We start from the raw sequence: 66435 nt of genomic DNA, 5'->3' as shown, positions 1-66435 counted from the left end.
GGAAAGAACCTAAGTATCCATCAATTAGGGATTGGTTCAGTTACAGTACCTCCATACATGCATGAATGGGTGGAATCCTATGAAGATGTAAAAATGGATTCAGAGTTCTTTATGACTTGGTATGGAGATATCACAAAAGCCAAAGTGGAGGAAAAGGTACCTGATACGCTACCATCTGTGTGAGAAAGAAAAGCATTCAAGTTCTCTGGGAGGATAAACAAATATTTGAGAATGGTGAATATCTGTTGTGGGTGAGAAGTGGACTTTCCATTTTATTTTAAACTTTTGATATTTTGGTGTTTCCCTATTCAAAAGATTCAATTAAAATCAGTTGCCAGCAATTAAAAATCAGGACAGTTCACATTAAGAACTGGATTTCCAGCTTCTCTTCAAAAACTAAAATAAGGCAATATGGGGCTCATATTCTTGCAAGACAACAACGAGCCAAAGCTGAGTCCCTTTAGCAGGGCCGCGCTCTCCGGGTCTCTCTTGTATATAAGTTACCTCACTGATTTCGTTACTGCCTGGCCCCACAGGTATTTGCATTTGCAGAAGTCCTCAACAAAATAGCAGCAGACTGAATCCAGAAATATATAAAAAGGATTACACACCATGACCAAGCGGGCTCTCTCCTAGGAATGCAAGGTTGGTTTAACACCTTAAAATCAATCAGTGCAACACACTTGGATTAATAAAAGTAAAAAACCCCACATGGTCATCTCAAGAGATGCAGAAAAAAGCACTTGACAAAATCCAACGTCCATTCATGATAAAAGCTCTCCTTCTTGGGGTGGAGAGAGGAGTTCTCAGAGAAGAGGTTAGAAGCTAGGCAGACACCCCCAAAGGGGTCTTGTTCCAGGATTGCCAGTTCTCTCGAGATGACCTGTTGACCCAGGCACCTGGAGGCATCAAGGCATTTCCTTCCCACCTTAAAGCAAAATCCTGCTTTGTCTTTTTTTTTTTTTAATAAATTTATTTATTTCATTTATTTTTATTTTTGGCTGTGTTGGGTCTCCGTCACTGTGCGTGGGCTTTCTCTGGTGGCGAGCGGGGGCTCCTCTTCCATGCGGTGCGCGGGCTTCTCATTGCAGTGGCTTCTCTTGTTGTGGAGCATGGGCTCTAGGTGCGCGGGCTTCAGTAGTTGCAGCATGCAGGCTCAGTAGTTGTGGCTCGCGGGCTCTAGAGCGCAGGCTCAGTAGTTGTGGCGCACGGGCTTAGTTGCTCCGTGGCATGTGAGATCTTCCCGGACCAGGGCTCGAACCCGTGTCCCCTGCATTGGCAGGCGGATTCTTAACCACTGCGCCACCAGGGAAGCCCCCCCGCTTTGTCTTATGGTCAAGAGCACAACCATCTTTGGGTTTGAAAGAATTCAAAGCAATTCTGACTCGGAGCAGCTGTCACAGAATTTCCTCTGTGAGGCCTGTGTGCTCGCTGTAGATTTAAGAGCATCAAAATTCTTATCGGTAAGCACCAGCTGGATGCATTTTAGGCTTGCAAGCAGCTGGGGAAGGGCAGTGGTCTGAGGCTTATTTCTGCCTTCTTTGCGGGGACTTCCGGCGAGTGTGCTTTGCTCGCTGCCTGGGCTGCTGAGGTGGAGGAAGGAGTGCGGAGCCGACTGCAGCGGGCAGGTGTACCTGGTCTGGATAATCACGTGATTCCCTCAGAGACCCAAACCAGGCAAGCCTGACTCTGCTGGAGGTCGGCCCCTCAACCGGAAGGACTTTCTCATTGGGTCTTCCAGGGAGCAGTTCCGTCATAAATGTAGCATTCAGCGTTTCGCCAGCAAGGCTCTTCTGGGAGAGCCACGCCCGAGGCGCAGGAGAGGGAGGAGACCTGGGGGAGCGCCCTGGACAATGAGGTTTGTGCTTTTCTTTTGTTGGCACCAGGACTGGGAGTGTTTGCAGCGGTGACCCCGCCAGGGTGACCCGTGTAGGCCCGCCGTCTCATCATTGCTCCTGGGGAACCGGCGAGACATCAGGGCATTAGCTTACACGTGTAACTGTTTTCTACACACAAGTTGCGTCTCTGGGTGTAGAGATGGGGGTTCTTAGGCTGTCCGGCAAGTGCGTGTTTGTTGAATGGAGAGAAATAGAATAAATGGTCTTAAACAGGAGACCACTGGTAGCAAATACATGAATCAGGGGAAGGCTCACGCTGTAGCCTTGGTCCCTTGCGTCTTTAGAACGGTGGTTCTCAGGTTTGCCTGGGAACCACATTGGAGTCAGCTGGGCCACAGCTCAGACCAATTGCATCAGAATCTCTGGGGGAGGGTCCCCAGCATCTCTAAGTGTTAAAAATCCGCAGGTGATTTCAAGATGCAGCCAGGTCTGGGAATCCGTGCTTTGGAAGTATAGCAGTTAAGAGATTTTTCAAGGAGGTTTCCTTTGAAGAGTGTGGAGGCCCCAGTATCCGTCTGACACCCTCCTGAGTGTAGTGGGTAGAATCGGGCTTGAGTTGGTTTCTGGTTTGGGTTGAATTGATTCCACCCTAGCTCCAGAGATTGGTATTGCCTGATCTAAGCCCATCGAGGTAATCCTAGCTCACAGTGACTCACCGAGGCTTAGGTCTGGCCTAAGCCTACCAGCCACAGAAACTGGTTCTGGAGTGGTCCAATTAGCTCCAAGTTCAGGACTCTCCCTCTGTGGTAAGGGAGGGGAAACCCTCTCTCAGGGCAGGTGAATGGGAAGCAACACGAACACCAGGGTCCCTGCTTAGGATGAAGGTGACCGTGTGGGTGGCAGGACGGAAGCACAGAGGACCTGACACCCTGCTGACATCACTGAGCAGCCCGCCCTCCTCGGCCACAGCTGTTACCTGTGTGTCCCCTTTATTAAGCCCAATCTGAGTTGGAGTTCCCGCTACTGCCAGTGAGAGCCCTATTTCATAAAAAGGAGCCTAAAGCCAGGTAAGAAGAGCTGGGTAATGACTGGGCAAAGGCTTCCCTGCGAAGCACTCTGAACCAGAGCCATGTCTTGACAAATGGTTTTGGTGCCACCTGGCATGCATCAGGTAACACGAGTCCATGGAGACACATCCAATTCTTCCAGTCTCGTCTGGGCCAAGGAAAAAGTCTCATCTTGGTGCTAGTGTGCCCTGGACCCCTCTGATTTTCCTTTTTATCAAACAGAGCAAGTCTCAGGCTCACAGCCATCAGCAAGCAATGACAGGTGGCACATTTTTAGTCTAACGTTTTGTCTTGTATGTGTTTTCAGGGATGCCTTCATTAATGGCAAATTATGCTGGTTGTCCTTTTTGTGTAGAGATACAGTTTTCCCTTTCAAAAAGGGGAGTTGAAACATACTAAGTATGTAAAGCAGCTGTTAGGCAGATGTGGCAAAAGTGACAAAGATGGCAGTGTGAACGAGTATAGTTTGGGAAACGCTGTGCCAGGGAAACTGTGATGTGTTGGTTTAGAAACCGGGGCTCACACGTCTTTGCATTCATAGCAGGGAAAGCCTTTCCTAAGAGGGTAGTCTTCAGCCAAGATCAAGGCTGGATGGTGTGGCTGGGAATTCCAGGGGCTGTGGACTCAGATATCCTGGGTCCAAGTCAGCATCTCCCCTCTGCCAGCTGGAATCTTGGGACAAGTTGGCTTCTCTGAAACTTCATGTCCTGAAACCCGAAACCTAGTACTAATACTCCCTTTAGAGGACTTTTTTTTTTGGGTGGGGGGGTGGTTTAGGGAATTGGGGCAGGACCGTTTTGAGGACTCAAATTATCTTGGAATCTAATGCCCTACAACTAGTCCCAGAACACTTCTGTGATGTTTGGAAAGTTCTTGAGTAAATATGTACTTAGGATGTGTGCTGAGCTGCTCCAGGCATTTTCAGGAACAGTGTTGAACTCCTAGGGAAGGTGTAATCTCACCCCTGGCCTGGAGGTCCCCTCCTTGGAGGGCTCTGTGTTTAAGCCTCTCTCGGAGTCCTCTTCCCGGGGAAGCCCGTAGAGCTGTGCCAGCAGTTGCAGCCACCAGCAAGTCGTGCAGTGATCTTTTCGCCAATGGTCCCCAAGGCAAGATCTTTTAATTTTTAGATTCCCAGACGGCTGCCCCACGTACACAGCTGTCACATTCTGCTCCAATCTAGATGGCAGCCAATACGGCGCTGACATCAAATGCATTGGAAAAGCCCTTTTCTTTCTAGCCTCTTGCTCCATCAGTTTCCACAAGTTGAACAATTTGCTTATTAGGCTATCCATTTTGCTTCACTTGGTAATAAGACACTCATAAAGGTACAGCAAGATTTTTATTGCAAAAACCAGTTTAGGTGTAAATAGCCTTGCATCTTTCTAAGGTATACTGATAACATTGTACATATGCTGGAAAAAACCACAGAGAATGTGTCCTGGAAATGACTATGGACCTTCCCTCCTGTGTCCTCTTAGCTGGAGCACTTTGAAATCATGACTTAAGGATTTTCAGGATATATGCAGTTTTTGCCTTATATGCCAATTTTTGAACACAACTCCATTAAGCTGTAATTCCACTAGGATTTAAGTTATAGTGAATGTTAAAGTTAATTTTTTAAAGTGGAGTAAGTTGATGGGAAGTAGCAGGATGCAAAGAATTACCAAATGGTGACCCTCCTTCGGTGCAAGTTTGGATCCGTTTTTGAGCTAGCCTTCTAGTAGTAGTTGGCAGAAAACACCTTTTTTTTCTAACTTGCCTGTCTAGTTTCTCTCAGCCGAGTCTTTCCCTAGACCACGTACGTCATGGCGGCCAGTTAATAACTGGTATGTTGGAACGCATTTCAGAATAGTGAGAGCAGCCTCTTCCTTTTGTTTCCAGTCCTCTGGGGGTTTAGGAGTTTGAAATGTTCCTACATGACACTTCGGTGAAACATGCCTGCAACTGGTGCCAGGCCAGTGAGCTACAGGGTGGGTTGGCAGTTAAGGGTCACAATGGGTTGAATAGATCATTGCCTAAGGGAGGGGTAGAAGGCTGAGCGGCTGCTCTGTGGAATCCGGACTCAGTATGCTCTACCTAACCTCGCTGGTGAAAAGTAGATTTTTCCATCACTCAAGCTAAGTGGTTCTCAAGCTCGCGTGGCACAGAATCACCTAGAGATGATTTGGGAGCCCCATCTCAAGGTTTGGGTGCTGGTGGTCCACAACGTGGGGAACCACCCCTCTATATGGCAGTACTCACTTGGCAAAAGCAAGTTGAATGGCTCCCAGGGAAGTGTTTCGGGCGGGGCATTCCCAGCCTTTGATAGATCGTTTTCAAATCTGGCACTTTGTTCCCTCCTGAAGTACTGTGCGTCTTCACAAGTGGGTAGGCATTTCGAGTAGACAGAAACACAGCCACAGGGGAGAAAAGGAGGCAGATCCTTTTTTACTTGGAATTTAAGAGGGGACAAAGAGCTATTTGCTGAAGACCCTGCACTGCTCAATGACAAGGGACCAAAGATGGGACAAGAAAATGCTTCAACGTGCTGAAAAGGGAGAGAAACCAGAGTGCTACTCAGTCTGAGTCTGGAACTCATGGCCACAGTAAATTTAAAGGGCAAAAAGTTCTCTGGAATTCTGTTTTTCCTTGTTAAAAAGCAAATCTACAGGATTATTCAATCGTTATAGACCTTCTCTAATTAGAAGATGGCAGAATGCCAGTTTTTATTTCCAGATTATTCCAAAAGCAAACAGTAGCAACAGCATTTTTTAAAAAATGGCTTTTATTGAGACACTTTTAGGGCTTCTGCAACATTTCTACTTGGAAATCTTTATTTCCAGTTCTTAGGTGGCTAAACTCTTTTCCACATGCCAACAAGGCCCACTCACACCACCTCAGCAAGGAGGCATACTCGTCTTTGTTCAAATGTCCAACCTGGAACGTCCCCCCACCCCGCCCCACTATTTTGCACAAGTCTCACTAGTACTCCATGTAGGACTCTAAGCCCAGGCTAAATTCTTCCTACCTTTTAATTAGGCAGACTAATTTCAAAACAAATGTTGAGATGGCTTAAATGCAGCTGGTATTACTGTCCTTAAGGGAAAGAGACCTTCTCAATCTGTAGCATCTTAACTTGGGGACATCCTGTCCTAAATGGTGTCCACAGGATTTATAAGCTGTATAATGGATTTAGAGTAGCTCCACGCCAGCCCCGAACACCCTAAAGGGTCTAGTCTATTTTTGTGCTTTCTCCTGTATTGTTTTTGAGAGGCACGACTTTACATCTTACGGGAACGTTGGTCAAAACCTTTATTCCTGGGTAGCAAAAGCATTAACAAGATGAACCCTCTGGGAAGAGTCTCAGAAATCATGGAAACTAGCCACTTCAGAACTCTTCAGGCCAGTGTCCCTGGGAGGTGACTGACCAGCCTCTGCATGGATTGCAGCATCCATCCCATCACTGTCCTAACTGCCAAAAACATCGGCCTAATTCTGCCTCTTTGTAACTTTCTGTTCTTTAGTACGGGGTTGCTCTTGGAAATCCATGCACAGTAAACGCACCATACCAGCTCCTTGCATCTTGACAGCCCTCCAAACGTGTCATCTCCGAAGCCTTTTTCTTAACGGCAAGATGGTCCAGAGAGTTATAACAAAAGCAGAGAGAAGTTGACTATTTAGTACAATTGTTCCCATTATAAGGTGAAAACTAACATTTACTTCATTTAGACAAAAGAACACCAGGGCATTAAGATTCTGCTTGCAAATGAATGCTAACTTATGTTTACATCCTTTTATCATCGAGACATTTACATATATAAGCAGGCTCTGCTCCTCAACAAAAGGGGAACTGAAAAAACTCGAGGATGTTTATTTTAGCCAGTAAAAAGAGAAAAAGACAAAAACCAAACCAAAGAATTTGCAACAGGTGCCTTGAGAGAAAGCATTCTTTATGCCAACGGCAAATCTTGGTCTTCCACAAGTTTCCTCAGTGGCTGTACCTCCATCTCTGATGAAAGAGAGCCATGGCATCAACTGGCACAAGACATAATGGACACACAGGACTGTAATGTGTAATAAAGCAAATATTTACATTAAGCACAATACAGCAATTTATTTAGATGCTTAAAATGAATACAAAGGGAAATAAAGATCACAAAATTATACATACTACAACAGTGTGTCATATATTAGATGGTATAAATGACTACACCAGGGTGGTGTTTAACTAAAGATAAAACTAAATATCCAAAAGGCAGCAGTCATTGGTTTGCTGCTTCAACACAACACACTTTCATACAGATCTAAAAGGTGTCAAAATTAGTAGCTGCAAAGTCAATTCTTGCATGTGATTTTAGCTTAAAAGATTTCAGAAAACATCTGAAATACCAGTTTTTGTTTTTGTCAGCTGTAATGTCAAGGATATTCAGAACAAGAAAAATTCTATAATACAAGAGAGTCCAGATATATATCTTATGTGGCTGGCCTCTGTTGCGAGATTGTACAAGGTTATGTGCAAAAACTAAGTCTGTCCCGAAGTCCACACTAGCGTAGTTTCAGGCTTTTGCTAGGTCAACTAGATACAGCGCTTATTAACACAGCAAGGGCAACACTAAAAAAAGAAACAAATCTATGATGGGTACACAATAACAATATCATAAGCATCACTTGAATAGGTCTAAAAGACTGTACAAATATACATTTCAACTATTCAGAATGAATACATGAAAAAAAATCAATTTCCCCAAAGTCTACTATACACATTGGACTGGTAGCTTGTACGTTGGCCCTACACTACCGTTTGAATCAAGAGAACGCTTCTCAAGGACATCCAACCAAACATTTTACAGAGGGAAAGACATGTTGAGAAGGCAGATAAACCTCTGCTTTTTCTCATGTGCGTTCATGAGCCCCCAACTTACTGGTTTTTCACATTTAGTTACTGTGCCTGTCACAGCACGTTCTAAAGCAAGATCAGCCAATCATGTGTCATAGACTTAGAAATAACCACTTGGATCAGAGTGGCCACATGTCCCCACAGCCTGATGACCCAGCACTCAAAAGGCAGTACCAGTTAGAATACAGCTTTGCAGTCATACTGAAAGGAGAACAGAGTTCCAGGCTGCAGCATTTGTCACCAATGCCAGAGAACCTGGCCCTTAAGCCTGTTGGCTGCTCAGTTTAACTCCGGTCAAGCTGCCGTGCATCGGCTCAGCTACTCCATCAGTCATGTTGTCAAACTGCTCCCCATCCTCACTGTCAATTGTGCTATTCTGCCACTCAATCTGTGGGTTGGATAAGCGCTCATCATTTTCAGTTGCATTCTTCCATTGTGACTGGTCCTTGGACCAAAACCCTTCAACTTTTCCATAGGAACTATTCTTCCATTTCAACTGCTCTCTGTCACCTTGCATGGTAGCCTTTTTTTTGGCAGCTGGCTTACTGCTCCTTGCATCTTCACTCTGGGAAGACTCATCGGACCAGGTTCCTGTTTTCATCTCACATGTGTTGTCCTCGAAGTCTGACACTTGTTGGGAACCAGGGCCGCTCTCAGATGGAGAAGCACCATCTTTCCACTCGACAACATCATCTTGGTCCACCTCACTATCAGAGGCGTCATGCATTAGTTTGGTTGGTTCCTCAGTCAAATGAATAGTTTCATATTTTGAACCATCCTCCTCTTTTTGGTCTAGCTTCTCAGACTCTAAAGCATCCTCAGAAATTACCTTCTGTATGTGTTCCTCTGGGTTATCATTAGGGATTTTAGGCTCAACTTCAAAAACAGGGTCAAAAGGGCTATCACTTCCATTGGATTCTTCTTCCAAATTTTCAAAACTGTCTGAGGAACTGTCATCTTCCTTCCCAAGGTTGAGCTTTTTGTCAGCAGTTTTACTAGCATTGACTCTGGAATCCTTCTCATCATGATTTTCAAATAGCCACTCAGCATCAAAATCCATCTCATGCTTAACTTTGTTTAATTCTTTCATGTTGAAGCCCAGTAACACACCAGGCTTATACTTTTCACAGTCTCGGACACACTTCTTCCTCTTGTTACTAAAATGGGAAGCAATGTCACTCTTCCACAACCATAAACTGGCCGCCAGCTTCTCAATTTCTCTCCTGGTGGGATAGGGCTGCTTGTTGAAGTACTTTGTCAGGAAGCTTTTCCTGGCTTCATAGGAATCATCTTCATGACCCTTGGGGTCCAAGGCTAAAACAACAGGCTCCTCAGGCTTCTCTTCAAAGAAGCTGGGCGGATCGCTATCATCATCTAACTTTCGCTTTTTCAGCAAGGGAAATTCCATTTGCTCGTAAGTGCGCTTCACAGGTGCCAGGCCTGGTGACTGGTTAAGCCGAGAGGGTGCATTTGTCTTATCTTGGCCATTCTGGGTCTTTCCGACACCCCTGCAGTGGACCAGATGCAGAGTGATAGTCGAGGCGGTCATGTTGCTGGTATACACGCCAAGGCAGTGGATGCATTTGTAGGTGAGCTTTTTCTCCACTGGGTGAACCGTCTGAATAACTTGGTGCCTCTCTCTTAAGTGATGTGCAAGTGCATCAGATATGGGTCCTTTTAGGATTGAAAAGCAAAGAGGGCAAAGGGTTTTCCCGACATCCTTTTTATAGGGCACTGCAGCTTGAGGTGAACTTTTAACAGGGATATCTGCCTTTTCCTGAACTTTTGGCTGTGGCTTTGGAGGGACTGGAGGGTTGTTTTGGGCATGGTAAGCAACAGATTCAGCAGGGGCATCCCTCAGGTTGTACGTAGTTACAAGGAGATGGATGTTAGTGTGACTGCCCTGCTGCAATGTCAAATCAAAACTCAGAGTAGAGTCTGTTTTAGGTCCCATCTCTTCGTCAATGTGAACCATCCGCATGTGTGCCGCCATCTTTTCCACATCATTGAAAGTTGAACGGCAATATGGACACGACAGACCATGAATTAACATATGGTTGAGCAGAGTGTCTGTGGGCAAATAGCGATTACAGTAGAGGCATTTGCTAGTAAAATTGTGTATTTTCATAATGTAGTTGGCTACTGCTGGGACTTTCTCAGCTTTATGTTCTTTTTCGAAGTGCACACTATAGACATTTTCAGGAAAAAGCTCATTACAGATTGTACATATTTTCCACTTCTGAGTTGAGGAAGTATTGGGTGGGGGAGGGCCAGTGGCAGCTGCAGTAGGTTTGGAACTGGACTGACCTAATACTCTGGATGCCTGTGACTGGGAGAGGGAAGGAGACTTTAACTGGCCCGATGAGAGAGACGAAGCATTTGGAGACTGCAGCGAGTATCTTGCTGGTGCCTGGGTCCTCTGCTCTGACCCAAGTCCGTAAGATCTTCCATTTCCACTTGGAAGTAACTGCTTCACAGACTGAGACTGTTGAGGGATGGAAACTGGTGCGTTGCCACCTAGACCCAGTCTCATTGACTGACCAACGCCATAGCCCTGGCCTACAGATTTGACTCCATAGTTGTTCTGCTGTAGGTGAACATTAGACATCATGTTGACTCCTGTAGAATTTAAGTTAGGCTTTGGTATTGAGAGTCGATTCACCATCTGCTGTGATGGTAAAGACCGGACGTTTCCAGAAGCGAGGGAACCAATTCTTGATTGGAGTCCCATGCCCTTCTTGTCTTGAGGTTTGGGAGCAATCAGCATCAAGGGTTTGGATCGGGGAACCACCACATTTGTGTGCCCAATCATGGCAGTGACCTGATAGCCTATGCGTTCATGGTCTTCAATGACATGCTGTACCAAAGCTTCGTAGGACTTTGGCATGAAAAGGCATCGCTTGCAGTGAATACTACTTTCTTCCCGGGCATTTGTGCCTAAGGGGACTGCACCATTGAGTGATTTTTCTCCTGCCTTTGCTATGTAAGGTGCTGCCACATGCTGAAAATGTTCCCTGTAAATGTGCTTCCTAACTATTTCATAAAGAGGATCTCGGTAAGTGCACTTCTTACAGTAATAAACAGCTTGCTCTACACTGTCAGCCTGCTTAGGTTTAAGGCCATCGCTTTTGCTTTTATCTTTGAAAGTGCTGAGGCTGCTACTTGGTGCGCTGGCGTTTGGAGCATGAAATATTTTAATGTGTGTTTCCAAAGTCTTTTTGTCTGCATTGAAGGTACAGTAGGGGCAATTAAGGAGAATCCTATTTTCAAAGTCTTCACTATGGACATTCCGGAAATGACTTTTGTAGGCAGAGAAAAATTTTGAAGAAAATGGGCAAGCACTGCAGCAAAAAGGTTTTGTCCGATAGTCCTAAAGAAAAGACAAAAACTGGAATCAGAATGCCACTTCAGATAAGCAGTAACAGGTTTTAGGCTTTTTTCCCCCAGACAGTCCTTTAAGAGACATAATGCTATTTTTAGAACTGAAACTCTATAATGCACTGAGATTTGAGTATCATTTTTTTCCTTTTGCAAAATGCAAAATAAATTTATAAAATATTCAAATGAGAAAGCTGTTTTAAACTAAACACTTGTTTCGGCATCACAGTGTAAATAAAAACTCCATTCGAAGTTCTTCCTCAGTGTTTTTAGAAAAGACCAGAGTCACATTCGCTCATTGGTTTTAGAGAAACCAAAGACACATGGCTTCAAGAGAAACGTTTTAGTTAGAAAGGATAAGAATAAGCTAGCTGAAATCACTACAATTACTCTGTGAATTGGTAAGTTGCTGAAGGCTTCAGATTCACTATATAGTAAAACTCAGGGCCCAGAGTGTTGTAGTGCAATTAGGCAATATAATATAAAGACACACCTTTGATCCTCCCCATCATGGAAAAATTTTCATAGAAAAAAAGGCTCATCTTCAAAAAATCTCAAACATTTCCCCCCTCTGATCAAAGCAGAGTATAGTATTCAGGTTTCACTGAGATCAAAAAACTAATGATTTGAAAAGTCGGCTTTCTTCTACAAGCCATGCTGTTCCTTCTTAAGCAAGAGCAGCTTCAAAAGAAGTAATGAAGTGACAGCTGCTTTGATTCAAATTAAGAAATTAAATAAAAATTTCCTACAGACTGTGAGGAAAGCAAGGTGTTAAAAAGCCAATAAAAAGGTAAAGCGTTGCAGAATATACTGGTATCAAAGAGCAACTTACAGAACCATGCTCATTAACATCTGTGCAGCTGGTCCTTTGAAGATAGGTGAAACACAACTTTGGTGAGAGGTGATCTTTTTTCCCCTAGAAACCTAAGAAACCTACCTTGTTTCAGATACCAATTCGAACCAAAATGAAATACTCTGTTTTTCCTTAAAGTTCAACCCTTCTTTAGTATTTGTAAAACTGAATTAACTAAGTGATGTGTCCCACTGGAAAGCTTTCATATTTTAAGACTGCTGGTTAATACCCTTTCTTGGGGTATTTCTAAGAAAGAAACAGATGACTATATTATCAAATTTCTGAGGTGGATTTTAAAAGTACTGATTCCCTGCCAAGTACATTCCAACAGATGAATGGATCAATAATCCAGAATTACTACAATCACTTGAAATAAATAGTGGTACAGTTTGAATTGATAATCACTTCTCCCTGTGGAAAAAAACATCACCTATAACTCCATTTTTGTTATATCATCACCTATTGATATTTGCCAGCATGGCTGGTGCCCTTGATTACCTAATACTGTTTTTAATTCCAATTTGTAAAAATTAAGCTGCACCACTGTGCCATCCTACAGAGTCACCTGTGCCATCCCCCACGTGCTGGCTTAGGCTACCCGGAGAGGTTGGGTGACAACACAGATGAGTAAGAAAACGTAAATGGAAGTAAGAGCCCTGTCTTCCCTTCTCTAGAAAAAACAAGGATTGCAACACAGAAAAATGATGGATACCCTAGATGAACAGAATGCTGGAGGGAACATTTTAGAATTAGAAGAACCAAACAACTTTTGACAGGGGTTAGGGGAGGAGAGGGGAATGCTGGTATACAGTGGGCTTCACAACTTTTAAGTAACAAACTTTCCTATTCCTCTTACACTTGAAGTTTCAGTACAATGACAAAAAAAAGACCAAAAGTTCTTCCTAATTTTCCCTACCTCTTAGGAAAATATGAAACAATCAGTTTCAACACTTCCCACGTTAGGCTGCTGCCTACAAACAGTGCAACACCATGAAAGATGCCGAACTGAAAAGGGAGGATGCTTCCTTTGGGGGAAGTCTCCTGTGCCACTTACCTGGTTTTTTGTAAGTGAAGGGTCCCATAGTCCTACATCCTCCCATGTAGTGTTTTTCAAATAAAAGTCATTAGGTTCAAACTGTTTAAAATCCTAGAAAACAGTGAAAGAAGTTTCAAAAACATTGTATCAACTCTAGCTCAACTTTACATATAAATCCTATCTCTAACTAGGGTTGGGGAGATGCACAGGAAAACTGACACCACCAAGAACTAAACTAGGATCGATAGAGCTCTTAGGAAATACAAAAGGGCATATGGATGTTACATTGAACTTTTTATATCAACTAAACATTCCCCTAATGGTCACCATGTTTCCAAAGAAACCACTGGAAGTTCTAACTAAGTAAAAAATTCAGCCACATATTAATACCAAAGCACCCGTCGTAAGAGTACTATAACTCCTCAGTTGTAATATTAGAATGGAGCGTAAGAGAGCAACGTTCACTTACAGTAAGTACTACAGATGAGATAGTCTGGTTCTGTGCAAGAAAAATCTTTTGTGGGAGATGGGGGTGGGGTGGGATTGGACTGGAATGAAAACTCAGGATTTCTCAACCCCAAAAGGAGGAAAGCTACTCAAAGAAAGCAAGTAGTATTATGTTAAATTTACATTCTTGTGTAAAAATTTGATCCCCTCCATCCTGAGACAGGAACATGAAAAGTTTTACGGTAAAATTCCTCTTGTTCCTAAAAGGGTCACAGTTCAGTGTGGAAAATCAAGTACACATATATTCCAGAGTACGTAGTGGGTGCAATAATGGGAGGAACAAATCAAATGCAGGATAGAAAAGGTACCTTTAACATTTGCATTATTTATTCTTGTGAAGATTACCCCACTGCGTGGGAAGTAAATGGACTGTTTCATCAGGCAGATCTACCTGAACTTGAGGGATTGAACTGCCACACCAGGGACGACATAACTAGAGAAACCCAATTTTGAGAAGCTTCAGTCTTCATGATATACCCCTAAAGCAGGATTAACAGGAACCAGAAAAAGAAAACCTGTTGCATGAAGGAAATTGCTTTTTTACTTTCAATTCCATCCGAACATTTACTGAGTGCCTGTTACGTGCCCAGCACTGTGCTAAGTGCTGAGGATACAAAGATGGACAAGGTAGTTACGGTCCCTGGCCAGCTGGAACTTAAAAGGCTAGTGGGGAAAACAGCTTTAAACGTTTCTTTCCAATCAGAGGTTGTTGATCAACTAACCACAAGACCTGGAGTAATGAGATCTAGAAGAGGAGACCACTGCACTGGCTATCCCACAGGGCTGTTAATAAAGCTCATAGAATAAAAAGGCTAGAAAAACAGTTTGTGAAGTCCAAACTGTTACCTAGGGGAAGATAATAGTCTACGATGGGTCAAAAGGGCCAACAAATGCTCAAATCCCAAGGAAAGAGACAACAAACACCCAAACCACCACGCCTCAACAACCAGAAGGTCAATCAGAACATTCAGGCATATCAGAATGAGAAAAGGCTCTGGAGTCTCACAGACAGACCCTGCCACATGCTCAGCTGTGAGGTGGACCTATTTCTTTACTGGTTCTTCATCTGTAAATTGGAGATAAGAATTCCTATATCCCCCAGGGGTTGTTTTAAGGATTTGAATTTAGAGACCATTTTAAAGCACCTAGTAAAAAATGACTGACGTGGTACGTCCTCAGTGGTAACTGCTTTTGCTCCAGGATGCAAAGATGAAAAAGCCCATTTTAGGGAGAAGGGAACAAGTTAGGCTATTTGAGAAAGCTCAGGCAAAGCTAACGCTGCAGTTAAAATACAGCATCACCCCTAAGAATTAACGATCCTGGCCACTGACACAAAGTAATGGATCAGAAGCTGAGTCATGTTAAAATTAAAAAATCACATGCTACTTACTTCTATGTGTTCTTTACAGTATTCCAACCCAATGTCACTAAGTATTTTTTTCACAGTTTTCCGGGCTTTTCTTAAACTGCCAAGATTGTTGACAGGAAGTTGGAACATAGTTTCTATTGGAAAAAAAAATTTAAGTCAAGTCAAAACACGTACAACTTGTGATATTTACTAATTCCACTGATGGTAGGATCACAAACCCTGGCCCAGTCTGACAAAAAAGGTGAGTAGATATCCTTATCCAGTATGTTCTGAATACTTAAAGCAGGCAGGCAAAATAAGTACTCTCTGATCTTTTCTATTTTTAACAGGACATTTTATATCACAGGTAACATGAATCTAATGTGGCACAATTCTGATTAGACTTTTAAAAAACTAGTTTGGTGATGAGCTTATTTAAAGTTGAGAATGAGGTTTATATACCAACCGATTACTTTAAAATCAAGTGTGAGTGCTTTTCTCCTTGTGATGTTGAACCTCTGAAAACAGAAAAATGTTCACCATTTCAGCATTATTACCACATAATTTTGAGTGCCAGGGGAAATAAGTTTTTGTTGTCTGGGAGCTACCCTGCGTATTGCTGTGGTATCCGTAAGTTTCTGCACACCACCCAAACGAAAGACAAGAATGGCTGTGTAACTTGCCCCCCAGCCAGCACCACACCTGGACAAAGGCACTCACTAATGCCACGGAATGAATGCTGAGACGGGAAAAGCCGGGCACTCAGCATCAGAGCAAATAATAACTGTTACAGACTTTAGGGGGTCCCTTTTGAAAAATGAAAAGCTTATGTGTGTATGAGGGACCTGAAAAATTATTTAAATGACCCAATACATTAAAGTAGAAATTTAGCTCCACTTTCCCAAGTTCCTTAAAAACAAAGGTTAAGAAAATAAAATTAATAAAACTTGGGCAGCTGAGAATTTGTATGGCTTCCAACGTGACCATAAATGTTTCCTACAAAATAGTGTAAAAACTAATCATCGACTTAATAATCCAAATAAATTTTGCAGAATGTAAAGTAGTTCTAAAAATCAAAAACAGGCAGAAACAAAAGCCAATGCATCTGGATTTAAAATTTAGTATTCAATACATGCAAATCTGGGTTTCTAATTAATCAAGGCTGTCACTGAATAATACCACTACCATCTGTAAACCACAATCATAAAGTCAACTAATCCACATGTAATAAGATATCATGTTACCTCACTTATTATTCAAATCCAAACATCAATATTAACTACGAAAACTGGAAAAAAAAATGAAGCCTACCAAAACAATCCCAGCAACTTCTAGAAATTCTAAATCTGGATATGTTACCAGAACTTAGTATACCTGAGGCCAAAAGATGAATGCAGTTCACTGCAAAACACATCCTCAGGATGGAACTCCTAGCTATGAAGCATGACTATGGTGTCCTCTGTACTCTCTGCCATCTAATAATCTGCATATCGTTTAGCTAACAGACTTAGAAGTCACTTCTGATACAAATTAGTGTGCATTCAAGGCCAAATCCATTATTCCTTGTGGAAATTTTATTGCTAAATTGTTCTGAACCATCTTTTTGATGGTTTTAAAAAAAATCAGTTAATAAACTGATTAAAAAGAAAAAACTAGGTTCGCACAAACTAGGTCATTTAGAGAGAACCACCTGATAGACAAATGTTTCAGAAATATAAGAAAAGTGTTCCAGAAATACAGGAAGTGTTATAGGCTAATTCTGAAGAGACCAGGCATCAAAATGAATGTCCATAAACACCCAATTCTGAAAAGAGACATTTTGTTTCTCCATTCATTTTATCAACTCTCCATGGGCCAAAATCCAGTTCTTCTGGAACATCCCGTGTGAATCCTGTTTCACTTCAGAGCACAGACGTGCCCCAGAGGCAGCCCCTTCTGGCTTTCCCTGCCTCCTGGATGAGCACAGCAAAACACACACACACAGATTTGGAAATGCCGCCCCCCCTTCTATACAGAAAACATCCTAGGGAGCCAAACTGCAGCTCAGGACAAAGGAAAACCCAGCTTCCTATGGAAAATACCAGGTGTTCTAAGTGCCCACCCACAGCTAACAAAGTTGTTTCAAGACCTCCAAGTGAAGCACCTCGCTGCTTCGTTGTACCCAATTTATCCACCTACGGTTCTGAAAAAGTAAGAATATGCTCTAAGGGAGCTTAGTTACAAAAAACTTATTTATAGAAGGTGATATTTCAGCAACAGAATAAATCTTGAGTTTACTTATTTGAGTTGAATTAAACAGGCTTATAAATAAAATAGTGACATTGCTTATTGGAAAATGCTACAAAAAAGTTATTTGTTCTATGATTAGCTAGGAGGAATCCAAGTTAAAGTTTACATCGGGACCTCCCTGGCAGTCCAGTAGTTAAGAATCCACACTTCTGCTACAGGGGGTGCGGGTTCGATCCCCGGTTGGGGAACGAAGATCCCGCGTGCCACGCAGTGCGGCCAAAAAAAAAGAGAAAAAGTTTACATTGAAAAATGTAGAATATTCCAAGTTAAGGTTATAACTGTCTTCATAAGCAGATTTCTGACATTTCTAATGACCTTGAGAATTCTATCGTCTGCCCCTTTCCCCAGATGGAGGCACCCTCCACGGAAGCCATTTCCAAGATTTTGTCCATCTGGAGCTAGAATAACACGTTCATATGCGTTAGCATCCTCAAAAGCACTTAAGAGATTCTTCTCGTTTTTCGCTTGTTAAATAAAACACTTCTCTCAGTATATAAAGCAGGTAAGTAGTATAGGAATATAATGAGCAAAGAAGGCTCCCTCCTACTCCCATCCTCCATTTCCTGTGTATACTTAAGCTTTTCTATGCCTGTAACAAGCCAAACGTTCCTTGTAAGAAAGTCTCCAACAAACTCTTATCAGTTAATGTTAGACATTATGGGTGATAAGAAAAAGAACTCAAGGGCCCTATGTTGTTTTTTTTTTTCAGCCCACCACCTGCTGTTAACAACTTCAAATCAACAGCTGCCTTCAGGGTTCACTGATGTTACCTATCTGATTCTTGGGGCCCACACCTTCCTATTTACTCTGTTCTTAACTGAGGGGTAAGGACAGAGTAAATAGGAAGTTGACTGCCTGAGATTAAGGGGTGTTCCTCACTTTTGAATAGGAAGAGATGAAAACAAATTCTTACAATCACTACTCTTAGGGAGGAAGATGTCTTACAATAATGTCAAAAATTGTCTAGAGATGGGCATTGAAAGGAATGCAGAAGGATGGGATTACTTTCCACATTTGTCCCCAGTGGCTAAACCTTTCTCTTAAGCCTCCTTGGCTATCAGCATGGCCATTTTGACCAGGTCAGCACCATTTTCCCAATACCAAGGAGAGCTCCCTTCAGCCAAACCATAAACTTCTCAGCTCATGGCATAAAAAAGGGAAAAACATCCAATTTAATAGAACGAAACCACTGTTCATCAATCATTTTTGGAGCACCCTGCCCATTAATGTGCTAGAAACAGAAAGTTGAACAGGACACAGCTCTTCCCCTTCAACAGTCCATCGCTTCTGGGGTATACAGCAGGCACTGGGTCACTGGAGTAAAGATGCTTGCTTCTCCCTGCCCAACTTCCTCTTGGAGCCACTCCTGCCGCAGTGGAGGCGCTGTCAGTTAAGAGGCCCTTCCTCCACCATGCATATGACACAGGTTAACCAATTAGTGTTCTATCTCTGCGGACACTGGTTAATACAGACCTGGACATGTGCCCCAAACAGGACGGACAGTGATGATGCGAAAAGCACAGAAAGGGAAACACTCCTGTTGATACTGCTTAAGGTCCTCAATCTAGCTGTGCCTGAAAGACAGCCCCCTTGAACCATCCCTCCCCCAAACTTTTCATAAACAAGAACAAACACATGATCACTTTTGCTTAAGTTTTGGTTCATGTTACTTGCAACCAAAAGTTCTGGTAGACCCACTGTGTAGTGGGACAGAGAAGAGGAAGTGAAGTGAAAAAGTAAGGGAAGATGGGGAATTTTATGCAAAACAATTATTCTTGTGAATTGGGACTAGTAGGAAGAATAGGAATTTGTCAGGGAGATACAGTTATTCTGAAAGAGGCGCTGGCCCATCGTTTCATTAATCAAGAACACTGTATGGAAGGAGTAAAACATTTTTGTAAATTCTGAAAGATTTTGGGGAAAGCTCAAACCCATTAATAATGGAGTTAACGTCTGCAAGTGTTTTATTAACTGAAGTTAAGTAACTTTTGGTTAAGCATATGCTACCTGATGAACTAGACTTAAATTATTGATTTTTGAGAATGATTTAAATTCACTGTTGAATAATTCAGCCACACTCCTTATCAATCTGCAAATTATACCCACACCTACTAATTAGGGCCAAAACATTAAAGTTTTACCAATAATCCCGGCCAAATTCCCACTCAGAAAGCAATTCCTTCCTCAGAAAGCAAGAGTCAGATGGCTGAAATGAAAATCTGACATCTGTAGCCATGATGACTTAAAACCATATAAAGTAGAATACGTTAAGACTGATCAAATACATGTACCTCTTTTCTCACCAAATACCAAAAGCAAAAGTACTCGTTTACACCAAGTACAAAGAGGGTAAATAAAGGCAGAGAGAACCTGTCTCACGAGGAAATAACTAGAGGCCGAATCTGTATAGGAGGACTGTACAAGGATGATGATACAACATCAATGACTGTGAACTTCATTTAGGCAAAGAGGTCATTAACTGAGAAATGTAATTATAATCATTTATGAAACCAGAGCTCTGCCAAAAGGCTTGGATCTAGTCAGGGGCTGTACTCCGGCTCATCTGGGTCAGGAAGATGGAGGGGAACCCAACAGATGACAGGACTAGTTTAGCAGGCTTAAGGCAAGATTTGCAGGACCTAATGTACCAATAGTCAATGGGGCTTGTCTGTGTATCGCAGTCCCTCTGCAAAGCCACCATATCAAGGATGGCATCATTTAGTCCCTGTTTTTAGGGGTAGAAGAAAAGTATTTATAACTGTGCCATCACAGAAAGTAAAAACAAAACAACAAAAAGAACTCCCATAAAACCCAATCTTAAACCTTTGACTAGGCACAGATAATCAAGCCAGGAGAAAAAAAAAAGCCTCCAAATCAAACTTCTACAGATTATATTTTAAACGACTCCAAGTATGGATCTAGCATGGCATTTTCCAGTATACAAATTCTTCATATTTTTACGTGCATTCTTGTATGTTTCAAGTTCCTAATAAGAACATATGGTGCTAATTTAACATGCCAGTAAATATGCCAGTAAATATGATAGTGTGTCCTAGTTTCCATCACCTGCAGGCATAACCCTGCTACCTTCTAATATTTGGGAACTGAAATTTGAACATATACCAGAATGACAACTACTGCATCAGTTATACTGTGAATGCAAATCTAGAATTTTCATAGAAAAAACATTTCTAACACTGTACTGAGAGCTAGACCAGGATAGATACTTCTTCCTGCTAAAACCTAAACACAAGTTACTTAGACTAAACCAGTGGTTTCTACCACCCCACCTGACCTTAAAGGGGTGAAATCCTTGTTTTTAAAGAAATCTTAGTTGAAATATAAAAAAGATAAAAAGTGGAGGGAGGGGCTCAGGTTGATGGAAAGAGGAAGAAGGAAAAGTTCTCCATTTCCAAGTAGCTCCTTGAAATAGTTACTTGTCTAAACTAAACTCATAATGCAAATTTATGCCAAGGTGGCAGACTACTGAAATGTAGAATCTGGACCTAGTGGACAGTCAACCAAAGCATGATGTTTGATGGCTACAGCAGAATTCCAATAGTTCACTGAAAATCTCCCCTAAATTACAGTTTGATCAGAATATGGTTATAGGAAGCCCACAGTAAGCCTAAGGATTAGAATATAGTATATACTCTGTTGTTTTTTAAACATTTCTACATTAAAGCTGGGAAGAAAGATACAGCCTCTCTGGAAATACCTTTTTGGTAGGGGGTGGGGGAGAATCAAAGGCTGGAAATGATGCCATTACTAGTCAAGAAAAAAGGCAGCAATATTTTCTAAGTTAATAAAAAATTAGGAAGACATTCAAACTACTACAGTATAAACAATTTCATTTTTGGTACATCATCAACCCAAATTAATATGTAAGAAATTCAGATCCTAAATACTTAAAACAATACTCCACTTAATGCTGGTGCAAGTATTTATATAATCCACCCTGGGGTTTAAGAGTCAGATATTTGAAGTTTCTTTAAACCACTGATCTAACTAAAAATATTAAGTTATGCTATTTTCTAAGAGACGCAGGCATTTTAAGAAGATTCTCACGAAGAGAATCAAAGCATCAGTTACTTCACTGCTACCCATGATGGCACTTAAAAAAATCTGTGATATCTCTGTGGATTTTGAACCCATTAAGTTAAAAACTATTTAGGCAGAAAGAAAAAAATCATTCCCATATTTCTGCTGTTCTCTCCTCCTGCCACCCCCTCAACAACATATTTAATACCTGTCAATATCACTCACTGAGTAAAAAAAAGTGTGGTCACTGTAAAACACTTTCTTTTTATAACCAGCAAGTGTTTATCTTTCCTGACTATTCTGGGATCCAAAGTGGTGAACACAGACACCTTATTTGCTTTTCAGGATGTCACTAGCCCTACATTTAAATTAAACCAGATGTAAAAAGCTTTATGTAATATTTGTATTTGAAAAAAAATGAACCTTGTAAAAGTCTTTCTAGAACAACCCTCCGATGAGTGAACACATCGAGACCCTAGAGCCTACATTCAGTCTGGAAGCAATCACCCTACTCAATCTTTTTCTAAAACACAGTCCTGAACAGAAGCAGCTTATCTTTCAATTTCCTATAAGGCTTTTGGCAAAAGACCTTCTGGATGCCACAGGCTCTTCACATAAAGGCAGCTCGGTCTCCTCCTTTTCCTCTCTTCCTCAATCCCAAATACCACGAAACAAGTAATTGTCTGACTATCCAGGGGCAGAATGCTCTTCTGGATTAGCAGATAAAACTGTGCAGCATGACAAAGGTAAAAAAGCAAAGTTTTAGTCTTCCCTCTCTTCCATCTCACCAGAAAATGTTCAGCAGTGTTGAGGCTAAAAAAGGGAGTATCTGGAAAGCCCAGAAGGATTAGAAAGAGAAACTACTTTGCCAATGAAGACACACTTACACCAAAAGCTAAATTTAAATAATGAACATCAATTATGTTGCTTAGGATAATCATATTAGAACACTGTTAATAAAGACAAGAAGCAGGCAGGAAATATAACTAATTTTTCTTCTGTTCTTAACTACTAACTGCATTAATTTTTTACTATTCTTTCAGTTTGGTAATAAAAGAAACCCAATTAACTGAGTAGAGTGTCAAATATAAAACTGCCTCCACTTCAGAAAAAAAAGGTTTTCTTCAAGTGTTTAACCAAATCAATTATTAAATTCCTTATAATTAAGTTTTCATAACTATTTCTTTGGTAGGCAGACTATATTTATGCAAGGCAAAATGAGTGTACTTATCTAAATACAGCATCCTGTACAAAAATGTTTTATCACAGTAATACTTTTGGCCACTTTCTATAAACAATGTGTGAATCCTTTCCACAAACAACCCTGCTCTAAGAGACTCTCTGCCTGATTACTTTGTGTGAGGGAAGCACAAACCCCACCAGGCAGCTTGTCCCACACTGGACGGCTCTGTTCACAAGTTTACTCTTTACAATGCTCTGTAACCTGCCCACAACTCTCAGTTCAGCTACAGACGTCTAATTACAAAGCCACCTAACAGCCTTGCAAGTTTTTAAGACACTTCCTCCTTCCCTCTCAAGACTTCCCCTTCTCCAAGTTAACCATGCTCAGTTCTTTTCTTCCTTCTGTTATCGCCTACGCCAATCTCCAATGAACAGGCTCCAGTTGGTCAATCTCTTTGGTGCCCTGAATAAACTGTTATTCCAGATGTGACATAATCAGGTCAAGTGGGACAACACTTCTCTAATTCTGGATATTATTTTTAAATTAATGCTCCTAAAAGGTGCATTTGTGTTGGTGGCAGCCACTTTACACGTATAACTACAATCAATCCTTTTTTTTTTTTTGCATATGTGCCGCCTTTTTCAGCATTAGCTGGTTTAGCTGATGAGAAAAAGATATGCTATTCTGAATCCATGTCTGGTTAGAAGAGAAATAACTATCAACAATCTTTAAGTATCTTCTCAATCGAAGGGGCATGAACATTCTAATTCCAAAATGAAAAAGAACAAAGTACACGCCTTAGGAAAGCCAAGAGATTGAGATTCATATTCCAACTAAAATCAGTTATGAAAAAGCAGCACTTTGAATCACTGAAAAGAACCTGGGGTTTTGCCTGATCTAAACTCTTCTCATTTTACAGATTAGCAACTGAGGTGAAGCAACTGGCTTAAGGGTGATGAGCGTGTCAGTGACAGAGCTGGGCCTCAAGGTCATCCCCAGACCTAGAATGCGGTGTTCTTCCCATTACCCATGCACATGAAGCTCTGATCTCTGACATTAATTAAAAGTAAACAACAGCATGTTATATACACACATCTGAAAGTGCCAGAACTTTAATACCCAAGGTTGAAATAACCATAAATAATTCAGCCAAAGCAGCTCAAGTGGAGATACGGAGATTAAGAATACACACACATATCTCAGGTCAGATGGTCCCATCGCATCCAAAGAAGTGAAACATAAACTCAGCTCTGAGACCACTTGCCCTAAAGCGCTTTTAACATCACCGTGGATGCCAACAGTCACTAGATGGTCACATCTGACGGATATCTTTCTATTTAAACTGTAATGGTAATATCTTTTTTTTTTATTAAAAAAAATTTTTTTTTAATGTTTTGGCTACACCGTGCGGCATGTGGGATCTTAGTTCCCTGACCAGGGATCAAACCCATACCCCCGTAGTGGAAGCGAGGAGTCTTAACCACTGGACCACCAGGGAAGTCCCTGTAATGGTAATATCTTGCAAAATGAAAACCACAATTTTAGAATCCTTCAATAAAACAATACCTTTTCAAAAAACAGATATATCCTACGTCTCTCCTATTGATAAGGAACCAGTTATCCATTATCAATACTCAAAGCATGGTCTTCTGAAAATTGCTTGGGAAAAGCAGAGGCTTTCATCTTTTCTTTTTCTAAAGGGCAGGGGTAGGCAGGAGACTAGTCGCCTCTCAACTAACTACCTCTTAGTCTCCTTTCCCCTGCCAAATTCCGTTCATTCTTGTTACAAAAGTAATTGAGAAATGAAAACATATGCCCACACAAAAACGTATACACTTATGTTCTCAGCAGTCTTCATAATATCCGAGAAGGAAAATCAACCCAAATCTCCATCAACTGATAAATGGTTAAGTAAAACATGGTATTGATACAATGGGATATGATTCAGCCATAAAAAGGAGTGAAATACTGATATATGCTCCAACATGATGAACCCTGAAAATATTATGCCAAGTGAAAAAAGTCAGTCACAAAAGGCCACTTATTGTACGATTCCGTTTATATGAAATATCTAGAATAGGCAAATCTCAGAGACAGAAAGGAGATTAAAGTTGCCTAGGGCTGGAGGAGATAGGCGGGGGGGAATAGAGGGTGATTGCCAAGGGGTACTGGGTTCTTTGTGAAGAAAATATTCTAAAATTAATTGTGGTGATAGGTGCACAACTCTGAATATACTAGAAAACATTGAATTATACACTTTAAATGGGTGAATTGTATGGTATACGAAAGATATCTTAAGCTGTTAAAAAAAAAAAAAAAGCAATTAGGCCTAGTATAAGATTACAAAGTGTAGATAAGGCGAAGAACACAAATAATTTTACCCAAAGACAATAGTAAATACTGGGGTATACTTATCCTTCCAGATTTTATGCATGCATAATTTTCTTAAACAAACAACAAAAGGAATAGATGTATTTCAGTATTTACTCAAGCAGCAAGAAAACCAATGTTGCTTGAAAATTTTATAAATTCATTTTTATTTTAAGAACTATGCTTTCCAATACAGCAGATACTAGCCACAAATGGCTATTAGGCCCTTAAAATGTGGCTAGTCTGAACTGAATTGAGGTGCTTTAAACTTTTATTGTGCTACCATCACCGCCATCCATCTCCACAACTCTTTTCACCTTGCAAAACTGAAACTTTATCTCCATTAAACAGTAACTCCCCGTTTCTCCCCACCCATCTGCACCTGGCAACCACCATTGTTTTGCCTCTGATTCTGACTACTCTAAGTACTTCACGTAAGTGGAATCAAAATATCTGTGCTTTTGTGACTACTTATTTTACCTAGCAACACCTTCAAGGTTTATCCAGTTGTAGCATCATGTCAGATTTTCCTTCCTTGTACAGCTGAATAATATTCCATGCTATGTATATATCACATTTATCCATTCACCTGTTGGACACTTTTCCGCCTTCAGCTATTGTGAATAATACTGCTATGAACATGGGTGTACAAGCATCTCTTCGAGACGCTGCTGCTGGATCACATGGTAATTCTGTGGTTCTACCATTTACACTCCCAACAGTGCACAGTGTTCCAGTTTCTTCACATCCTCACCAACACTTTTTTTTTTTGACAGTAACCATATTAATGGGTGTGAGATATATTTTCATTGTAGTTTTAGTTTGCATTTCCCTAATGACTAGTGATGTTGAGCATCTTTTCACGTGCTTTTGGGCCATTTATACATCATCTTTGCCCATTTGAGATACGCTTTTAAGCATAAAATATACTTAGGATTTCTAAGACTTAGTATGATAAAAATGCAAAATATCTCATAAATACCCTTCCAAAAATAGACTACATGTTGAAATGACAATACTTTGGATATATTGGATTAAAAATTAAAATTTAATTTTGTTTTTTAAAAAAGTAGCTACTGGAAACATGGATAAACCTCAAAGATATTATGCTAAGCAAAATAAACCAGTCACAAAAAGACAAATACTACATGATTACACTCATATGAGATACTAAGAGTAGTGAAATTCATAGAGACAGAAAGTAGAAGGGTGGTTGCCAAGGGCTGGTGGGGAGGGGAGAATGGGGATTTATTGTTTAATGGGGATAGTGTTTCTGTTTTGCAAGATGAAGAAAAGTTCTGGAGGTGGATAGTGGTAATTGCTGCACAACAATGTGAATATACTTAATGTCACAGAACTGTATACTTAAAAGTGGTTGGTTAACACGATAAATTAACTTTATGTTATGTATATTTTACCACAATTAAAAATAAAGTTAAAAAAAAAAAGTGGCTACTAGAAAATGTAAGACAAGAGTAGTGAATATGGAACCAGATAAGGCTGCTTGTAATTTTATCAGCAGGGCAGTCTGGGTTCAAAATCAGAGACATTTATCCCTGATGGGTCTCTTTGCCAAAACTATGAATATTAAGCATCTGTTAAGACTGTTTAAGATTCTTTTGAACAGGACAGATCCTCTAGAGCAAGTCCTGGATGTAACAGAACAACTTTGAAGGCCTTTACAAATTTCCAGACCATTTTGGACAATTTTAAACGAGTGACTCTATAGTAATATATCAACAGCCCCCAAACTGTTAAGCACTTAAAAAAAAAAAAAAAAAAATCTTAGTAGAGCATTCACTTTCCTGGCAAATCTGCTCCACTCCAAGAGGCCAGGAACAGAGGAATATATCACTTTTGTCAACGTCAAAGGCCCAAATTCACTCTGCCTTAACTAATAGTTTAATCCAGCTAGAGTTACTTTAATGAGAAGTTCAATTAGTTTTTAACTTTGCAAAATTGAAATGATTCTAGAGCATGAAGCAGCAGTACAGAAATGATTTTCACAGAATTTCCATGAATTAAATTTTCAAATCACCTTAAGTTTCTTTCAAAGAGTTACAGGATAGAACTGTAAAAGGGGAGAAGTCCCAGGAAAAATAAAACAGGAAGCCTTTTCAAAGGTAACAGAAAGATGAAAAATTTAATTTTAGCCCTTTAAGCAAGTTTTATTTTCTTTCACATTGGTGTGGCTCATTAATATCAAACCAAGAATCTAATGGGAAATAAAAAGCCTGGTTCACCACATTATCAATCACCAAAATTATAATGACACTGTGACTTAAAAGTTTTAATTTATTTTAAATGCTCATCACAGGTGATCTCAAGAGATTTAGTAAAATATGACCTGAAAGTATAATTCATACAACTGGTAAAGAGATATTTATGTCTTTAAATTAGAATCACTATGAATCATTTTTCAGCACAGATTAATTTTCCTGATCTCAACTGAGAGGCTAAATAGAACCCGTAAAATATGCAGGACGACAAGGATGCCATCTCACTATTCAAGGCAAAGAATGTCCATTACAAGGACCCTGACTGTTTTTTTTCCCCTGCTATATTCTCTAACACGTTCTTCATTGGCTGGCACATAGCAGGCACTCAGTAAGTGTAGAATGAATGAACAGTCCCTGCTTACAAAGGTCTTATAGAGATGACACCCCATAAATATATATAGGAAAAGATGCAATATGTCAGATGTGTCACAAACTAGATGCTCTGAGGCTTTGTAAGAGGGACAGTTCATTCTCAGCAGGGGCAGTCAGGAGAGGGCGGAAGTAGCTGTTGAGCTGGGGCCACTATGTTAGGTGGATAATCTGCACTCACTGCAAAAAAAAAGTCTCACTGGCACAGTTCCAGAGGTGGAAAAGCAAGGAGTTTTAGGAACTACTGCAGAGAGTCAGAATGGCTGCTCTGTCAAGCTTCTGAGTAGTAATGAATGACAAGGTTGGAAAGGCAGGATGGGGATAGAATGGAGGCCTTGAGTGTGAAGCTAGAGCCTGCTGCCATGTCTAGCAGGCACTGAGGAGATGCTGCAGGTACTGGAGTAGAGAAGTGATACAATTTTAATGGCACTTTGAGAGAATTAATCTGGTTGTGTTTGGCAGGTCCTATTAAAAAAGGTCTGGAGTAAGTAGATTAAGTAGAAGAGTGGATACCAGACCTAATCATTGTCAGAATCACCTGAGGGAGGTTACACCCATTCCAGACCTACCTACTCAATCTGAAACATCTGCAAAATAGCCAGAACTTTAGGTATAAGATAACAACATACTGAAATGATAGCACAAGGATGGGGAGAAAAAGTTCAAGTGTAAAGCCTATAGCCAACATCAAAATTTGTGTTTTCCAGTAGGAGGACTACACTGGTTTCATGAACAAATATTTAGGTTACCTCTCAGCCACGTGTAAAAATCTTTTCCCTCATAACTTTAAACTTCTATAATAAGTAGGGTGACATAGTACAGTAAAGCTTTCCCCTGCTGGAAAAGAAAGATGGTACAATGTAGTAAGAAAGAATACAGCTCTAGAGCTGGACAGATCTGTGTTTAAATCCTTGCTCTGCCACTTACTAGCTTTGTGACTCTAAAAATCTTACTTTACTTCTGGGGGTCTGTTTCCTATGGTATAACCAGTATAACACCATTCTACTGTTCAAATGTCAGAAGGATTAAATAAGATGATGCCAATACTTAAAGCAGTTATTACTATTATTACCTTAAACCAGGTCAGATACTGGAACAATCACTCTGAAAATTATGAGTTCATACCAGGATATAATCTTTTAAAAAGCACAGACTATCATTATTCCTGAGAATCAGATGTGGTTGCCACACATCTGTTCCTGTACACATTATAATGTGCATTTATACTTACACATAAGTGTGTTTTTTATATATTTGTGTGAGCCATTCATGTTAGAGTTAGCATATTAACTTTACAAGCTCTGTGGCACTTATAATGGTTATGCAACAGAACATTCACAAGTACCCAAAATAAACCTAGGTGACTTAGAAATATAAAGGTGTGACCTAGAGTTTGCTTATTAAATATATATATATATATTTATATAATATAAAATTTGGGTTACTCCTCTTTTAAGGCTTTCAGACGGAAAAATTAGTGCCTACAACTAGGAACTGTTATTATGGTTGCTGCTTATCCTGTTGCTTTTGAGTATTTAGGTTTCAGACAAGAACCCTAGCTGTGACCACCAGAACTTCTGGAACACTAATGGAACCAATGGTTTTCAGGGTGTACTTCTCAGAGTGTGCTGAGAGACTGTAAGAGATATATACAGATGGAGGGGAAGTTGACATTTGAGGGACAACGTGAAAGCTGACCCTTTAATCAGTTTTATATACTAGAGTTCACATAAAATTTTATTTGAAAGGGGGAAAGATGCCTCACTACTTAAAAAAAGACAAAAAGGATTGAGAACATCTCTAACATCCCAATCTAGCTTCAGGGAGACTGAGATGGGACGCATTTCCCAATTTACTCCATTTTAAATAGGCATTCCAGCAAGACATACTGTGGGAGTGATTCCAACACCATGCTGCCTACGTAAGAACTCCATAGGCTTAGCGCTGCTTGCTGTCAATACAGGTGAACAACCTGGCTTAAGAGAAGTGTGAAAAAGGGAAATCAATTAACGAGCAGGCCTAAGAGAACATCCAGATATGTCCATTTATAATCATTCCAGAAACATGCTACTGGTCTTCATCTAAATGGCCTAAAACAAAATGTAGGTTATTTTCAATCCTTTAAAAAGTTTTCCATGCTGTCTCAAAACTACTCGAAATAATTTTCCCATAGTAATGGGAAATATATTTCTCTCACCATTCTTGAACAACAAAATATGTAATTTATTTGAATCACCTTCTCACGTTTTTCTAAGCTATCTCCTAGAGTCAAGGCTTAAGCAAAAGCATTATTCTTAGAGCAGGTTTTGCCACTTGATGGCTCAATCCCTACACTTTCCGCAGAAGTTTTATTTATATTTTTCTGATCTCAAACCAGGATTCTAAGCACTCCCTGCATTAGGACACACCCAGTCTCAGTTCATCTCTTTCACAAGAGCAATAATTCTAATTGTTGACTTAAATGTACAGTTAATAAATTCCACCACATTTTCACTAGATAGAAGTTTCTTCAGATATATCAGGTTTCGAGAGACCACTCATATAGGTCCTCAATTGTTGCCAGCTCCCACCAGAAAAGGAAAACCTTACAGATTTTCAAGAGAAGCACAGGTTTCCACAAGCTCTTAAATGGGGCATAGAGGGTTCAGAAAAAGAAAAGGCAGAGGGCAAAAGCCAGCAATTATCTGTCTAAGCAAAAATAACTGCTCAGAGGAGAGAAGGAACAAGACTGCTCTAAACCAAAACACTGGGAAAAGCAATGGACATAAACAAACTTTCTTTTTAGATTCTTACACAGGCAACTTCAAACCTTATACAGTTGCTACTTCAACTAACTACCACCAGCACAATCCACCGGTAAAGAAGCTAGTGAAGCTAGTGAAGCTAGTGAAGCTAGTGAAGCTAGCTGCTTTAACTGCGGAGCCCACTTGGGATCCTTGGCTGTTAGCTGACATCCAAGCACAAAACATCACTAAGAAGTTATGAAGCACTCATTTGGGCCTTCATTAGCCAAACAGCTCACAGGGGCACTATAAAAGCCTGTGTTCCAAACACAGACCTGGGAACCAGCCCAGACATATTCCATGGCTCACTTCATCAATGCATGCAGTAGTGCCTTGATTTCCCTACTTGTGAAATCAGCCCGGAGAGAATTGAGAATGGTTTATGAAGTGCTTAGAAAATGACACCAGTATTATTAATATTATTTTATAATACCATAAAGGCCAGCAAGGGGGCCTTTACACTTATAGTTCATCCTTATTAAAGACATCAACCAAGTCGTATGCGAAGTGACAAACACAAACAACCCAAAGCTAAGTGACTCAATTACAAATCTATACCCTTACTGGAAAAGGAATTAGGATGTGGAGGGATTTATTTTTAATTCTAAGAGATGGTCAATGCAGGAGTCTCCTACAGATCATGCGCATGTTTTTGAATGATAACTCCATCTTAAACTGCGGCATATGTTCAGGACAGCCTTCCCTTGGTAATTCTATTCAAAGTCTTTTATACTCTTAATTTCCAAACCTTTATTTCTGGAACACTGCTAAAATTCTTGAGATATCAGGATTTCTCTCGCTGCTGTTTTGGAACTAAGCTAGGGATCAATAAAACCAAAGAGGACTGTGAGTGCATCTCAAAGAAGTCCTAAAGGCAAAGGACAGAACACATACATGGAGATGAGAGAACCAAGCACGGAAACAGTGAAAAAAATTTTGCATTTTACACGTATTAGAACAAAAATGTGCACCCCTAAATCAAAACTCACTTTACATAGTTGGCTCACATTTTATCTGTGACTTCCTATATATACACGCATATCCCCATATAATCAAGTTGATATATATATATATATCCCAATCTGAGAGGCCTGTTAATCTGTAGAGAGCCTTCTCTTTCCAGTGAGGCAGAATGTGGATTCTCACTTAAGCCGACCTCTAAACTGGCAGGCATCAAAGGTAGGTCATGACCAAAACAAAGGTATAAGGGGTACTAAGACAGTAAGAGACTGAGGGAGCACCATCATCCTTCTCCTCACTTTCTAATGGACAAGATCAGGCAAACAAACAACACCACCAAAAATGCAGTCACATGGAACTGTGGCCACTCATGCTGGGCAAAACATGGGTGGCTGTTTTATAGAGTGTCTCAACGATCAAGGTGGAAAGTGCCAACGTGTAAACAAGAAACAGCCTCTACATTCAAGATACCAATTCAGTTAATTAGTGTGGGGCTTTGGTTCCTACCAGTTTCAAACGCCAAGTTTCCAAACTAACAACATAAAATGTATATGCACATCAGCAAAACATGGCATTTGCCCCAGACCTAATACCACAAGTTCTCACAAAACTAGGGGAGGAAAAACTTTTGTAAGTTCATGTGATACTAATAACACATCAAGCTCTGTGAATCTAGCTAAAATTATTTACATAGGTGAGCAACATTTTTCTTAATGTTCATGCCTCTTAGGCAAGTAGATGAAAGTTACACTCTTGTGGAAAATATTTTACCTTCTGGAAGACATAACAGACTTTTTGACATTCTTTAAAAGTGAAAGTCCTTTGGAAGTCTAGGTTGAACAAGTAGCTCATTACACAACAGTACTGGGCACCTTGATGTAAACTACAAATTAGGTTCTAGTAAGAATTTCAAAAAAACTTTCGTAGTTTCACATCATTTTTAAAAAGTTTATCTAAGATTTAAACAGATTTAAAAAACCCCCGACATTTAATTCTGATTTTTTTCCCTGCACAAATGTATTGTTTCCAAACATTATCTCCAATATTTGCACCTTTTATTTGTATTTAATGTCATTTCAACACTAAAAAAGTGAACTGTATTTTATGTATACACCCACCCAACCATTAATAAAATCAAGGTCTACTACAACTTACGCAATTTGTTATTTATGCATGGTTCTCAAAAGAAAAAATACTACTTAAATTCTGAAGTTTTTCTTTTATTTTTTCCCTAAGTAGGGATCCCTACTTGCTCCTTTGTAACAGAATAGCTCTATCTTCCTTGTTAAACTGTAATTTTCACAATTAAATGTGAAGTCACAAAATGTGTACATCACCTTAAATATATTAACCACCAGATTGCTAAATATTTAACATTTCACAATTCTAAAAATTTTTAACATTTTCCAAAATTTACAAGTAGTTACTTTAATATATAATGTACCTAATATAATTATGCTTTCAGCAATCAAATATAAATAATAAATGTAGGCATGTATGTTAATAATAAAAATCAAAATTCATTTTTACTTGATAAAAGCCTACTGATTATTTGGGAGCAAGTACATGTTCACGGAAAGGTTTGTTCTGATCAGAGAATGTTCAAGGTTTTTAGAAGCTTAGCAACTCTTGAGACTGGGTCATCAAAATAACAATAATCAAGAACTTACTTGACACTTAGTCTGTTCAACATGGTGACGTTTTATTTTTAATATAAATAGTATTAGAACTTTTCCTGCACTCTGGTTTAAGGAAAAAAAGAGAAATTTAAGCAAAACAAATTCACAATGGATATGTTTAAAATCAGTGACTTTCAGAATAAACAGGAACAAGGGTCTTTAGAGATTCACAGCCCAATCTCCTCTATTTCCTACACAGAGACTATAAGAGCCAAAAAAGCAAAGATTTAGTTAGTTCGAAGTATAGCAGCCTCTAGTAAGGCAGTGTTAGGAAATTTTCAACAAGGGCCAAGACAAAGAAGGAACTTCTACTTAAAGTTCAATTAAATAGAATACCCATTCCCCACCCTCTAGTTAATTGAGGCTTTTTAATGAACCCTTACAAGTTTACCTAAATTCCAGCCTTCAAGTCCAATTTTTTCACTTTTTTGGGGGGGGTGGGGGTGGGGGGGAGGGAATGCCAAAATCAGGAAACATTTGAAATTGCAGAATATATGCTTTTTAAGAGCTCACAGTAAGTTTTCCCGTAGGGGGAAAATGGCTATTACCACTAAGGACATCGGTTAACATTATATCTTACATATAATTTGCTAAATCAAACAAAAGCACCTTCACAAACTTCACCTCCAACACACCCTCAAAGAAGAAATGGTATTCATATTACTAATTTAAAAAGCCGTATAATTCTATATCAAACACAAATTCAAGTCAAAATTATATCTACTTAACAAATACTAAAAAGTATTTAAAGATTACAAATAATACCCTTTAGATTATATATCTGATTCTTCTGATTACTAAACAAATTGTAAAAGCAATTAGTTAAGTCTCTAGTGGAATACCTGAACCAAGCTGCCTCCTTTTCACTCACCAAAATGTTACTTGGTAGCAAATGTCCAACGCAAATTCTCCCCTATGCACCAACTGGTTAGCTATGTATCAAAGAATACACCGGTTCATTTTCCCATAAATTTATCTTGGTGTATCTTTATAAAATACCTGCAACAAAGTCTTAAAAGTACCCTTAAGTATCAACAACCACTGTCCATCTTTGGTAGCAAGTACCTGTTCATGGAAAGGCCTGTTCTGATCAGAGAATCCTTAAGGTTTCTAAATGCTTAGCAACTCTTGAGATTGGGTCATCAAAATAGCAGTAACTGAATACTTAACAGACTTTATACACAAGAGTGCAGAATGCAAATGATTAAAACAATATTAGCAACTTCAAAATTTTCTCTTAAACAAGCCACAAGTCATTTCTCTGTTCAGAACCCACATCTGCAACCAGCTCTAACCGGTTCCTTGAGGAATGTGGCTAGGCTGAAATTTTGGAAGTGTTGGCTTTGGTGGTGACCAAGGAGGAAGAAGTCTCTGGCTTCCCTGTTGCTGCAGTTCCCACCCTCCAAAATGAATATACCCACCGGTGTGAATTGACAATGTGGTCCAAAGAGCAAGGCAGGAACGGAGTCCAGATCCTCAAAATGGTAGTACAGGGCATAACCACTAGGCCACCTATCAGTTCAGTACAAAAAGTACAACCCTGTGCATCATGGTGCAAAAGCTGGGGCCTAGGTTTCGCATTGTGCATCTCACACCTATGGAAATAACAAGAGGAGTAAAATCTATAGAAATCAACACACCCTAAGAAAGTGGGTGCTCACAGAAGACTGGTGTCAACACTTTTGCAAAGGCGGTTGGCTACTGAGATAATGAACAGCAACCGCCAAGTCCAATGTTGGAAAGAAAGAAAATTTTACAATCAACTCTGTTGAGTCTGACAATGAAGAACTCAACATGGGCTTTATGTTTACCAACAAGGCTTTGCAAATCATGACACCCATCTACATACTTATGAAAATTACTACCCCACTAAAATCTAACATCCCTCAAGGATTTTTAACTCTCAAAGAGTTGAAAAGGTTGGGGCCATGAAGAAGGGATGTAATCATCAATTCCCCCAAACCTGTTACTCTCAGGTTTTAAACTTTTCCCTTTACCATCTGACCTTGGGAAGATATGGTGACACATTCAAAGCTTAAGGTGGAAGAATTCCAGAGAAGGGGATATCTGTGTACCAAGGATGTGCCAAGATGATTCCTCAAGAACAAATGTGGATTGTCTAAGGGTCAACAGTTTTGAAAAAGTAAAAAGAGAGAACTTCTAAAACGCAGCGTGAATTCTTTAAAAGAAATAAAATCACTGCTCTTGACTCACTTGATCCTTCACCATGTTGCTGTCAGCTCACCAACTAAGAGTGTGCGAGTGTGTCTTGCTGGGTCCATTTTCCCATGGTCTGTAGAAGGCGCTGTGAAGCACATCCTGTTCTAGCTCTGGGGCCCTTCCCCCTCTGCAGCCTTACCCAGTGCAGGGAATGCGCCCCCTACTGACTCCAACACTCATCGCCTTTAGCCGACTTGGCTGCGGTGCATTTTGGGTGGGGGCTGGTATTTTCTTCAAGGCCATAAACCAGAAGCAACAATGCGGATTTATAAGGAAACTGTATCAAGCTACCCAGGAGTTTTTTTGTTTTTGTTTTTTTCCCCATTCTGAAGGTTCAAGACACTGGCACAAGAAGCATCAGGGGAAGAGATTGGGTGTGTGGGGATGGACAGCATCAAAATGGCAAACACAGGAAACAGTTTGGTTCTTTTCCCTCCTAAGCCTTTGTCTGAGAAATGGGGTTATGGCAAGAACTGTCCAGAGGAATTGGGAAGGCAAGAACATCAAGAAGACTCAGTGTGGGTATGTGTGTGGCTGAAAAGACTATTAGACCTTAGCGCCTGGTCTTGGGCAGAAGAGGAAGAGAAGCAATCGCGCCTTTTCCAGCAGACAGGCATCCAGGTTTGGGGGGAGGGGAAGGCAGGCAGGCAGCCCAGAGGAAAGAAGAGGTGAATAAAAGGGTGCTCAAAGAACTACTCCCCATTCATTGCACACACACACACAAAAAGAAAAAAGAAAAAAATCTTTCGCAGCTTTCTGGATTTCCATTTTTTACCGTCTTACTGCAAAGTTGGGGCTCAGAATGCTCACAAGAGGTCGTGCTGACCAGGCAGCTGCGATTGAGAAAAGGGGGTGGTGGAGGACTCCGTGGTCAGGATAGGAGGGGAGCTGGCTTGTTGGGGAGGAAGGATTGCACAGGGGAGGCAAAGACTTTCACTCCGTGCCATGCATGCTCCCCGCCCCCCAATCTCTTCCCCCCCTCCCCCGGCTAAAGGTGGGTAGACCTGGCAGAAGGCTCGTCCCAGGGATTGGGGGTGTGCGTGGGGGGCTCATTTTGGGCGGGGGGCGGGAGGAAGGGATTAGTTCCAGGGATGGGAGAAGCTCGATTCTTGCTGGGGGCGGGGTGGAGGGAGATGCCACTAGCCGCAAAAGCTCCGGCGGCCGGGGCGGCTGCTGGCCTCCGCGGGCTCACGGGGCGGGGAAGGGGGGTCGGGCTGCAGGAGGAGGCGCCCGGACCGCGGACCAAGAGCCCGGGTAGCGGTCCGCGCCGGGGCGGGCGCTCCCTCAGCACCGGAGTATGCAAAGGAGCGTGTGCGGCCGGAGGGCTGGCGGTCTCAACAATAATGCGCCCGCGGGGCCGGCCGTGGGTCCGCGCGCGGCGGCCGCCGGGCTTACCTTGACTCGGCCTCGAGGCGCGCGCGGGGCCGGCGTGCTCGGGGGCCGGGCGGCGGCGGCGGGCGGATGGCGGCGGCACGGCGCTGGCGGCGGCGAGGGCGCGCCCGGTGCCTCGTCGCGCTCCGGCTCGGCGGCCTCGGCGGGGTCCGGCTCGCGCCGCGGCCGCGGCTGCTGCCGGGGGGCGCGGCGGGCGCAGCAGAGCGGCGGGCGGCGGCGGCGGCGCGAGCGGCTCCCTCTAGTCCCCCGCGCGGGCGGCGGCGGCAGCGTCGTCGAGCGGTGCAGACAAAGGAGGGGCGGAGGGAGGAGACGGAGGGTGTGGGAGAGGCGGCTTCACCGGCGCGGGCAGGCGGGCGGCGACGGCCGCGCTCCTCTCACTCCTCAGCAGCGGGGACCGAGAGAGGGAGCTGTGTCTGAGGAGACGCCAAAATCCCCCTTAGCGCTGCCCGCGGGAGGGGGAGGGGGCACAAGATGGCGGCGGCCGGGGGGCGGGAGTTCAGTTCATGGATCCCGGCGGGCGGCGGAGGGGAGACCGGGCCGGCGGAGGCGGCGGCAGCAACGGGCGGGGGAGGGGGGCTGATCCCGCGTCTCCCCTCAGCAGACAATACAAGCGCCTCGGAGCAAGTCCCCGAACCTGCCCTAGCCAAAATGGCGGCCGAGAAAGAGCGGAAGTGACGTAAGTACCTCATTAGCATAAGAGGACTCATTGTCCAGCTAACTAGGGGGGGCAGTGGGAAACAGTACCCTTTCCCCCCCCATAGACAACTCCTGCTCCTACCTGTGCTTGCTCCTAACTTTTTCTGAGGGAGGGTGGCACCAGCACCCCCACCCCCACCTAAGGGACATTATATAATCCCCACTGAGGGGGAGCTCTCGCGAGAACCAAGAGGATTTTTGCCATTGACCCACTAGGAGGCGCCGCCGATAATGGCCGCAGTGCGCCTCCACGGCCCGTGTGCACGGCGGGCGCCTTCCTCTGGCCACAGCGCCGGCGGCGGAGGCACAAGCAGAGGGCCGCAGCACGCGCTGCACTCAGTCAGGTGGCCGCGCTGGGGATCCCTGCGCGGGCCCAGCTGGGCCTGGACTACATCTGGTGGGAGGGGGCGTGCGCACAGCCCCGCGGCTCCACGTGCTGGGAAGCCCGCGCGCTCGGGCTGGGCAGCAGCCGGAAGGGCAGACACACCTGGCCGGTCATGGTCATGCCCGACACCTCCTGCTTTAAATGAGGTGTGAGGGCCTCGTGCTTCACACACCGACTTGAGATGAGACCCAACCCCATGGATGGTTGACCCCTTGCGGGTGGGGTGGGCTATTCAGTGGACAAGCCTGCGTTTTACAGAAGGCCGGCTGTTGCCCTGGGGCTGGACATTCTTCCGAATCAGTGATGGACTCTTCTCTTTGGCCTGAAGAAAACAAGTGGGATCCCTAGCGTCTGAGGCCACTGGTCTAGTGAAGCCCAAGGATGAGAAATGATGTTGCCAGTGGGCCTCCACAAGATCCTTAAAAACCACAGACTGTAGTCCCAAGCCGTTAGTGCTCCCACAATTTGGACAGCATAGGACACAACGTGGGCCTCTGTAAATTTAGGTCAACCCCAACCAACACATTGTCTTCTCAACATTCTTGAACCCACCTTTTATAGTTGAGCACATTTGAGTGTCTATCACTGGCTAGACGTACTTAAAGTAATAAATGTCATTGTGAAGGATTAACCAAACCTGCTAAGATGTGCTCTGTACATCTTACACTTATCTTTTGCTGTTTCTCTAAATTTCATGTTAAAATAGTTTCAAACCATACGTAACATCCCAAAAGAATCTGACTTTACTGAAAACAGAACAAATTGTGGTTACATAAAGCTCAATGTCTAAGGCTTCAGTTAGCAGGTTTAACAAGCTGTTTCATCCAACACAGTATTCCGTTAATTTCTGAAATTGTGATAAATTATATCTTTAAAAGCCAAATCAGTATTTCAAGGGAAAACAACAGCTGAAAAAAGTTGTAAAAAGGAGGAGGGGACCCAAAACATTCGATTTAGAGAAACAAAGATGAAGAAGCTAATTCCATGTTGCAGAAGACAGGCAAGAACTAATATGAAATAAGCAAAATAATTTTAAATTTAGTTTTCCTTAGATATACTTAGATTTCATACAGAGATAATACCAATACAAAGGGAGAACATCTGGATTTCATCCTTGGCCCCATTTACAAAGTAAAAAGGGATGCTGGATTCACATGTAAATGTTTAAAAAGATTTTACAGTGTTTAAGTCACCAGATTTACTACAAAAATGCATCTAAATAGTCCAGATTCTTTTCTAAATGACTTCCAAATGGTGAAAGTTTTCACTGCTCAAATAATTTACTGTAAATAATGATAGTGTTGTAATGATTGTGGGAATAAGAACCAAAAGACTAAAAAAGGCAAAAGGTACCTACTCTAGTGAGGTCTGAGAAGACAATATTTTATAGTGGGTTCTCTGACGTGGTTATTTAATCTCTGCTCCACATACTTGACAATGAAAATTTAACTTTGGGTTCAGACGAGAAGGAATCTAAACACTCAAAAAAAATTATTTTACATCAGTGGTAATAAATTTTCTAGTTGTTACTAGTGATGAGAGAAGTCACTTCCCCAAGGAAGAGGGGTCCATGGTGGGCCAGCTGTTCAGCTCTGCATAAAAGGGAAACAGAATAGAAGAGGCCCTTATTGGAATGTGTCCTATGGATTCAACTATGGGAATAGGTAATGTTCAGAACGACACCAAAGGTTTTATACTCTAGTATTTATTTCTGGTAGGATCTGTTAGAAATGAAAATGGAAAAATCAGACTTTAAATTTCTTTAGCAGCCAAATTAAGCCAGGAAAATGCAGTAATAGGAATACTGTTCACTAAATACGCTTATTAAATGACTTAGAGACGCCCCTTCCTTTTACTTGCAAAGGAAAGGCAATGTGATCTTAAGCTTATTTGCTCAAAGTATGCCTTACTCAAAATTTTAAAAGACACTGCGTGATCTAAAAGCTATGCTATACTTGGAAATTAATCTTTTTTGCAATACCCACTTAAGGTGGGTAAATAGAATATTTGTGAGGGCTTTACTGAACATTTCAACTGGCAGAACAGTTTTGTCAACAGAAGAGCTATAGGGGATTTAGTCATATTACTAAAGATGTATGCTTTGTTAAGGGTCCTGAAATAACATGAAAAATATTTTGAGGGAAAAAACATAGTTGTTTAAAAATTACTACAGCTGGGAATTCCCTGGCAGTCCAGTGGTTAGGACTTGGCGCTTTCACTGCGGGGGGCCCGGGTTTGACCCCTAGATGGGGAACTAGGATCCCACAAGCTGCGCAGCACAGCCAAAAAAAAAAAAAAAAAAAAGGGCAGAGGTGTGTATTTCTTTTTTAGTTCGTATAGAAACAGCCATGTATCATATGTGTATTTCATGAATATAATTAGCACTCCTCTTACTTCTGACATGTATTAGGTATGAATCCAGAGCTATGAATACAGTTTTTATAAAGAATATTTCAAAATCTTTCCCATGTAAGAAATCCTGCATTTGCATACTCTAATGAAAGCATTATTTTTATGCAAAAATTTCATATACATTTATTTATAGGTCTTAGTACAGCAAAATGTAAACGAAAATTGAGAACACTGCTCATTTTTCTAATTTAATTTGACATATAAAATGGAGTTTCTCAGGAAAAAAGATTTGCATGAAATTTACCTTACCTTATGATTTATGTTCTAAGAGTACATTTTATAAAAATCAGCAACCAGGCTTCTTTTATGTTTAAATTGAAATGAACATGATTAAGTATAAATGAATAACTTTCTTTTATGTAGTAGCAAAGAGAGTCAATAGTCCTTTCAAGAAAGAGACTATTTCATTTCCTCCCAACTTGGATTCACCATAAACACGATCCACAAATGATATTGGAACCTAGTTAAAAAAATATATGTTAAGTGAGTCTTCAAAAATATTAGGAAGGAAGCATAGCAGGCATACAACAATTACTCATACAATAGAAACAAGATTAGTCCGCTGATAGCAAGTCCTTCAAGGTAAATCTGAATTATGGGATTCTTACAGTAACTGTGTGCACCTCCAAGTCTTCAAAATTAAACATGCATTTTACTATCTAAAAATAGGTCATCTAGCCAAAGCTACAAGTGTTTTGAAAAGCATTGATACTGAATATTAAGTTGGTTTACTCAAGCTTCCCAGAAAAATTATATGCCTGAAGAAGTAAAATGGCCTTTCACCTAATTTTTTTCAGTAGTCCATCAAATTTAGCTGTCACTGTTTAAGCACTAAGTTAAAAATCTTATAACTTCCACAACAGTAGTAACATTCTAGTTAGCTATTTTCTTGCTCTGAATAAGAATATTATTGTTAAACGAGGAGAGTCTTCCCTAAGAACTTACTAGCTGGCTGTAAATAGTACAAATCCCCTCTGCTCCCCCAATTCCTGCCCTTTTCATGTACTCATAGGCAAGGAACGGGCAAAAGGGATTCACCACGCGTTTTTAAGTAGGGTGGCTGATGGCTGAGACAAGGGGAAAAGCGGCAGACTCATCCCATAATGCTGAGCGGTCAGAAGAAAGGGAAAGGAGGAAGAAGATACCGGTAACTTTTATTTATTTAAAAGGGAGTGCTGCCTTCTGTTATGCTTTGAATCTTGGTAAGTCAAATATATTAATTTTAAAGAAATGTGAATTTTCACCCTTTTGCATGGACACCTGGAAGCCTTCCATATTTATTTAGTAGTTTATGAAAATTAACCTTTTTATGATAAAAAGTAACCCTATTGTTTCTTTATGAGGAGTATAACACGCTATTTACCATACCTCGCCAACAGTATAATTCAGCTGTCTTGCCCGAACAATCATCTCCATCTGGAAGACGTAGCCTTTAGAAACACATTTTTCTATTAATTTCTGTAAAACTTCTTTTTGGTATAACCTGTAAGAAATTAAAATGTATATGTACACCTGGATAAATATACATGCCCACATGTATCCTGACCTTTCAAAAAGTTCACTGGTATTTATGAAACCTTAAACTTTCACCAGCCATTTGTATATAGAAAAGCTCTCACAGTTGATGATTATGATACATTTGTCCTGAACTGGAAAGGCCATAAAAATATTTGGTAAATAATTTGGGACGATTTTGAAAATGAATTCTTAGTATCTCTTAGAGAATTATCTTCCTATCACACTACCAGAAATTATAAAAATATGGTAATAAAGTGAATCATGTGGAGCAGAACCCCCCCATCGTTTGTAGTTTTTAAATTTTTCTTAAAATTTATTTTTAAAGCTGAAAGGGGAGAAACTGTTTCAAATACTGGAACAGAGTTGACAGATGATGAAGCAACAATATAAACTAGATAACAAGAAAGAAGTAGTTAACAGGCATTTCCTCATAAATGTCTATGAAGTTCCTATTTCCTGAGATCTAAATAAATTCCTGAGATAAACTAAGTCCCTCTAGGATGAGCTTGGTTAAGCTAGGTTAAGACAGGAAGTAGGGATCACAGGATGAGGCAATCCTGGTGGGAATCAGCTATCAGCAACTGAGGTCAGTTAGACACTTAAACTGGGCGAATGCACATCCTAACTTTAGATGGACTGCAGGCCAAAGGCAAAGCTCATCAGATTTACAAAGAAAGACAGGAGCTGGGAAGTCCTATGGGTGAACTCAATCACGTTCTTCAGGAGCTCCCTATTTTCAGAGTCACTGAGGTTAAAAAACAAAAAAACCCCTGAGCCTCAGTGAGTAGAAAGGCAGCAATTTCTACCTCTTTCTTCTTGCTGTTTTTCTTTTTGAGAAAGCTAGGAGAGGCAGTAACTTTGTTCTCTTGGTAGTTAAAGCCACCTGGATCTATAATGCCAGAGGGTTTAATACCTGGAACTCACATATCTTCTCCGGCTTCCTTTCAGGTTACCCCACCTTTTGGTTTTTCAAGCTTTTAGGTGGCTATAAGGCTAAAGCACAATCCTTAGAGGAACCTGAGGGGGATTAGTGGTATGCACTCCTTTACCCCCCCAGTCTCCATCAGAACTCAAAAGAATAAGTCTGGAATAAATGTGAAGAAAGGAGATTCTGATGGTAGTAATATTCATTCAATAACAAATGTTTATTGAGGAACCTACTGTGTTTCAGGCACCTTTTCATGGTTTGGGATTTTAGCAGTAGAAACTAAAGATATATGTCAAATGATGTTAAGTAGGGGAGGGAGGTCTGGGATTATGGGAAGAACTACGATGGTGGGATAATGGAATAATGTTTCAGCAGTACCTTTAAAACTAGGATTAGGCTACAAATTCTTTCCCTGTAAGAGTCACTTTATTCCCGTAAGAGTCACTTTGTAAGATTTATTTCTCTTCATTGCCACCCCTGTCTCCTCCACCACAATTACCTTTTTTTTTTTTTAATTACAATCTTTTTTTTTCCTCTGGAAATCAGAGATCTTTGTAACACATCATTCATTTGCCTCCAAGTGCAGAACTGAAGGGATATATTTATGGGGTCCCTATCTATCTTTTATACACCAAATTGTGCTGTCAAAATAATTTACATTTTAAATCTAGAGAGGTTTCATTTTCATTATCTGACCTCTAATTTGCGATGGCTCCTCTCTTCACTTTTGACTCTGTCTTACTATCTCTGAACTGCTATCCAACAGACGTGCAGTTGCACTAGTGGTACTAGTTAACCTTCAACAGCCAGCTCCTAATTTGTGTGTTTGTGTGTTCTAATGAAGTATGGAAGAATCAGCATTATTTAATGGATAGAAGCAAATACCAAGTAATATAAAGTATTAACCAATGCATGGGTCTGGGCCTTAAAGTAGATGAACAGAAATTTTATAGTTTCAGAGATAATACACACACCCCCAGAAACAAACAAAAATAAAAAGACCCCAAGGACCTAGCAGGAGGCTTTGCTCCATTTAAACAAGAATTTTTTTTTTATAAAAAAATGGAGAATAAGGAAACTGAAAAAGCTTTACATAAATATTAAAGATTTTAAACTTTTCTGTGGACAATGCTATAAACTGCAGAAAATTACTGGAAGAGGCACTGTTTTTGAAGCCCATCTCAGTAATGTTCTGAATGAGCAGTCCGCGGTCACCTCAGGCCCCTCAAGGGCTGAGCAGTGATACTAATGTTAACAAGCACACTAACCTGTCGTCCATGCTCTTTAAAAAGCACAATATTTTCCCTTAAGATGCTTAGGCTTCATTAGCAGCTTCTAAGCAACTTCAGTCTGTCTTTTTTAGAGTTCCAGAACAAAAATGGGATAGAAACGAAAAGTATTTCTTTAAGTCATTATAAAGCAAGAAATTTAGGCAAGAAATTGTAAATAGTAGAAAACACACAATCACAGGTTTTCACTGTACCTGAAACTTCCTGTTAAATCAGACGCTCCTGGTCTCAGCAAGATCTGAGTTATAAAATTGGCCCCACGGCTGCCAAATAAAAGATTTTCTTTATAAAATACAATTTCTAAACAAAAGAAATACACCCAAGTGTATAGTGCTAAAAATGCTACACTAATTTCATAAATGCAACACTATTTCACAAAAATGTTAATTCTATGGAACAAACAGAAATTATTTGTCAGTGAAAGGAGATCTGGTAGTTCTCATTTTTCAGAAAATAGGGATTTTTATTCTTGGACTGTGACATACAGAGGTGACCATAAAACACTCATTCTTCCAAACTCTAGGTGAGAATGGTAATAGATTTTTAACTCAACTCACATATTTGCCAACAGTCATGATTTAGAATTACAAACATCTGTCTAGACAGCAAAAGTGATCTATCAGGGATCCGGAGTTTCTTTTTCAGATTCAAATCACCAAGTGATGGCAGTTTCCAACTGTGTAATAGGTCAGTTTGCATTAAAATGGCTTTTTTTTTTTTTTTTTTTTAAAGGTGTGCAGGTGGGAGAGGGTTTTGGTTTTCGGCAATTTCTGGAAATTGACCTTTAAAGTTCCATTCTGAGACTTTCTTAGTCTGCTTGGGCTTCTATAACAAAATACCATAGACTGGGTGGCTTAAACAACAGATATTCAATTCTCGCAGTTCTGGAGGCTGAAAAGTGCAAGATCAAGGTGCTGTAGACTTGGTTCCTGGTGAGGATCCTGTTCCTAGCCTACACATGGTGCCTTCTTGCTGTATGCTCAAATGGAGGGGGGCAGAGGGGCAGAGGGGCTGAGGGTGGGGGTAGGAGGAGAAAGGCCAAGCTTTCTTGGTTTCTTCTTGAAAGGGCACTAATCCAACCAAAAGTGCCCCACACTCAGGACCTCATCTAAACCTAATTACCTCCTCAAAACCCCACTTCCAAATACCAACACTCCCTGCATAAGGTACTTTAACACATGAATTCTAGCAGAAACATTCAGTCCCTAACAATGACTTTAGGATCTGTGCTTCAAACACAACTAAGTGTCAATCAACTATAAGCTATTACTGACTAATAGCTATTATTAACATTTCAAAAAGATGTGTAGTACAGTTGGAAAAAATGACTTTGGTACTGCAACTATATTTTAGTGGGCTCAGATTATTTTAGAGTGTTCAGATTCAGAAAAAAGGTGTGTTTTTTTTTGGCGGGGGGAGGGGCGGAGGGCAGCAGGGGAAGCAGCCTGGAGAAAACAGTTTCTCTCCAAAGCCAGGGTAACCATCAAGGCACTCCTTAGGAGTGTTTCTTTCTTCCTTCCTTCCTTTTCCTTTCCCCCTTCCTTCCTTCTCCTTCCCCCCTTCCTTCCTTCTTCTCCTTCCCCTCCCTCCCTCCCCCCCGCCATGCCACACAGCATGTGGGATCTTAGTTCCCTGACCAGGCATCAAACCCAAGCCCCCTGCATTGGAAGTGCAGAGTCTTGACCACTAGACTGCCAGGGAAGTCCCAGGAGTGTCTATTTCATATAAATAACATGGTTGCGGATACAGCTGGCATAATGGCTAACAGAAACATTTTCCTGTTCAGTTTGCTTCTAATAGCTACAAAAAAATTCCAGGACATAGTTTACCCACCAAAATGGGTGTAATCAAAGGAACGTGAGCGTATATGTATTTATGTGTATGTGTGCATGTGTGTATGTATACATTTGTACATCTATTTAAGGTAATGCATTTTAAAACTGGGGTCTTTTAATTAAAATGCAGCAAGAGTCAGACAGACTTGGGTTCAAATTCTGGTTCTGGACCATACAAATGAGACCTTGAGCAAGTGATACAGACTCTTTCTCAGGAGTTTATACTATAAAGTCAGTGCAGACATTAACTACTAATGACAGATACAACTCAATACAACTAAATGATCCAACTAAACGTTGTAAATTGTCTCTGACTGGGACTCCCTGATTTTAAATAATAGCTTTAATGACCAAATTCAGAGAGGCCTGAGAGATCACTGATTTGTTGTTGTCTCAACCTTGGCTGCACAACAGAATCATCTGGGAGCCTGTGAAAAACACTGATGCTCTTGCACCACCTCTGGAGATCCATTCAAATGGTCTGCAGTATGTGTGTGCACAAGAAAGGGAGGACAAACAGGGAGCAGTTGTGTATAATTCTCCCCCTACATGACTTCAATGCTCAGCAGGATTGAAAACCACTGATTTATCCAACCCCTTCATTTCACTGAAGACTGAGGCTCTTACATGTTTTAAATACTTGCCCAAGGTTTAACAGTTAAGAGGCAAAAGTGACATTAACCTAAGAGAACCTTCAGTAGGAATGAAGTGAGTGATAAAAAATACTATCAGTAAGAATTTATACAAAGTTATGTTGTTACACAAAAAGCAATAAGCTATATAGATCCTTTAGAGATAGAAACACATCTTCCCAACAACCTAGGTGCCATAGATTAAATATGGTCAAAAATTCTTTGTGGGTCTTCCCATCAAGAGGTGGATTCTATTTCCCCACCCCTTGATTATGGGCTTGCTTTCACCAAAAATTAATTCGGTGTTAGCCCCAGAGCTTAGGACTCAAGAGTACTTGCAGTTGCAGCCTTGGTACTTTTGGGTGCTGCCCTTAGGATGCCATGTAAAGAAGCTGATCCAGCTTCCCAGGTAAGCGGCCACATGCAGGAGAACTGAGATGGCCCAGCCAACAACCAGTACCAACTGCCAAACATATGAATGAGGCCATCTTGGAGCCTCCAGCTGAATGAAACTGCATGAGTGAGCCCAGGTGAAGTCAGCAGAGGAACCAGTAGCCAAACCAAAGAATTGTGAGAAATAATAAATTGTTGCTGTAAGTCACTCAGTTTTGGGATGGTTTGTTACACTGTAATAGAAAACTGAAACAGTTTGTTTCATTTCCATCTTATCATGAGGAAAGTAAAGCCTAGAAAAGGTAAAATATGAAAGGGGACACAAGTAATTAAAAGACACAATCAGGATTTTAACCCAGGTCTGCCTCCAAAGCCTCACTACTTTATGCTGCTTAGTAAAAGCTGAAATCATGAAGTGTCTTAAATTACTGCAAAACATATATGGAAAAAATTACATATTTAGTCCAAAAATATAGATGAATAGTTCACTTAAATCAAAGCTGAAGGTCCAGCAGAACAAACTGTGCTGAATTAGACCATTTCTACGAAAGGTTCAAAGGTTTATGCTGATTTTTCCCAAGTGAAAAGCATCCAAAATAAAATACTCTAACACAGGAAAGATTGTGGGTAAGAAGCTATCTGGGAATACTTTCTGGAAGTTACAATCTAATCCCACAAACTCAAGGCAGCATGGTAATTTAATCCAAATACCTGTTAAAAACATATTTCTAGTAGTTACACTTAAAAAAAAAATAGAGAAATCATGAGCACATACATATATACCTGATTATTTTCCTTTTCAAATCCCAGCCATATACACCTCCATTTCCTTTGTAGCGAGTTCCAGAGACAATGTCAAAATTACCCTCCTTTTGCTTCCTGCAGAAAAAAATAAATTAGCTGGCAATTAGAAAAAGCTGTTGAGCTTTCAACAGAATTGCTAAAGCAAAGCTTATGAGTATTTTTAATTCTAACAGATATCACCAGAAATTACTTTCCAAAAAGGCTGTAGTAACTCATACTTCCTCCAGCAATATCCATGTTCATTTTCTATCATCTTATTGGTGCTGGATGTACTGTTCTATAGGTCTCTAATTTTGAAAAACTAATAGTGACACACGGTTATTTTAACTGCATTTCCCTGACTACAACCCAGGGTGAATATCTTCTCTTAGGTTTATGAGCCATTTGGATTTCTTCTACACATGGCCTGCTTGTATCTTTCACCCATTTTCTACTCCACTGGTTCCACTGCCTTATCAGGTCAAAGGAGCTTTTGTGTATTGGTGATCTAAGCAGAGAAGGTATTTCTGAGGTGACTTTTATGCAGAGATCAAACAAGGAGAAGTAGTTGGCCATTAAGGAGCAGTGAAAGAGCACTTCAGGCAAGGGGGAGGGGCACAAGATGAGTTCAGAATGCAAGGCAGGGGCCACATCACGAGTGGTTTGAGGGGCAAGTAAAGGAGTGTGGATTTTTCCCTATGTATTCACAGGAACTCCTGGAAGTGTTCTAAATAGGTGAGTGACATGATCTGATTCTGTTTTTGTGTATTTAGCTTACATTCAGAACAGCTTCCAAATTCTTATTCTGAGAGGTGTCATGGTCTCTTGGGTTTTCTAAAAATATAGTTACATTACCTGCAAATAAATGTAATTTTGTATCCTTTACCAATATATACTAAATTCTTATGTTACAACATTACTTAAAATCTCCATGTTTAATGATAGGTGGTACGCCTATAATCATTGATGAGTTTACTGGAAATGACTCAACATGTCACCATTTAGTGACCTTTGTGGGGAAATTCCTTGGTGGTCCAGTGGTTAGGACTCTGCTGAGGGCCTGGGTTAAATCCCTGGTCGGGGAACTAAGATCCCGCAAGCCGCGCAGTGAGGCCAAAAAAAACAAAAACAAAAACAAACACCTTTGTGTTAGGACCAGGTTGTCTTCAGTATGTTTAAGTGGTTTCCTTCTATTTCTACATTAAAATTTTAATTAGAAATGGCTAGTGAATTTTACCAAATACGCTTTAGCCTCTATAGACTTAATCACGCTTTTCTTTTCTTTTTAAAAAATATTTATTATTTATTTGGCTGTGCCAGGTCCTAGTTGCAGCACACAGGCTTCTTAGTTGCGGCCGGCAGGCTCCTTAGTTGTGGCATGCAAACGCTAAGTTGCGGCATGCATGTGGGATCTAGTTCCCTGACCAGGGATCCAACCCGGGCCCCCTGCACTGGGAGTGCCGGGTCTTAGCCACTGGACCACCAGGGAAGTCCCCAGTCATGCTGCTTTCTTTGTTAATGTGATAAATGAATTTGTTTGACCGATTCCTGATTTTGGCATTCCTGGAATAAACCCCAGCTATTCATAGTGTTTTACCCTTATGATGCAGGGCTTAATTCCATGTAACAGGGAAGCTGCTTTTCACATTTTTCTGTAGTCTGTAAGAATTAGGTAATAAAGGAATTATCTGTTGATTACTCCTCTCAGGGCTCCTAAAATATATCATTTAGTCACATAACTAAATATTCACATGTCTCAAAGCTATACCTTGGTTTCATTTTTGATAGCAAACTTAAAATAGCATGAGTATTTTTAATGAATGAAAAATGAAAATAAGTACAAAATCAATATATGATAAATGACTTGAATAATTCTTTCAAATATTAGAAATACCTACCTAATGAATTCAGGAATAAATTTTGGCTGAAATTTAGAAAGAATAAAGAGTAGGTCAGTAAAACAGGCTAAGACTATCATAAATAGCCTCTAAAGAAACATACCACTCACATGGTGTGAGAGATCAGCATCCATAATGATTATGTAGTTTCCTGTGGCATGTTTCATCCCATGAATATATGCAGTTCCTAAAAATGAAAATATTTATATCCATTAAAGGAAATCACCAGAAATGCTTAGGTATACATCTGAACAGGGAAGAAATTGCTAAGCACCTCTGAAAAGCATACATTAGTCCTCTAAGTCCTATTTATTATTCTCCATCAAAAACATCTCTCAATTTCGTTCTTTCGTCTCCAATTTCACTTTAGTCCCGGGCACCATCTTCTGATGCCTGGATCCCTACCTAACCAGTCTCTCTGCTTCTGCTCATCCCATCACCCCTGTCCCACAAAAGCTACGCAGTGAGTGTCTTCTACACTGTAAGCCTGGTACACTAGAGCCCTGTCTCCGGGGCCAAAGGTGCAGCTAGCAATTACTTAGCCACCCTCATGCCTAAAAATTCCTTGGGGACTTGGCAGGTAAGGGTGACTGGTCAGGAACAGGCTGTGGGAATCCCTGCATTCTCTAGCCCCAAATCACCACAGTATCTTATTAGAAAGGCAGAACTCTTCTGACTTCTTTTGTTAAGAAGTGACTATCCAGGGACTTCCCTGATGGCGCAGTGGTTAAGACTCCACGATCCCAACACAGGGGGCCCGGGTACGATCCCTAGTCAGGGAACTAGATACCACACGCATGCCGCAATGAAGAAGCCTGCAAACCGCAACTAAGGAGCTGGCGAGCCACAACTAAGGAGCCCGCCTGCCGCAACTAAGAGCCAACCAGATTAATTAATTAATTAATTTTTTAAAAAAGTGACTATCCACAGCTTTTTGGATTTCCACTGACGGGTAATTCTTGGTGGCTTTCGTGGCAGTTTCAAGATTATTTCAATCCCAAAGAACCTTCTGGATTCAGATATTCAGAACATTCGATCATGCCATGAAACTGAGGGTCTTCAGGACAGCAGATACTCAATTTTCAAGAACTGTGCTTCCCCCATGCTCCCCCAATTTCTCAGTAAAATTATACCACTTTTCAACACAAAGCAGCTGTGACCAACAATAGAAATAAAGGCATTCAAGATTTTCATCTCAGAATGACTGACCTCATCTGAGCTTTTCTATAACCCCTTACATTTTAAAGCTGGAAAAGCTTCCTTTTTAAAAAATAAACACCTTTTAAAAACTTGTAACTTCAAGAACTGTTCAAAAGACTTACAGCTAAGGGAGTGTGCTGGTCTAAATGTTTGCCCTTAGAGCCCTTGTCTGTTCTATACTGCAGGTTACTATATTTGTTTTCTTGTCAACTGGTTTCCAAACCGCTTTGGGAGGCACGGGAGGAGGGAAGAGCTCAAGGAGGAGGGGAACGTCCAGGTGCCCCCCCCCCCCGCCTCCCCGCGTGGACCAGAGTCCGTCCGCTGCTCCCGCTTCTGCCACGCAGCCCTCGCTCCACCCTTCTAGCTCCTCTGGGCTGCCCGGCTTCCCGGCTCTGAGAACACCATCTCCTCCACTGTCGCTCCAGCCCAGGAGCGGTAGTGAGCTCCAGCCGCTACTCATCTCGGAGTAGCCCCACTGTTCCATTTGGCTTCTCAGCAATTCCTTCACCCGTGTAACCAGATTCTCTGTATTAAATTCCCTATATTGAAAGACTTACAGTGGTTTCTGTTTTCCTAAGTGGGCTTTGCCTCATACAGGCAATTCAAGTTAAACCATCTGAATATCATTAAGATCATTAAAAACCATCACAGGAGGTCACTGTATTTTGGCCCTCTTCCAAACTGGGGAAATACACACTGGATAATCTTACTAAGGCAAGGAGCAGGCATGAGGGGTGAGAGGTTCTACTTACCTAGTCCCAACTTTTGCTCCCGTGGTCTTAGAAGCTGTAAGAATAAGAAATGGCATTTTAACACAAATAATCGAAAATCTGACTAATAAAAACTTTTTTTAAATAAGTGCTCACTCATTTTAACAGAAATACAGCTGCATTTGTTAGACCTTAAAGCAGAATATGCTTAACGTTTTTTGCCAAAGGAAAAAAAAGCATTTAGTAACAAATCAAATAATTTAATAGCTTTCAAGGAAAAGTAACATTCTTTCACCCAAACCCCACAGACCAAATCTTAAACTCCGCCCCCCGCCGCACCCCAGAGCTATCTACCAAAAAAACGACATTTTTTTAATGTCTATTACTTGATTTATCATTTTATGCAATGTCTATTGATTCCTTCCTAGGAAAACTGAGTATTTAACTCACTTATTCTGTACCTTTTTGGAATATTTGATAGCCATGCTTGTTTTCTCAATTCCTTTTGTGATTTTACATGTTGATACTCCATCCACTTATCTTGACTCTATGCTTGGATGACCTCATCTTATTCTCTATTGGTCCAATGACATGATTTCAGGTTATATTCCTAAGAAGATTAAATTCTTTCTCCTTACAGTTTTTTTTTTAAATTTATTTATTATTTATGGCTGTGTTGGGTCTTCGTTTCTGGGCGAGGGCTTTCTGCAGTTGCGGCAAGCGGGAGCCACTCTTCATCGCGGTGCACAGGCCTCTCACTATTGCGGCCTCTCTTGTTGTGGAGCACAGGTTCCAGACGCGCAGGCTCAGCAGTTGTGGCTCACGGGCCTAGCTGCTCCACGGCATGTGGTATCTTCCCAGACCAGGGCTCGAACTCGTGTCCCCTGCATCGGCAGGCAGATTCTCAACCACTGCGCCACCAAGGAAGCCTCCTTACAGTTTGTCAATTAGTCTTTCTACACTTCTTGCTTCATATATAAGCACTGACTTAGTTGTTGTTATTTCCTTTTTTCTCTAAATTTCTGGAAAAGTGGAATGCCAAGGTTTTGATGCTAAGTTTCTGAGGTAGGGGGCTCAAGTAGACTCACTACTGGGCATTTCTTATCCTCCCCTCTCCCCCGCCCCCCGGCACTTGCCAGTGTGTAAGCAGGTTGCCTCAGACTGCAAATCTCCAAAGTATTTTCAGTTTAATTTAAGCAGGATAGATTTTTTTTTCTTTTTTTTTTTTTTTAACTACACGCAAGCTGCTATAGGTCTAGGGGAGGAACAAAGATGATAAAATACATTCCTACCCCATGAGCTTTTATATAGAGGAGAACTAGACATTCAATCAATCATCTATAATAATTACAATTCACTGAACAAAATCAAACCACACATGTCAGGTGTTATTTGATTTTGTGCTCAACAGTTACTGACAAAATACTGACCTCATCTGGTATTTGCCCTGAAAAAGCAAATCCTTTAAAGTTCATCTTAGATTTTCTATAACCCTATGTTTTAGCTAAAAAAACTTTCTTTTTTCCAAACAAAGGATAATTTTGTTATTTATAATTTCCAGAACGTTCAAAAGTTTATATAAAATACAAACCACGTTATATAGATAGGGTACCATGGAGCAGTTAAAAGAATGAGGTAATCTGGTGACAAAAGATGACCACGGTATAATTAAAGAGTAACAGAATGACACAGGAAGACTGCATTTATGTTTAAAAACAAACACACACATATAAAACCACATTACCTGGTTCTATAGATGTAGACACACACACACGTGCACAGAAAGGTCTGGGGTAACATATACCAAAATGTGGACTGGGGTCTCCCCCTGGAGAAGGGACTGGGATGCAGATCAAGAAATGCTCATCAAAGGCCAATTCAGTTTTACTGGTAATATTTACATTTGACAATATACTTGTTTACTTCTTATGTAATAAAAAGTTCAAATTGTTTCATCTCCTGTGCTTTATTTTCAGACCCCTAATTCCACCCCTCTCCTTTTTTTCCCTCCTCACATCAATATGATTGCTTTTTCTTACATGAGGCAGGACGGCTTAGTAGATGACTATGGAACCCCCCTGCTAATTTGCTGTGTGACCCCGGGGCAGCAATGGGCACACAGAGCTCACCTCACTCAGCCGTCATCAGAAGAAGCTGTGAATTCACAGAAAGTGCGTGTAAGGGTACAGGGCACATACCCTGAAGAATGCTTACCACACCTGCTTAGAAAATACCATACGACACTATGATTTGTTTGACAAAAAACTTACTTTGTAAAAATCTTTATCGTAGAAAATCTTGATGACACTTCAGAAAACTATATCAATTTCCACTAGGATCAACACCGTTTGAGTGGACCTGTTTTACTGTACTCTCGAAAACGGGTTGGGAGAAAGAATAAAAATAAATCTGCAGCTAAGAAAAGGCTAATCGTACTCTCCTATTTTGCAATTCTTATCAGTGAGGCTCATATTTTTTTCATTTCTTTTTTTTCACTTTTGACCATCTGTAGTTCTTGTTTTTATGAATATTTATTTCTGTACATTTGATTAGGATACTGATCTCTTTGTCAGAGATAATATGTTGGTATTTGGGGATGAACCAAATATTTTTAAGTAGTCAAATCTCTCAATCCTATAGTTATGCTTGACATTTTAAAAGTAATGAATGTGTGTTACACTTCATCATCAAAACAATTCTTAAAAATACTAAACTATAAATAATGACAAAATATAGATGAGTCTATCTGATCTCAAGTTGGGGGGATGAAACAAGCCATGTACATCAAACATAATAGAAGCCCTCCAAATCTCATATCTCCCCACCCTGTGATCATTGTTAACAGTTCAGAATATGTGCCTCCGATTTTTCTATGGTCCCACTCCTGCCATTTATTAATTACCTATGTACCCTTGGAAAGTGACTTAACCTCTAGTCTGTTTCCTCACCTCAAGAGTTAAATTTTTTTTTTCTTTAGCTTTTTTTCTAAAATATTCATTTCAACCAGTTTGAAAGGCTAACAAAGCATCTGTGAATATTTTATCTGAGGTATTGTAAGGTGGTTCCTAATTTTTCCCCCAACTAAATATATATATGTCACCTAAAAAGCAAGCAAGTGCCCTCCCTGGCATAGCTTGCTACTGGCGCGTGTGCACGCACACACACGTAATTTTCTAGTTTAAATGACCTAAAAGTGATAAAATAATGAATGAATAGGGAATTTCCCTGGTACCACATGGAAATCATGACAGTAAATGCTATTTTTTCCTCATTATTTTAAATTTTATTGGATTGATGAGAAAAGTGGAATGCTTTGAAGACCATGTTGTTTTAGAATTTGAGGAGATCAATTCATCAGGCATTCCTTAAGATCAATCAATCACACCTCAAGGCTGAGGTTCTATGACAAAAGTATTCAAAACAGTTAGGTTGATGTTCCCAGATTAAATGGAAGTGCATAATGAGAGTATTCTATACATTATGTGAATCAGTAGCCCTGGCCCAGAACTTAATAAAAACTGAGGAACTGTTGGCCAAAAATATGAACCTAGCATTATCAGAAGTCACTGCTAGAAGGATGAAAATTTCAGTTTCTATCTCCTCTGTACACTTGTACATCTGGAGGCATTCAGAGAGGACTGAGGTGTGCTAGTTCTGTGAATTGCTCGTCTGTCTGTGAGATGGAAAGAACCTCTAGTACAGGATAGATTTACCATGTATATAAGAGTAACACATTTCTTTAAATGCTTCTCACCAACTAAGATCTCCTCCAACTGCATAGAAATTATTTCATTATTGGGACTAATCAAGAATATCTGGACCCAGAGCCTATTCTTTATGATGCTTAATTGCCATTTCTTGAAATGCAAATATCAATAAAGGTTCTCCAAAAGACTTCTTCTTTCCTTTTTATGGCTGAGTAATATTCCATTGTATATATATATGTACCACATCTTCTTTATCCATTCCTCTGTTGATGGACATTTAGGTTGCTTCCATGTCCTGGCTATTCCAAGAGACTTCTTTATTCCTATACCAATCGTTCTCTGTTGGGAAGAGGGGACAATTTTGCCCACAAAGGGAGGGACACTTGATGTTATCCAGAGGTATTTTTGGTTGCCACACTGAGGAGGGGGGCTGCTGCTGCATCTCGTGGGTAGAGTCCAGGGATGATGCTAAACATCCTACAGCATACACGACAGTCCCTCACAGCAAAGACCTATCGGGTCCCAAGGTCAGTAGTGCTGAGATTGAGAAATTCTGGTCTATACAAATTACAAAATACCCAATGCCTAGAATGTGTTTTCTAATTAAATCTGGATTTAATGTATGCTTTTGGCCCAAGAAGTAGCTGAAGTGATCTCACAAGTATGCTACAACGTTTATAAAGCCAAAACACTGATCAAAAATAAAAATTACAAAATGAACTCTACATCTGCCTAAGGTACTCCTGTAGAAGAACAACAGGCTTTAAGGCACAGTGGGAAAATCTAAAGTTTAAGACTCAGAAAGTCAATCTAAATACTTCCACAAGACTGTTCTACAGATAAAAATAAAAATGCCAAGTTCTCTGAAAAAAAAAAAATGTTTCACATGAAAACAATCAGTCACCTTTCCCAGCTACAAGCTAGCTGTAGGCAGGATTCTCTACTGAAAGTATGAGAATACCTAGAGAAAGGGAGCGAGAAAGATCAAGACACACATTACTTACTGCAACCTAGCTCTATAAACATTCCTTCTCATTTCAGTATCATGCTTTAATTCTGCCCTTCAAGGAAACTGATTTGCAGAGTCAGACATAAAAACAGAGTTCATCCAAAGGCTCACTATCGTGCTGTAAACCTACCACTGACTCAACATATCAAAGACATGTAAAACCTCAAGCACAATGAAAATGCATCTAAACCCCGTGTATAAGTTGCTCTTTAACTTTTTCAGTTTCTAGACAGACTGAATTTAAGCACTGTTCATTTATCATCTTTCCCCAATATAAACATAACTGTTATGATAGAAAAATGACTTACAATTTTGTCTGACCCATAGATCTTCTCCAACTGTTCAGCAACATCCCTTGTTCCATCTGGGCTTCCATCATCTATGATTATAATTTCATAGTTGAAGCCACTAAAATAAAAAAATTTAAATTTGTACTGCTTGGGGACAGTAGTCCCAAATGAAAAAATGATTTTAAAATCACTAATTCCTCCCCAGTATAAGTGGAAATTTATTGCCATGTTAAGCACCAAGGAAAACTTCAATTATCAAATGAAATAAATGTCAAATATTTACTATGTCACCTCCAAACTACGTACGTTGCTGGAAAATGCTACTATACAGTCCTGAGATGTTAAAATTCTCACAGAAAACATACTCTTTCGTTAAAAAAATTATAGTGATCATATGTATTATATATGATAGGATATCATATAAAATTTTATACCTACTTGGGAAATGGAATTGTGGAACTTTAATATCAAGTCTTAGTTACATAAAATATTTCAAAAATACATTTAAAGATATCAAGTCAGCTGAGTAGCTCTGGGTGATTATTCTTTTTAATTTAATCCATGAATAAATAAATCTGATTTAATTTCACCCTTAGAAAACCCACTTGAGAATGGTGACAGTCTTTTACACCACTATTTCAAACAGTTATACCCATTATCCCATACTATCAAAAAAAAAAAAAAAAACCCAAAAACCAAAACAGCATAGAATTACAAAAGACGTCAGTGCTTCAAAATTAACATCTTTTCGTTGTTCCCATTAACTTCATGTGATAGTTTTTATTCTAAAAACAAGCCAGCACAATACTTGGATGTACCTGTGATCACCATCACATGTCTCCCCGCCTCCCTTTAAAGAAAACATTCTTTTTGTTAACTTTATTGGGAATCTTAAGGAGAGAAAAGGAGATACAGACAAATCCCCCGAAACGCAACATTCTGCTTCCTCTGGTCCTGCTTGAAGAAACAAATGTGAGGAAATCAACCAGAAAACACATTCTACTGTTAAAAGCTTAAAAAAAAAGTCGGCCCCAGCAAACTTGTAAGAAAGCAAAACCCATCCTATCTTCTAACAGTGGATAAGATGACTTCAGTTTCCCACAGTGCATTAAATTTAGGCATGTGCTTTACAAGCCAAAAAAAGCTAAGATGTTGGACTTCCCTGGCGGTCCACTGGTTAGGACTTTGACTTCCAATGCAGGGGGTGCAGGTTCCATCCCTGGTCAGGGAGCTAGGATTCCACATGCCTCATGGCCAAAAAACCAAAACATGATACAGAAGCAATATTGTAACAAATTCAATGAAGAGTAAAAAAATAAAAGTTAAGATGTTGATTCTAGTTGTTGTTCTGAAAGAGATATACTTCATAAACAAATGGAGTCATTCATAAGCAAAATTACTGCCCTCTCCACTTCAAAGCACCCACACCACCTGAGGATCAGGTAGTTAAGGGAATCAAGCTGAGCGAACTTTAGGTAATTTGACTGCCATCTGAAAAGAAAATCGTTGTTTCCGTCATTAAACTTCATTTTGATTAAAAAAAATCCACCCAGAAACTACTGAAAGATAAACTGCACTACATAAAAAAATTAAAGAATAGAGCAAAAAATATTGTATAATCAGAAGATAAGCTGGAACAAGATCAGCTACATGACAATTTCTCTAATCTGGAAAGAGCTTGAAAAATCAAAATATAACTTAAAGAAAAAAGGGTTAAAAGCTACGGATAAAAAACTTTGAAAAGCCGTGAATGTGAGGATAGTTATTTCATTCAAAGAATTATAATCAAAACAGCAGTATCTTTCACCAATTAACATTTCCAACAATGTAGGTTTAATAAAACTGGCTGGCTGGTGGGGAAACAGGCCCTCTCTGATGAATGTTGGAGAGTCCTAAACCGGTACAATCTTTTTTGAGAGCAATTTAGCATTAACTATCAATCTAAGCACATCTCTGTCGACTCAGCAATTCCACCACAAAGACTTTATCCACGGTATACTAGTAAAAGTAAGAATGTGTAAGGAGCACTTCTTACGCGTCAAGCACTTTTCTCAATGCTAGAAAACACGTTGTGAACAAAGTCCCCATTCTCATTTGTAAAGTTAAAGTCAAAAAAGAAAAACAAAAAAACTCTGGAAATAATCCGTGTTCATTGATATGACCCGGTTAGAAAAATTATAACACAGCCACATGATACTACCCAATTTTCACAATAATTTGCGAAGTTTGTATGTGCTGATACGGAAAGATCTTCAAAGATTTACACATGATCCCACTGATGTAACCGTAAAACAAGTTACTTCGTACTGATACCACGATTTTCTGAAGTTTAAAAAAAACTGTATAACTCTTTCAAATTCAACTCCAAAATCTCTCAGTTTCTAACAATCACATCAAACATCCACCGGCGAATCTGCCCTTCTGCCCTCTCCAGAAAGGATGTCCAGCCCAGCAGCAGCCCCCTAAACCCACAGAGCCCAAACCTCATGCTTACATAAGCCCTCAGCACCCGGGCGGGAGTGAGCGGGCTCACTGAGAGTCCCGGCTCCTGCCGCAGATCCTGACCACCTAGATAGAGGGAGGAGTGAGGTCAGGCTTTCGGCCTCGCAGTAATTAAAAGGGTGGCTAGGGACTTCCCTGGCGGTCCGGTGGTTAAGACTCTGAGCACCCAACGCAGGGGACATGGGTTCGATCCATGCCAAATATAAAATTAAAAAATAAATACAAACAAGTAAAAGGGGAGGCAGCCCTTCTAAGAAAAAAGCGGGGTGAGGAGTATAAGGGAGTGTATAATAAAGGAGTGTGTCACAAAACCCAAGGGCAGAGATAAGAACCCGAGACACAGAGAGAACCCGGGAAGTATCCGCCTCTTTCCTCGTACGGGGGGCTTCCTCCCCAAGGCTTCCAGCGGGAGACGGAAGAGAAGCCAGGCAGGGGGCCGCCTCTCGCAGCCAAGTGCCGACACCCAGGCCGGGAAAGCCAGCTCATCTCATTCCTCTAGGAGGGCGGCCGGGCGCGCTACCTCTCGGAGAAGCTCTTCACCAGCAGCCACACAATGAGCGGTAGGTTCTCGCGCTCGTTGTAGGTGGGCAAAAGCACCGAATACTTGTCTTGTCGCGGGGTGCGCGGCTCTGGCTCCCGCGGAGACTTAGGAGACGGTCCGCTCGCTTCCCCGGAGGCCATGGCAGAACTGCGCCAGGCGCCGGAAGCGGAATGACGTCAACGCGGCGCGGGAAGAGGACGCGTCGGAACGTACCAAAGGCGGGAGGAGGGGCATGGTCCGGGTGGCGAGTTCTAGTCCTCCTAAGGCTCTCTGCGTAGTTCCATTGGAAACAGTCAGGACTTGTGACTCTTTCAAGTTGAATCTGAAGGTTGCTTCAGAAAAATACATATCTATTTATCACCTTTCCCCAAGCTCCATAGAGTTGTTTAGTTTATTCCAGTCGCAAGACGAGGGAAAGCCGGAAACGGAAATGCCTTTGACAACCTCCCGAAGAGGCTGCCATGGCGGCCAGGGAGGAGGTGCTCACCTTGCAGGCTGAAGTTGCCCAGCGTGAGGAGGAGCTGAGTTCCCTGAAGCAGAGGCTGGCGGCGGCTCTTCTGGCCGAGCAGGAGTCAGAGCGGTTGGTTCCGGTGTCTCCCCTGCCGCCGAAGGCCGCCCTGTCCCGAGATGAGATTCTGCGCTACAGCCGGCAGCTCGTGCTGCCTGAGCTGGGCGTGCAGGGACAGCTGCGCCTGGCGACCGCGTCCGTGCTGGTCGTGGGCTGCGGGGGGCTCGGCTGCCCACTGGCGCAGTACCTGGCAGCGGCCGGCGTCGGCCGCCTGGGCCTTGTGGACTACGACGTAGTAGAAGTGAGCAACCTCGCCCGCCAAGTGCTGCACGGCGAGGCCCTGGCCGGCCAGGCCAAGGTCTTTTCGGCCGCCGCTACACTGCGCCGTCTCAATTCGGCGGTGGAGTGCGTGCCCTACGCCCAGGCGCTTACGCCAGCCACGGCGCTAGACCTGGTCCGCCGCTATGACGTGGTGGCTGATTGCTCCGACAACGTGCCCACTCGCTACCTGGTTAACGACGCCTGCGTGCTAACCGGCCGGCCCCTCGTGTCGGCCAGCGCCCTGCGCTTCGAGGGCCAACTCACAGTCTACCACTACGGCGGTGGGCCTTGCTATCGCTGCGTGTTTCCGCAACCACCTCCGGCCGAGACGGTGACCAGCTGCGCGGATGGCGGGGTGCTTGGTGTGGTTACCGGGGTCCTGGGCTGCCTGCAGGCGCTGGAAGTGTTGAAGATCGCTGCAGGTCTGGGCCCCTCTTATAGTGGCAGCCTGTTGCTCTTTGATGCCCTCGGAGGTCATTTCCGCTGTATTCGGCTGCGGAGGCGCAGGCCCGACTGTGCTGCTTGCGGGGAGCGGCCCACTGTGGCTGATCTGCAGGACTACGAAAGCTTCTGTGGCTCCTCGGCCACGGATAAGTGCCGCTCCCTCCAGTTGCTGAGCCCGGAGGAGCGAATTTCTGTCGTCGACTATAAGCGACTTCTGGATTCCGGGTCACCCCACCTGTTGCTGGACGTCAGGCCTCCAGTGGAGGTGGACCTGTGTCGGTTGCCTCACGCCCTACACATCCCTTTGAAACATTTGGAACGGAGGAATGCGGAGAGCCTGAAACTCTTGGGAGAAGCAATCCGGAAAGGGAAGCAGGGCACACCGGAAGGGGCATCTCTCCCCATTTATGTGATCTGCAAACTGGGCAATGACTCCCAGAAAGCCGTGAAGATCCTGCAGTCCTGGACAGACTTAGACTCTTTAACAGTTCGGGATGTTGTGGGAGGCCTCATGGCCTGGGCTGCCAAAATCGATGCAACGTTTCCGCAATACTGAGGTGGCCGGTAGAGTCTGACCAGCGAAAGATGTGGGTTGTCATGTTACCTAAAGTTTTTTTGCCTTTATGAATGTATTTGCATTTTTTTCAGTAATGTACGGAAGAGCCTGGGATTCTCCAATATCTGCGGATAGGTGGACTTATTTTTGTAAGGAGCTTTTTAATTGTAACTTATTGGGTAATGAAGCAATTAAGGGGTTATAACACTGTTCCTCTGAACTGTCTGGTGTTTGCAGCACTTGGATGGTGTGTTGAACAGGTGGGATAGAATGTAAGTGGCAGGACTTTGTGTTTTGAACTGCAGGTCATTTGCGTGTCCTGCCTCTTTTTTTTTTTTTTTTTTTTTTAAATCTCCCAATTAAAAAGCTCTTTAAAGTTGTCCATTTTATTGCTTGGAAAGGTGTAATATACTTACTGAATTGATCACAGATGATATAGTTAAGATAAGTTTATTGTTTACTAAGACATTCTTTGGGTGTTATTTCTAATTCAAATGATAGAACATGCCCTAGAAAAATCAGTGTTTAAATTGTTAAAACATTAAAATGAAAATTAGCTGGGAAGTGGTCATTCTATTAAATATTTTCAATTAATAGCCAAGTAGGATATTTACAGTCTAGCAAGAAAGAAACCACCTTTGTAGCATGTCAGTTTCTTCTATAAATTGCTGATTTTTTCTTAGACTTAACTTCAGGGTCCACCTTATGTTGTACACATACAGAAATTTCTAAACTGTACGGTTTGGCTTGCTTTGGAATCTTCAAGTACCAAGTCCCAGCCTTCTGCCCTCCCCTGGCCTTTTGTCCCTGTCCAACCTGTTATTTTTATTTTTGTCTTTACTGTATGGCCAGAATGCCAAATACAATATTGAATTAAAGTGAAATAATGAACATTCTTCTCTCCTTTGCAGTTTCAGGTGAAGAACTTTGAATATTTGACCAATATTACTTGTTATTGCTTTACTGTAGATAAATACCTTCTATCAGATTAAATAAATTTTTGTTTATAGTTTGCTAAGAGTTTTCATTGAATTCGTCAAATGCTTTTTCTGCATTTTTATGTGCTTTTTTTCTCTTCTGTTAATGTTGTGAATTACATTTTTTTTTTATTGTGGCCAAAAAAACCCCGCATAACATAAAATTCACCCTCCTGACGGTCACCACATGTACAATACAATATTGTCAACTCATGCACATGCTGGGCACCAGATTCCAGAAGCCTCCATCCTGCATGACTGAGACTTTATACCCACTGAACAGCTCCCCATTTCTCCCCTTCAATTTACCTTTTCTATTTTGATTTAATCTATTCCAGTGTTTTATAGCAGTATAAAATGTTGGTGTTTTTTATGTTTGTGTACTTATTCAATAGCATTTTCATGAAATGGCAGGTAATATGCCCAACTTCCAATGTATTATGCAACAAAATTAAAAGCAAAAATTTGGTATGTGAGTATATAGTAGAGGCAAATTGAACAATCCATGACATATGAAAAGGGGGCCTCTATTCTCCAGCTGATTGTTGTGTGGCAGGCCTATAATCGTCAGAAATCACAGATGTGAATGTAAAATGTGTGTATCTCTGAGTACAATTTTTAAAGATTAAAAGCATTGTGGGCCAGACAAAACCCTCTGCAGGTCAGAATTTCTCACCAGTTTGCAACCTCTGACACAGACTCTTGTTTTATGATAAAAGGATGGTATTGTTTAATAATCATATTCAAAATTAGACATCACTTTTTGAGTGTGAGACATAGCTCATTTTGGAATAGGCATGCTTAAAGTATGATAGGCCTTTGTTATAAAGACAAAGCAGGTTTCTTACAACTGTTTCTCCCAAGGAGAGGTGGAAATAAATGACAGACCTGGAGAGGAGAACAAAGATGGCTGGCCTCTGTCACACTTCTTACTCCTGGGAAGTGAGTTAATTCTGATATATATCAGGAAACAATCAGGTGGACAGAGTAGGAACTAGTTCATACTGTAAAGACAGATGTCCTAAAGTTAGGCAGTTTTGCTAGTTCCTGCAAATGTGGCTGTCAGTGGGACAGGCAACAGAAGTTGACCCTGACTGATTGAGAGAAGGGCTTATTAAAGTGATCTGAGGGCTTCCCTGGTGGCGCAGTGGTTGACAATCTGCCTGCCAATGCAGGGGACATGGGTTTGAGCCCTGGTCCGGGAAGATCCCACATGCCACGGAGCAACTAAGCCCGTGCGCCACAACTGCTGAGCCTGCGCTCTAAAGCCCGCAAGCCACAACTACTGAAGCCCGCGCGCCTAGAGCCCGTGCTCTGCAACAAGAGAAGCCACCGCAATGAGAAGCCTGTGCGCCAAAACGAAGAGTAGCTCCCGCTCGCCGCAACTAGAGAAAGCCCGCGCACAGCAACAAAGACCCAACATAGCCAAAAATAAATAAAATTTAAAAATTAAAAAAAAAAAAAAGCTTTAAAGTGATCTGAGGTGCTTTTGAGAATTTGGGGGAAGACTCGAAACTGTACTTCCAGGAACGATGCCCAAAACCATGCACAGAACTGACCTGAGAACTCTGTCCATGCTGTGCTGCCCCATCTAGTACTAGAGGAAGCTGCCAGCACAGCCTCACCAAACTCACCTGACTTAGCTCCACGCTCTTCCAGAAAGCCCAACACCTCAGCCACAGCTTAGGGGCCAGAGAGCAGAGTTGCTTTCCACCACTGTTTTCTGAGTCAGTCTTATGAGGGTGTGTCTGGTAAGTAGAGCCTGGTCACATGCCTTCATCCTAGCTGCAAGAGCCGCTGGGAATTCGAGTTCTGACGTCTACAGTAGGGAGGTTGAACTCATAACCTGGGATTTTTCTCAAATTAGGGAAAGATTTTTCAGAAGATTGGCTGTTAAGAATATGACAAGTATCCATTACAGGACCCAGATCTTTTTATTCTTTGAAATTCTCTTTTCTCTTGTAACTAGCTTTTTACAATCAGACGGGATTTGAACTAGATAGCTTTTTTCCTTTTCATTGAACATCAGGTGTACCAGTTACCATTCTAAGCTCTGGGATAAAGAAAGATGAACAAGAAGAAATTCCCTGGTGGTCCAGTGGTTAGGACTCTGCGTTTCCCCTGCTGGGGGCCCAGGTTCAATCCCTGGTCAGGGAACTAATATCCCACAAGCTGCGAGGTGCAGCCAAGAAAAAAACAAAACGAGATTTCCTATTGCTATAGAGTTTACATTTAAATGGGCGGGGGGAGACAAGTCAACAAGTAAGTTAGTGATAAATGCTATAAAAGACATAAAACTGTGATGTATTGGGGTGGGGAAGGGGAAGCTATTTTGAATAGATTCAGAGAAGGGTTGACATGAAACACAAAGCCTGAGTGGTGAGAAGAAGCCAGTTAGATCTGGGAGAACATCCCATACTGGAAGTAATACAAGTGGGAAGACCCTGAGACAAACCTGTAATGTTCGAGAAACTTGAAGAGGCAGGTCAGGCTGTGAACAGCTGGGGAGAGTAGAACAAGGTGAGGTTTAGGGAGATAGGGAACATACCATGTAGGTTGTAGACCATAATAAGGGTTTTTTATTTTAAGTAAAATAACAACTAACATTTATTGAGAACTTACTGGTGATTTGGGATTTGAACCCAGGTGGTCTGGCTGGAGAGCCTGTGCCCTAAGCAGTATGCTATGCTGACTCTCAGTGAGAGCTTTGTAATTGTTGTATATGTTTTCATTTTTGAGAAACAATCTATGCCCTGATAATCGCAGAATGGAAAGAGCTTGTATTTCAGATGCAAAAGAATTGTACTCTGATGCACTTGGTTTGCAGACCTCTCTCTAGGGAAGGAACCCCAGAGTGAAATCCCTGGGAGCCCTCTGACACACCTAGGCAATAATGTCCAGTTAATCAGGAGCCACTTTGGTCAGGGAGAGTGAGAAATAAAGTCTCAGCGTAAGGAGTCACAGCTAGTAAATGGAACGGTGGCCAAGGAGGGGGGTCAAAAAAGGGCAGTAAGTCACCTGAGAATGTTCCCATGGGAGATGAGGGTTTTTTTTTCTTTTTAAAGCTTGTTTCTGTTTAATTAGCTGCTCCTTCCCACAGAAGCAGAGGGTCCCCTGGGAGCCTGAGGTCAGGTATGTGGCCCAGTTTGCTCTACCCAGGAGATTTCTTTATTTTCATAGGTGTATTTTCTCAGGGTTCCATATGTAACATGAGGTAGACCTATCCAGGTAAGAGTAAAATCTCATCACTAGAAATCATGCACCTGCCTGAAGATTAAGGATAATTCTGGAGTTGGTTGGGAGTATTAGGAAGACTACTATGGTGCAGGAGTGGGAAAATATTTTGCAATAAAACAGTAAAAGGGGTTAATTCATACCTTTGATGAACTATAATTTCCAGAGCACTCAGGATGTGGGAGAAAGCTAATCAAATCAGCCCAGAATTTGGGTGATAAATAGTATATATACAGTTTACTATAATTTACTATGAAGTCCTATATATTGACACTGATTCTGGTTTCTAATCTTTAGTCCAATTATTCAGAATTTAAAAAACAACAAATTGTGACTTATCCAGGTGTTTTGTTCCTGACTATTAATGCCATTTGTTGGACAGGTTGCTGAAGAAAAGGAAAGAGAAAAGGCTTATATTTTAAAAGTTCCCCTCTTGGTGGCACCTTGGTTTAAAAGGTGTCAGAGTAGGGTGACATTGATGGAAGATGTGTGGGGCATTATTTTTAATTAGCAGTATTTTCCTTACCCAGCGCTTCCAGATGAGGGAGAACTGAAACCAACTGGAACTTAACAGACCAAAGTTCAGGTGAGTTGAAACAGTTGACCCTCAAGTAGAAGAAATCTCCCAGGCAAGGCTTGCTATGTGTAAGAGCCAAGGGAAGCTGTGCTTTTACAATCTTGACTTAGTCATCTGCGGTAAGCTCTGAGTTGTCTACCCAACAGCCTTCCCACTCCCACCTCCTTTTTCCTGGCAGTGCTGAAAATGTCGGACTCCTTTCCCAGCCTCCCCTGCAGTTTTGGAAGAACCTACACTTCTAAACAATGTATTCCATCAAATACAGTTCATATCTGTCTACTTCTCACTGTCTCGACTGCTGCCACCCTAATCAAGCCATCTCTCCATCAAATGTATCGCTTTTTAGGGACACACACAGCATCAATCGCACCGTGGAGCACCAAGAACCAAGTATCACTCTTAGGTCTTAAGATAACAAAAGAGGTACCTGTGTACAGCAGGGACTGCCGGCCTCATAAATGTCCTTTTGGTAATCTTGAGACCTGTGAAGGAAAACAGGACTTTTAGATCACGTTTCTCTTAGTGACATAATGAACAAGACTTATCTATTTTGTACAGAGCTCAAAGGGATTTGCAAACTCAATAACTCCAGAGGCTAGGCAAGTAAAGAAATGAGTAAAGT

The 66435-nt window shown here is 41.2% G+C and overlaps 3 protein-coding genes and 1 long non-coding RNA gene across 6 annotated transcripts; 2 read left to right on the top strand and 2 right to left on the bottom strand.

Moving 5' to 3' along the window:
• Positions 1 to 6972: 6972 nt before the first annotated feature.
• ADNP (activity dependent neuroprotector homeobox) lies at positions 6973 to 36538 on the bottom strand. Of its 3 annotated transcripts, XM_059898230.1 has the most exons (6): positions 36472 to 36536; positions 34278 to 34451; positions 32848 to 32919; positions 14946 to 15058; positions 13067 to 13159; positions 6973 to 11151 (listed from the first exon to the last, which is right to left on the bottom strand). In XM_059898230.1, the coding sequence occupies exons 4-6, from the start codon at positions 15051 to 15053 to the stop codon at positions 8044 to 8046; spliced, it is 3309 nt and encodes a 1102-aa protein (XP_059754213.1). In that variant the 5' UTR covers positions 15054 to 15058; positions 32848 to 32919; positions 34278 to 34451; positions 36472 to 36536; the 3' UTR covers positions 6973 to 8043. The 3 variants fall into 3 exon arrangements, with proteins under 3 accessions (XP_059754213.1, XP_059754210.1, XP_059754211.1); XM_059898227.1 differs by lacking the exon at positions 32848 to 32919; XM_059898228.1 differs by lacking the exons at positions 32848 to 32919; positions 34278 to 34451 and having other exon boundaries at positions 36472 to 36538.
• Positions 36539 to 36720: 182 nt separating this feature from the next.
• LOC132349658 (uncharacterized) lies at positions 36721 to 38133 on the top strand. The gene is made up of 3 exons (XR_009497716.1): positions 36721 to 36747; positions 37070 to 37144; positions 37808 to 38133. It is a non-coding gene; the product is annotated as an uncharacterized LOC132349658 (long non-coding RNA).
• A 136-nt stretch (positions 38134 to 38269) lies between these two features.
• DPM1 (dolichyl-phosphate mannosyltransferase subunit 1, catalytic) lies at positions 38270 to 59372 on the bottom strand. Its single transcript, XM_059898232.1, has 9 exons — positions 59176 to 59372; positions 56172 to 56271; positions 51190 to 51223; positions 49348 to 49424; positions 49238 to 49263; positions 47340 to 47435; positions 43891 to 43959; positions 41330 to 41444; positions 38270 to 40421 (listed from the first exon to the last, which is right to left on the bottom strand). The coding sequence occupies exons 1-9, from the start codon at positions 59334 to 59336 to the stop codon at positions 40317 to 40319; spliced, it is 783 nt and encodes a 260-aa protein (XP_059754215.1). The 5' UTR covers positions 59337 to 59372; the 3' UTR covers positions 38270 to 40316.
• Positions 59373 to 59597: 225 nt separating this feature from the next.
• On the top strand, positions 59598 to 61370 carry MOCS3 (molybdenum cofactor synthesis 3). Its single transcript, XM_059898231.1, has one exon. It carries the CDS (start codon positions 59658 to 59660, stop codon positions 61023 to 61025), a length of 1368 nt encoding a protein of 455 aa, XP_059754214.1. The 5' UTR covers positions 59598 to 59657; the 3' UTR covers positions 61026 to 61370.
• Positions 61371 to 66435: the final 5065 nt, after the last annotated feature.

The sequence above is a fragment of the Balaenoptera ricei genome, chromosome 15 (genome assembly GCF_028023285.1).
Source record: "Balaenoptera ricei isolate mBalRic1 chromosome 15, mBalRic1.hap2, whole genome shotgun sequence".
Lineage (NCBI taxonomy): Eukaryota > Metazoa > Chordata > Mammalia > Artiodactyla > Balaenopteridae > Balaenoptera > Balaenoptera ricei.
This window is presented reverse-complemented; position numbering and strand designations above follow the sequence as displayed.

Coding starts and splice junctions, on each gene's coding strand:
- ADNP (XM_059898228.1), bottom strand. CDS start 15,053: ATGTTCCAACTTCCTGTCAACAATCTTGGCAGTTTAAGAAAAGCCCGG. Junction 13,160..14,945: donor ACTGTAAAGAACACATAGAA/GTAAGTAGCATG, acceptor ACTGTTTTCTAG/GATTTTAAACAGTTTGAACC. Junction 11,152..13,066: donor CTTCACTTACAAAAAACCAG/GTAAGTGGCACA, acceptor TCTTTTCTTTAG/GACTATCGGACAAAACCTTT.
- DPM1 (XM_059898232.1), bottom strand. CDS start 59,336: ATGGCCTCCGGGGAAGCGAGCGGACCGTCTCCTAAGTCTCCGCGGGAG. Junction 47,436..49,237: donor TTTATTCCTGAATTCATTAG/GTAGGTATTTCT, acceptor TTTTTTCTGCAG/GAAGCAAAAGGAGGGTAATT. Junction 40,422..41,329: donor TGAATTATACTGTTGGCGAG/GTATGGTAAATA, acceptor TTTTTTAACTAG/GTTCCAATATCATTTGTGGA.
- MOCS3 (XM_059898231.1), top strand. CDS start 59,658: ATGGCGGCCAGGGAGGAGGTGCTCACCTTGCAGGCTGAAGTTGCCCAG.